Source organism: Stegostoma tigrinum, chromosome 20 (genome assembly GCF_030684315.1).
Source record: "Stegostoma tigrinum isolate sSteTig4 chromosome 20, sSteTig4.hap1, whole genome shotgun sequence".
Classification (NCBI taxonomy): Eukaryota; Metazoa; Chordata; class Chondrichthyes; order Orectolobiformes; family Stegostomatidae; genus Stegostoma; species Stegostoma tigrinum.
The window spans coordinates 12,436,089-12,508,177 of NC_081373.1; the positions used below are offsets into that span (position 1 = coordinate 12,436,089).

General features: G+C 40.5%; 2 protein-coding genes across 7 annotated transcripts in view; one reads left to right on the forward strand and one right to left on the reverse strand.

Moving 5' to 3' along the window:
* Window positions 1-1,922: 1,922 nt before the first annotated feature.
* exosc1 (exosome component 1) lies at window positions 1,923-17,415 on the reverse strand. Of its 3 annotated transcripts, none has more exons than XM_048551202.2 (8): window positions 17,151-17,415; window positions 13,221-13,336; window positions 11,193-11,267; window positions 9,288-9,376; window positions 6,946-6,979; window positions 5,816-5,899; window positions 3,025-3,109; window positions 1,923-2,300 (listed from the first exon to the last, which is right to left on the reverse strand). In XM_048551202.2, the coding sequence occupies exons 1-8, from the start codon at window positions 17,338-17,340 to the stop codon at window positions 2,194-2,196; spliced, it is 780 nt and encodes a 259-aa protein (XP_048407159.1). In that variant the 5' UTR covers window positions 17,341-17,415; the 3' UTR covers window positions 1,923-2,193. The 3 variants fall into 3 exon arrangements, with proteins under 3 accessions (XP_048407159.1, XP_048407160.1, XP_048407161.1); XM_048551203.2 differs by lacking the exon at window positions 5,816-5,899 and adding an exon at window positions 5,705-5,755 and having other exon boundaries at window positions 17,151-17,406; XM_048551204.2 differs by lacking the exon at window positions 5,816-5,899 and having other exon boundaries at window positions 17,151-17,410.
* Window positions 17,416-47,990: 30,575 nt separating this feature from the next.
* wu:fc17b08 (uncharacterized) overlaps window positions 47,991-72,089 on the forward strand; it is a 122,893-nt gene continuing 98,794 nt past the window's right edge. Inside the window, exons 1-4 of one of the 4 annotated variants that reach the window (XM_048550889.2) lie at window positions 47,991-48,260; window positions 57,294-57,359; window positions 62,961-63,040; window positions 68,205-68,337. In XM_048550889.2, coding sequence (XP_048406846.2) covers window positions 48,164-48,260; window positions 57,294-57,359; window positions 62,961-63,040; window positions 68,205-68,337 — 376 coding nt within the window. In that variant the 5' untranslated portion in view covers window positions 47,991-48,163. Of the gene's footprint in view, window positions 48,261-49,267; window positions 49,287-57,293; window positions 57,360-62,960; window positions 63,041-68,204; window positions 68,338-72,089 lie in introns of those variants that run through there. The other 3 variants (XM_048550890.2, XM_048550891.2, XM_059653005.1) reach the window with 3 other exon arrangements.

Consider the following 72,089-nt stretch of genomic DNA (forward strand, 5'->3'; position numbering starts at 1 on the left):
TGCTTCAATTAAGTCACCTCTCAACCTTCTTCTCTCTAATGAAAACAGCCTCAAGTCCCTCAGCCTTTCCTCCTAAGACCTTCCCTCCATACCAGGCAAATTCCTGGTAAATTTCCTCTGCACCCTTTCCAAAGCTTCCACATCCTTCTTATAATGCGGTGATCAGAACTGTACACAATACCCCAAGTGCGGCCGCACCAGAGTTTTGTACAGCTTCACCATAACCTCTTGATTCTGGAACTCGATCCCTCTATTAATAAAAGCTAAAATACTGTATGCCTTCTTAACAGCCCTGTCAACCTGGGTGGCAACTTTCAAGGATCTGTGTACATGGACACCGAAATCTCTCTGCTCATCTACACTACTAAGAATCTTACCATTAGCCCAGTACTTTGCCTTCCGGTTACTCCTACCAAAGTGCATCACCTCACACTTGTCTGCATTAAACTCCATTTGCTACCTCTCAGCCCAGCTCTGCAGCTTATCTATGTCTCTCTGCAACCTATAGCATCCTTCATCACTATCCACAATTCCACCGACCTTAGTGTCGTCTGCAAATTTACTAACCCATCCTTCTACACCCTCATCCAGGTCATTTATAAAAATGACAAACAGCAGTGGATCCAACACCGACCCTTGCGGTACACCACTAGTAACTACTCTCCAGGATGAACATTTCCCATCAACTACCATCCTCTGTCTTCTTTCAGCAAGCCAATTTCCGATCCAAATTGCTATATCTCCCACAATTCCATTCCTCCGCATTTTGTACAATAGCCTATTGTGGGGAACCTTATTGAAGGCCTTGCTGAAATCCATATACACCACATCAACCGGTTTACTCTCATCTACCTGTTTGGTCACCTTCTCAAAGAACTCAATAAAGGTTTGTGAGGCACGACCTTCCATTCACAAAACCGTGCTGACTATCCCTAATCAATTTATTCTTTTCTAGATGATTATAAATCCCATCCCTTATAACCTTTTCCAACACTTTACCAACAACTGAGGTAAGGCTCACTGGTCTATAATTACCAGGGTTGTCTCTACTCCCCTTCTTGAACAGGGGAACAGTTCTGGCTGGAGAATGTTCTTTTGCAACAATGATGATCCCAGTCCCAAGGCAAAGTGCTGAGATTACACCTGTCTGCCTTTCAATAAAGATCATGGTTGATCTGATTGTGGTTTCCATTTGACTCACCTGTTGGGCCCTAATAACCTACAACTCCCTTGTCAATTTATTTGTTATCCAGTATAGAAGTTCTGCTTACTCGATATTTATAATCACAGCGGCTGGTAACTTTGTTCATTTTGAGTTAAATTACATGACAGTGAGCTGACAATTAAGTATGTCAAATAATCTCAACTCAACATGATGGTCAACCAAGAATGAGTTCCTTCAAGTCAGTGCAGTTAATAGCAAGTAAATTACAAATGACATTGCGAGAGAAACTAAACAAATCTGGCAGTATCTGAAGTAGAGTCACTGGACTTGAAATGTTACCCCTGTTTTCTCTCCACAGATGCTACCGTTTCTGCTGAGTTTATCCAGTAATTTCTGTTTTTGCTTGCTTCAGGTCTGCAGTTTTGTTTTATGCAAGCAAACTCGTTTTTATTTGGTGTCTTAAATGTTTCTCAGGTCATCCAAAAATATTTCACAGCCAACATATTAACCCTTCAAACTGTGGAATGGGACATATGATCGTATGCCATGCTAACTACGCCTGTGATGAGTCCCTGTGTGAGGCAAACAATTTGAAAGACTCTACCAGAGCACAGACATGTCTCGTAGGAATGGTTACAGAGGCAGTGACAAACTGTTTGGAAGCAATTCACGTGACTGCTTTCCTTTGCAGTCAAGACAGGATGCCATGGGGACATGGACAGAGAAAGCACAAAATAATTTGGAAGTGAACAATTGGTTCAAATCTAAACTTTAATAGAAGAAAAATACTTATTTTGTTTAAAAAATGTAAAATCTGTGATGTCACTCAGTATCTCAGGCAGTAAGTAACAGAAAAAAAGGAAAGGCAATCACTCTGGCTCCGAAGTCCTACTGAATTTAGTTCCGTCATTTATACATCCAACCACAGGAGTGACTGTCAAACAATAATTTCAGTATGAACTAGCTTCACAGAAGCAACATCTTTCAAGGGTATGGAAATATTCCCTTGCTGTTCTTCATGACAAGGCTCAGGTGTGAAGGAATTCGGGTTGAACACGAGCTACTTTCCTGAATTCTTTCCCATGAGATTTGGGGCATTGCATCTCACACCAGCTGATGGGAACCATCTGCTCACCTAGGAGAGAAAAAGACTGCATTTAAAAACATACACAGGATAGGGGTCAAGCATGACACAGACTCACAATTTTATCTCTTTTGCTTGCTTTAAGGTTGATCCAATTTTTGATTCACCCTATCATTGGTTTTTACAATTAAAGATCCCAGTGAGATTCAATCACTTGTTTCAATTGATCATATTTCAATGTCACTATCTTCCACCATCTGTAAACTTGAACTCATCTAAAACCCTTTGATTCTAACATCTTAACTTGAACTGAATCCCATTCATCGATCATCCTGTGCTCATTGACATGCCTTTGGTATTGCACACCTTAAATTTTAAAATCCAATCTTTTTTTTCAAATCCCTCTTTAGCCTTGTCCCCATAGCTCTTATAACCTTCTCCAGTCCTATAAACCTCCAAGATAACAGTGGTCCTCCAAATCTGGCCTCCCTGCATGTGATTTGCCACTGTTCCTAAGTGCTAGGGATAGCCCTCTAAACTTCTCTACTTCTGGATTTCCATTTTCCTTTCTGTGACGAAGCGAATACTATCATCATTTGTAACAATCTAACTTGAAGATTTTGTCCCCTTCTGTAAGTGTCCTCCAGTTACCTCCAACATCCCGCACCAAAGGAAATAATTCCTTTGTTCTTACCTTGCTAACTCCTTCACTCATCTAACAGACAAGGGGTCTGAAGAACTCCAGAATACTTCAAAACTTAGAGGATATACCCACCTGCCTCACTGTGTGCAACTACTACACCAAGTTCATTCTCTGCTGTAGTCAGCAGGTAGTTGGACTGAGCATCACCTAGAGAAATCTTGGAGAACAAGTTAAGGAAAAAAAAAAATACAATCTTACAATTTAACCACTAGATGATTGGCACTAAACAATAAGACAAGCAATCACAAGTCCAATTAAAATAAAGAGTACGCATTGAACAATGTCAAAGATGACAACGCTTCTGCTTCAGACGGATTTTAAAAGAATTTTGACTGAGGTAGTATAGGAAGAGGTGGATATCTAATGTAATTCCTATATTTAAAAGGAGAGAGAGGACATCTCCAGGGATTTTCAGTAAAGTCAGCTGTCAATTTACATCAGTTAAAGGAGGAAATAGAAGAACATGTTAAAGAAACAGAGAATTAATAGTTAACACTTATTTCAAAAAAGGAACATATTACATGATCAACCTTACTGAATTTTTGAAGAGAAAATAGAGAAACCAGACAATGGTAATGTATTAGATGTAACTTAGCTGGAATTTTCAAAGGCTTTTGATAAGATGCCCCATAATAGACTGATGAATAAGAGAGACTACAGCATGTGCAGATTTAAATTACAAGTACAGTATCAGAAATATGTTGTTACGCACAGATCAGTATTGACAGGTTTCTTCTAATGAAAGGCTAAGAAGTGACCTAATATGCATATTTAAAACAAACAAAAATTTTGACAGCGATAACAAGGTGTAGAGCTGGATGAACACAGCAGGCCAAGCAGCATCATAGGTACAGGAAAGCTGACATTTCGGGCCGAGACCCTTCTTCTGAAGACCCTACACCTTGTTATTTCAGATTCTCCAGCATCTGCAGTTCCTACTATCTCTGAAAAAATTTTGATAGTGGATTCAAAGAGAACGTCCCCTTTTGTGGTGAAGAGCTTAAGTAGAGACCACTCAATATATCTCCAAGCAAACCAACTGCAAATTCTTTGATCAACAAGTGGTAGAAACGTAGAATACGCAGGGAGTTTTAAAAAGAAAATCATTTGGGGATGTAAGCATTGGGCCAAAATTTATTGCCCCATCACTTATTGTCCAGGAGGTACAGAGAGCTTTCTTCTTGAACCACTGCACTTCATTTGGCATAAGTACATCCACAGAGCTATTACAGAGGGAGCTCCAAGATTTTTGACTCTGACAGTGAAGAGATGGTGTTATATTACCAAATCAGGATGGTGAGTTGCATGGAGGGCAACTTGCAGTTGCTGGTCTTTCCAAGTATCTATTGCCCTGTCTTCTATATCGTGGTGTTTGAGAATTTGAAAGGTGCTAACTAAGTAGCTGTGGTGAAGACAATGGCATATTTGCATTGAAGGCTAGTTGGACAAGAATGTAAGGTCAAAGGAAAGAGATTATTATGATAAACTTTGATGAAAAATGGTGAGAGGAAGCTCGAGTAGAGATAAACACCAGTACCAGCTCAGTGGGCCAAAGGGCCTGTTTCTGTGTCAAATATTACTTGTAATTGTAAACTGCATCTTGTTTCCAGATGGAAAATAAAGCATTTTATTTAAAAATTCTTCCTCCCACCCTGTGCCCCTCACCTCTATATTACCCAACCACTCCCCTCACCAGTTTTTCCCCACAACAGGCTTCCTCAAAAGGACATTATAACAGTTGCGGGGAGTACCCCGACCAAAAAGCCATACTTTCACACTGTTTATTCATGAGGTAGTTGATTGTAGGAGCATCACAAGAGGGGTAGAAATTGCCCTTGCCAATGTCTGCATGTGTTTTCCAACTGGGGCATTAGGTATTCAAGAATGGAGGACTGAGTCAAGTTATAAGCAAAATACTGCAAATGCTGGAAATCCGAATCAAATACAGAGTACTGGAGAAACTCAGGAGGACTGACAGTATCTATGCAGACAGAATCAGAGTCAGAGTCAATGATTCATATCCAATAGGACTCTTCTTCAGAACTCAAAACGTATATTTAGAACCTTTCTTTCAGTTCTGAAGATAAGTCATACCGGACTTGGAACGTTCACTGTTTCTCTCCTCATAGATGCTGCTAGATCTCCTGAGTTTTTTCAACATTCTGTGTTTGCACTTGAGTTATGTTTCCTTTATATCTTGGCAATGTATTCCAGCTGAGTTTAGGCAGCCTGCTACAGAATAGGGAACAGAATCTGGCACTCTTCTGGCCTGCAAAACTCAGCTCACAGCTGGATAAAGATGCTATGTCATTCTGCTTGTTTTTGGACACAAGTGAACAAGCAAACATTTTAGTACTATTTGATCCAATATATTGCTTTGGGTACAGATGGACCACTGCTTGTGTTCACAGCAACTTACTATACTGGAACCATCTCAATAGATAATTATTTTGGAACTCTGTGACATTTGTTACATAGGCAATGTATAGCAGTTATTTCTCAAGCAACCAGAATCAATGGATAATTGATCAAGTTCAGTTCCATTGATTGTGGAGGCTTTATACTCTGTATCAAGCACTCGATAGGTTTCATTAACAAACACATTGATGTCTTCTCCACCTCTGACAATGCAAAATCCCCTCTGGACTGAATGGAAATGTCAACCTGGATTACACACAACTCTTGGATCTGATATTCTGAGGTACAATTAACAATCAAATATCAAATTAAAATAATAATCTATAAAGGATACCACTTTTGCTAAAACAATATCACCAGGCCTGAAGCATTTGTAAACCTCTATCTGCAGGAAAGATGATGTTATTCAGTAAATGTATAAGAAGAATCCATGTTTTCACAATACCTTTCTTATCCCTAGGTCGTTCCGAAGTGCTTCACAGCCAATAAAATATATTCCAAGTGTAAGACACTGTTCTTCTGAAAGCTCCTTTGGATATTTCATTATATAAAAACCATTCAAATGTCAATTGTTTTGTTAAATAGACACCAATCTGCATTCAGTAAAATCCCACAAACATCAGATGAGATAATTGACTAGTTAATCTGCTATTGGCTGAGAGTAAATGTTGACTAGGATACTGTAAGGATTGTGCAAAAATGCCTTGGGATTTTATATCCACTCAAACATAACAGCATCATGGTGTTATCATTATGTTACTGGATGAATAATGCAGAGCCTTGACTGCGACACAAGCTTAAATCCTAGCAGTTAAGATGAATTAAATCAAAACTGGAATAAAAATCCTGTGTCATTGCCAGATTGTTGTACAAACCCACGTTGTTAATGGATGTCCTTTCAGGAAGAAAGCCTAGTCAGGTCTGATTTATATAGAATTCTAAAACCACAACAATTTGGTTAACTCTAAGTGCTCTCTGAAATGGGTTCTCAAGTTAGTGGCACGTTGGGATGACAGTAAGGCTCATATGGCCAGTGGCATCTACTTAACATGAATGAATAAGGAAAGCAGAATATCTCTTTCTAAGTGAGAATGCAGCAGCCCCTCAACACTCGAATAGTGAGTCATTCAAACTCCTTACATGTACAACAGGTTCGTTAACATATTTTGGAGAAGGGAGTCTGCCGTCACGACCAGTCCAGTAACTTCCTGCACAGAGGCAAGTATGCCACCAATTGAGGCAAGTTTACAGATCATTTGTAAGACTCAAGTACTGATCTCATTAATGTCCACCAAATGGAGTTGAAGACCAATGGGCAGGATTGGATGGTGGAGGCAACTCAGTACATTCAATGAAATATTAACATTCTACTCATCCACATAACCCTCATGCAACAAGCTTTTACTTTCAACACAGAGACAGATGATGTTTTCAAAAAAATCAGACACAACTGAGCAACTCCTGTGACCATTTTAGCTTCTATCACAAAAACATATAAACTTAAGGGTCAGGAGGACAGACAGATCAAATATCTGATCTGTCATCCAAGGCAGTGTCGAGGAAGATGATGCATACCTTGTCCTTTTCTGTTGCTCGAATATCTTCTCTTCTATGTAAAACAATATTAATGTTATGATAACTGAGTGAGTTGACTTCTCTGGCAAACATTGTTCTGTCCTTAAATTATTCAACGTTTAAGTTTTCTATTACTTAACCTTTTAAAGGGGGTGATATGTGTATACATAGATATAGGCATTGAGGTATATTGGTTATAGTTCTGTTATAAGATAATGGAATCCAGGAACTTAGATAATGATCCAGTGACACAAGTTCAAATCGCTCCATAGTAGCAGAGGATTTACAATTTTAGTTCAATCACTAACTGGAATTAAAAATTCTAACATATTAGAAATGGTCACTCTGAAATCACTGGATTGCTATTACAAACTCAGGTTTGTTAACATACTTTAGAGCAGAGAGTCTGCTGTCACCATCAGTTCTAGATCGACCGACAGAAATGTGGTTCTGAAATGGCTGAAGAAGCCACTTGTCTTCCAAGTAGTTTACCATCATTTATAGGCAAATAGGATTTAGCAACAAACGCTGGCTTTACCAGCACATCAACATCCCATGGATGAATTAAAAAAGGAATTCAAATTTAAACAAACTTCCAAACAGTAACAGAACTGTGCAGATTTTAATGTAATCCTAAATTTATCAACAGGCAAAGTGCACAGATTCTCTCAAACACGGAGAATGAAAGTTGGGCGAATCCAGTTCCTCATGAGCACAAAAAAAGACACTGCCTTTCTTCTGTCCATTTAGATTTCAATGCACCCTCTTGCTGGAGTCCAATCAGTGCCTTCCAGTTAAACTTCCAGCATCAATGGGTACTAAGGGGTAGTTTGCACACCTTGGAGCATCACAGTTTAATCTGCCCCTATCTTGGTTGATGTCTGTTCACCTTCTTTGTGGGGGTTTATTAAACAATATCATGAAACAAAATCCTGACGGACGTTTATCCCAAAACCAGTGCAATTCTATTTACATCTTGGGTAACTTCTCCACCATGTAGCTATTCAAGAAGGTACAAGTTTATGCACTATAGTCTCGAGATCGGTTGGCTCGCCGAGCTGGTTTGTTGTTCTGCAGATGTTTCGTTACTGTGCTTGGTAACATCCTCAGTGCAGCCTCTGACGAAGCGTCGGTGTGTTTTCCCGCCTGGCTTTTAAACTCTGGCGTCGGTTGCGATGGATTGCCTCACTTCTGGGTTTCCTCCGTCGTGGAATATATATGGGGTCAAGTTCAATGTGTTTATTAATAGCCTGCTTCATGGAGTGCCATGCTTCCAGGAATTTTTGTGCTTGTCTCTGCCTAGCCTGTCCCAGGATCTTGGCTTTTTCTAATGAAGGGTCTAGACCCGAAACGTCAGCTTTTGTGCTCCTAAGATGCTGCTTGGCCTGCTGTGTTCAGCCAGCTCCACACTTTGTTATCTCGGATCTTGGTGTTGTCCCAGTCAAAGTCATGGTTGTCCTTGTCCATGTGGATTGAGATGAGTGAGTATTGGCCATGGGTTTTTGTAGCTACAAAAAGACACGACCAATACTCGCTCATCTCAATCCACATGGACAAGGAGAACCACGACTTTGACTGGGACAACACCAAGTTCCTGGGACAGGCTAGGCAGAGACCAGACACTAGAATTCCTGGAAGCATGGCACTTCACAAAGCATGCGATTAATAAGCACATAGAACTTGACCCCATATACATTCCACCAAGGAGGAAACCCGAAAGTGAGGCAATCCATCTCAATGGACCCCAGAGTTTATAAAAGCCAGGTGGGAAAACACACCGACGCTTCATCAGAGGCTGCACTGATGATGTTACCCACCTGGTAATGAAACGTCTGTGGAACAACAAACCAGCTCGGCGAGCCAACCAACCTCAACACCCACAACCCAAGCCACAAATCTACTCCAAAATCTTATAGGCACTATAGCCTCAGAGAAAAGTTAAAAGTTGTGCTGGAATGAATTACATGTTGTCTAATCACTATAGTGATGTACAGTAAAACTCTGGAGTAGAATGACTGGTACACCTACCCCAGGTGCCAAAAATTTGTGGTCTGAGACATAGGTAAAGCTTAGATTTCTCAGAGTGGCTTGCAAACAGCTAATTGACAGCAGATTTGGATCAGTTTGCCCACTTGTTTGTCCCAAGGAATACAAGGCAAATAAAACCAACAAAGGGAAGGAGCACGGAAAGACTACATGCACTGTAGAAGGTATTTATGCAAAGCATTCAAAATCTGATTTATCCACCATTTGTAAGGAATTGTCAAACAAATCTATAGTCCAGGCTATAAACTCACGCACTTATGTAAAACTGCAGAAACAGTTTGCATTATTTATATTACCTGATGGTTCCTCGAAATGTCCCTTTCAGTGGAGTGGATCGCACGTATAAAATATGGACTTTGACAAACCGTGGGTTAATACTGGTCACCTGTTTGTAAAAGGGAAAATGTCCACTAACATTGATAATAAATATGATGCTGAACACTTAGGGAGCAGTAAAGGATGCAGATGGGGAGTGGGGGATATGGGGGAATAAAGTGTTCTGCAGCAGGAAAGAAACTCATTTCTATTTTCCAGACATGCCACAAGTGTCACAGATTGGCTGTCAGCCATATCCATTTTAAAGCTAGACATCAAACAGTCTTGGCACATGAATCAGTCCAGTGAGAGGAGACGGTAATTCTGTGGCAATGTCACTGAACTAATAAATCAGAGTCTCAGGCCAAGGCTTTTGGGACTCTAGCTCAAAGACTGCCATGGTAGCTGGTGGAATTTAAATTCAATCAGTATATCTGAAATTTAAAGTTCATCTAATGATTATGATGACATCAAACTATTATTGATTATTGTAAAAACCCACTTGGTTCACTGATGTCCTTTAGGGAGGAAAACCCGCTATCCTTATCAAGTATGGCTTACACACAACTCCAGATCCACAACGAAGTGGTTATCTCTGAACTGAACTCAAATGACCCTGGACGCCACTCAGCTCAAGGACAATTATGGATGGACAACAAAGGTTGACCTTACTGGTGACACCCATAGCTCATGAAACCATTTTAAAAAGTTACAGTAAATGAGCAGCGTACCACATAATTTTACCCTGCACTTGATTAAATTTCTTTCCTCGATTTCAGGATTATAGGCATTGCTGGCATGGTCAGCATCTACTGTTTATCCCTGTCTGCCTTTGAGAAGGTGGTAATGAGCCATGTTTTTGAACTGCTGAAGTCCCATGAGACAATGTTATCCCCTGCAGTGATAAAGATGGCGCTCCAAGATTTGTACATCATGACAGTGAAACAGCATCAATACATTTTCATGGTCTGGAGGGGATCTTGAAGGTGGTATTGTTCCATTGTTATGCTGCCCTTCTAGATGGCAGAGATAACAGGTTTGGGAGGTGACGTAGAAGAGGCCTTAGTGAATTGCTGTAGTGCATTTGTAGATTGTACAGTTCTGTGGTCTCTTGGGAGAGCGAATCTAACTTAAGGAATGTTAAGGGAAACACGAAATGGCTGTTATCCAAGTTCTGTTGGACGGAGGATGGATTCTGTAGATGATCTTAGCAGCCACAGGTTTAGGCTTGTAGAAGAAGCTGTTGCTATTTTTCTTCTAACTCGAGGCATTGCTGCGTCACAAAAGCAGGGACCTGCCTTCGATTCTGGCCTTGGGTGACTGTCTGTGTGGAGTTTGCACATTCTCCTGTGTCTGCATGGGTTTCCTCCAACAGTCAAAAGATGTGCAGTTTGGGTGGATTGGCTATGCTAAATTGTCCAGTGTCCAGGGATGTGTAGGTTAGGCGGATTTAGCCATGGGAAATGCAGGGTTATAGGATGGGGGGGGGGGGGGGGGAAATGCGGCGGTGTGGATGTGGGTGGGATGCTCTTTGGAAGGTCGTGAAGTGTATATGAACCTCAACTGAGGGCAGTTTATGAGGATCAAGCTACTTGTCCAATCATACAGCACAGAATGAGGCCATTTATCCTATCATGCCTGTGCTAGGTCTTTGAAAGAGCTCTCCAATAAACCCCACTCATCTTGCTCTTTTCCCATAGTCTGATTTTTTTTATTTTCAAAGTATTTATCTAACTCCCTTCACAAAGTCACAATCAAATTTGCTGCCAGGTCCTTTGAGGGAACGGTGGTTCCGATCACAACTCAGAGCAGAAACAGCACTAGGTTTTGGGTATTCAAAATCTTAATTAAATTTATATGACTGGGTTATATCAAGCCATCCTTACCTTGCACGTTACAACAACACCAACCTCTGGCAGGAGCTGAGGCTCTGAGTCCCGAACTACCGAAATGACTGGCACCTGCAAATAACAGGTCAGAATTATGACAGTCTGTAGAGCATAGAAACAGGTCAGTCACTACCAACATGTTCTTCAATTCTTGCCTGCTTCATGTGCTTGTCTATGTTGTTGAGTTTAACTATTAGCTTTGTCAGCTGGTTACATATTATACCCACCCCATTGCAGAAAAAGAAAATTCTCCTCAATGTTTAAAAAATATTCATGAGATTTGGCTAGGCCAGTATTTAATGCCTATCCATAGGTGTTGCTGTTTCAAAGCCAGACTGTAACTGAGCTACCCGGTTAAGAGGTCTACATTCAATTTCTGACTTGCGTGGATTTAGTCAACGTCTGCCATGCAGCATTTGGCATGTTCAAATTTGCTTCAGTACCACTGGTTCAAGGGAGAAGCAAGGATAACAACCAGTGTTCACCGACAGATTCTAACATGCTTATTTGAAGAGTGAACATAGAGGGTACCTACTGGAGTGTACCTAGAAAAAGGAGAAATTGACTTAATTTCACATTTACGCCTGTGCACCATATTCTCAACACCTCTATTAACAATTTATCAATCTCAGCTTCATTCCCTGTCACTCAAGTTACATCTAATTTTCTACCAGTTTTCTTGGGTTTCCCGTAATCTTAAAACTTTGGCCTAAATATTTCCCAGTGTCAACCACATCTCAGTTCTACTCCTCATAACCAATTAAGGAGGAAGAATCCAAAGCCAACCATTGCCTGGAATGGATTCATTCAATTTGAAACATATAGGTACTTCATATCTCTCAACTCCACTCACCTATTTCAGTAAATGTTTCTTTATATATGTTCAAGTTACCACCAAATCAATGGCCTCTGAACACGTGCTTAACTTGAATTCGTACAACTGACAAATATTAAAATGTCAAATGCACGAAGTTAAATCTACAGCTGCAATTTGTTCCTTGTACAACACGTGTTTGTTGCTCTAAATGGGCTCTGCATGTAAATTGAATCATTGGAAACATTGGTGATTTGATGATGTGGTTAATTGGTGTAAATTGCTATGGGTGATTTGGTACTGGGGAAAAATGCCATTAGGTTCTGTGCGATAACACTTCAGGATATAAATTTTAAAAAGTACTACAAGTATTTGTGGAGAGATGACTGGCGGTTCGATTCACCCGGAAAGGTCTTTCTGCTCAGATGTTTTAGCCACCCCTTTCTCAATTCACTCTCCAAGCCAGATTATTTAATAGCTTGTGCCTAAAAAACATTTTCTCACCATTATGTCTGTTTTTGAATTTTTAAAAATTCTACCAGCACTTCGATCTTATCGTGCTGAATGCCAGTCTGGATTTTAAAAAAACAATCTTCTAGGGGACTTGAATCCACAATCTTCTGACTCAGTAGTGAAAATGCGACCCACTGAGCCATGGCTCACACCTAAATGGAAACTGAGATTTTAAAATATTAATTCATGGGATGAATGCATTGCAATTCGGACCAGCATGTATTGGTCACCCCTAATTTCCTTGGGAGGGTGATAATGAATTGTCTCCTTGAAACCTCATGTAGGTACATTCGAGAGTGTGTTTCATGATTTTGACTTAGAGATAGTGAAAAAAACAGCGATATTGTTCCAAGTTAGCATGGATAGTGGCTTAAGTGAGGATTTACAGGTGATGACATTCCCATGCAGCTGTTGCCAGGATATTTCTAGGTGGTGGAAGTCATGGGTTTGGAAAGTGCGGTCAAAGGAGTCCTGGTTAATGGCGCAGTGATCTACTAATCTGGGTTGGTCACTGGATAAGATCACTGATAAAGCATTTTCATGGGATCACAGACACCAAAACTACTCTGAAACTGGCACTGGGTGAGCAAGGTTAAGTGACTTGGTACTCCTCTGAAGAGAAAGAAAGAGCTGTTGAAAATCTCAGGAACTGAACAGCGTGCAGTGGCAGTCTTTGTCACTGACTCTACATCGCTTACCATTCCATTGTCATTTTCCTTCACTACATAACCAGCTAAAGATGCAAAAATATATCCGTGTCTGGAGTACGTGCCATTACCAGGAGTGCCGTCCTCAGCGCTGCACAATCTCTCTCCTGTAGACATGCAAACAGAATATTAACAAATTAAGACATATGGTAAAGACGAAGAAAAATTACTTGCAATTATAATTGCATATTGTGTGTCCTTAAAACACTTGTCAACAGATTTCATATATTTCAAGTGTAGTCACTTGCTAAGGTAGGAAATGTGTTGAGTGCAATGTGACTGCACACAGTAGGCAATGGCCTAGTGGTAAAATCGCTGGACTCTTAATCCACAGATCCAGATGACATGCTGAGGATCCAGGTTCGAATCTTGCCATGGTAGATGGTGAAATTAAAATATCTGGACCTAAGAATCTAAAGATTACCGTGAATCCAAAGCCGACTGTGGGGAAAAACCCATCTGGTTCATTAATGCCCTTTAGGGGAGAAAACTGCTGTCCTTACCTGGTCTGGCCTACAAGGGATTCCAGGCCCACAGCAATGTGGTTGACTCAACTGCCCTCTGGGCAATAAATGCTGCCTAGTCAGAGACGCCCTCATCCCTCAAATGAATAAAGTAGATAGAGAGCTGATACAAACCAAACAACTCAATTAGAAATGTTAGTTGAGGAAAAAATATTGTCTAGATCACTAAAGAGAAATGACATGCTCTTCTTCAAAATAGTGCCCTGGAATCTTTTATGCTTGATTGAAAGAAGCTGATGTTTAATATCACATTTAAAAGACAAGACTTTCAACTGTAGGGAATCTAATCTAATCTGAACTGGAGCACACTCACAGTATGACAAAGTGTCAGTCTAACTGTGCCTGAAAGTCTTGGGATGAGATATCATCATTCATTAGATCTTTTCACAGAGTAAAAGTAGGGTTTATGGCCTTTCAAAGCTCATACATGTCTGGACATTGCTGTTCAGCAAGTCACTGGATAACCACTTTCAGACAAAGTCACAGATTTGGGATATTCTACTGAAGACTCATTCTCAAATATGTCTTTGATAATGATCGCATGCACCATGATGCTTCTGCTGTTATAATAAGTTGTAAGTAATGCAGTTAACAGATATCCAAAATGGCAGTATTAACAGTGCCCAAGTCAGCGTTACTATTTGATTTATTGTCACATGTAACTTGTTACAAAAATACATTGAAAAGTGGCACCACTCTCTGGGAGCATCTTAAAACAAATAAAAAACCAAACCATAGAATATAAAGGCAGAAAAATGAGAACAAAAAGTGTCTAACTTACAAGGAGATAGCAAGAACTGCAGATGCTGGAGTCAAAGGCAACACAGTGTGGAGTTGGAGGAACACAGCAGGCCAGGGAGCAACGGGGAGCAGGAAAGGTGACATTTTGGGTCAGAACCTTTCTTCAGAAAACTCTCCTTTGAGCTGCTTGACCTGCTGTGTTCCTCCAGCTCCACACTATATTGTCTAATTTATAGTCCTTCTTGTTAAGTGCTTTAACATGGGCCATGGGCCTGGTGACCAGGCACCTCCTTCACCGTGCTGCCACTGCTGCACCAAACGACGCCACTCTTTGGCACCATTTCACCTCCAGCAATGGCACTGCCAAGATGAATCCTAACTGGGCCTTGCCAATAAGGATGCCACCAATGCCTCCCTTTATGCATTGACCTGAACTTGACTCAGCTGCCACCTTGAGTCTGCGTCGACCCACCTCAACATGCAGCTGCTGCCGTCAGGTCTCATGCTGGGCCCAATTCACCTCTGCCGCAGCAGTCATGAATCAGCACTAGGAGCGCCTCCACAATGCACAAGATGCGGGAACACAAACTCGCCTCCAACATTGCTGCCATCAGTCCATACTGCTGGGCCAACCCGTCAGCAATGCTGTTACTGAGCCCAAGCTCTTCAGCAAAAGGGAAATAAGATAAAACTAAAGAGTAAAAAAGAAACAAAAGAGAGAGAAAGAAGACAAAAAAAATGGGAAAGCAGACGGTGTGGATGAACCCTGGGCTCAGAAGCCCTTCTCTTGCATAATCTTACTGGAAGACACAATAATAGGATTCTTACGTAGCTTGACATGGTAAATGCCAACTGGATGTTTTCCCTCATGAGTCTAGGATGAGAAAGCATAGTCACAGGATAAAGAGGCACCAATTTAAGACTGAGACAAGGAGAAATTTCTTTTAGTAGAGGGTTGAGTGTCTTTGGAATTCCCTGCCATAAACAGCTGTGGGGGCAGAGTCCTAGTCACAGTCATGCAGCATGGCAAGAGACCCTTCAGTCTAACCAGTCCACATTGACCATGTTCCCAAACTAAACTAGACCCACCTGCATGTACTTGGCCCTTAACTCTCTGAACTTTTCTTAATCTTATCCAAATGTCTTTTCAATGTTGTAACTATATCTGCAGGTCTAGGCCCAAAATGTCAGCTTTTGTGCTCCTAAGATGCTGCTTGGCCTGCTGTGTTCATCCAGCCCCAAATTTTGTTATCTTACATCCTCTGGCACTTCATTTCACACACAAACAACTCTGTGAATTAAGCTGCCCCTCACGTTCTTTTTAAAACTTTCTCCTCTCACCTCAAAAATATGCTCCCTAATTTTAAAATCCTCCACACTAGGGAAAACAACTTTGCTATTCACCTTACCTTTGTCCCTTAACTATCCTGTATACCTGTGATGCAAATTTCAAAGAATTATATACCTGAATCCCAAGGTCTCCTTGTTCTACAGCACTACCCAGGAGCCCTACCATTAATTGAATAAGTCTTGCCCTTGTTTGTTTTACTAAAATGCAATACCTTGCAGTTATCCAAATTAAACTACATCTGTCACTCCTCAGCCCATTGGCCCAATTGATCAAGATCTCTTTGTAATCTTAGATAACCTTTTCCTCTGTCCATTATGCCACTAATTTTGGTGCCATCCACTAACTTACTAACCATGCCTCCTATATTCTCACCCAAATCATTTATACAAATGTCAAACAAAAGTGGACCCAGTACCAATCCCTGTCGAACCCGTGATCACAAGCATCCAGACCAAAAAAACAACCCTCCACACCACTGTCCATTTCCTACGTTCAATTTTGTATCCAATTGGCAAGTACACCCTGAATTCCATGTGATTCAACTTTACTGATTAGTTTACCATGTGGAATCATATCAAAGGCCTTACTAAAGTCAAAGTAAACAATGTCTACTGCTCTTCCTTGATTAATCTTTCTGATTACTTCCTCAAAAAAAATCAAGTTTGTGAGATGTGATTTCCCTTGCACAAAGCTATGCTCACTCTTCCTGATCATTCACTACCTCTGCAAATGCATGTAAATCCTACTTTTCAGAATCACCTCTAACAACTTACTGGTCTCAAACACGGGTCTATAATTTCCTGGCTTTTCCTTGCAGCCTTTCTTAAATAACGGCAAAACGTTAACCTCCCCCCACTCCTCAGGCACCTCACCTGTGGTTATACATGAGACAAATATTTCTGCTAGGGAGCCCACAATTTCCTCCTCAACTTCCTACAACGTTCTGGGATACGCTTGATCAGATCCCGAAGGCTTATCCACATTTACGTTTTCTAGGACCTACAGCACTTCCTCATCTGTAATGTGAACTGTTTTCAAAAGATCAACATTTATTTCCCTGAGTTCACTAACGTCCATTTCTCAATCCACAGTAAAAACGGTGTATATTTAAGGTTGAGACAGATAGACTTTTGATTAGTAGGGAAAGGATCATTATGGGAATAGAGCAGGCAAGTAGACAGGAGGTGTGTGGGATCAGCCACGATCCTTACGAACGGCGAAGCAAGCTCGAGAGGTCGAAAGGCCTACTCTGTTCCTACTTCTTACACATCCCATCCCTGCTCCGCTCTTGAAGTCTGCCGGTACCTGGGATGCAGAGCTTCAGCGGCGCCATCACAGCTTCACAGAACCGGGGAGAACACGCTGTCGCAGACCCTCGTAGTAAGGGGCGAACGGATTGGCTCGCGCGGACACTGGTAGTAAAGGACGAGCGGATTGGCTGAGGTTGGTTGCTAGGGCCGGGACGGATTCGCGACATCAAATCTCTTCGCCTCATGGCTCTCTCCGGCTTTTATCCTGTTCTCTCTGGGCTTGGTTCAGGATCTCCTCCATACTCCCGTCCCTAACCCGGGTCGGGATCCTGCCCTCGGGTCTTCAATCTCGTCTCCCTGAATTCCCCGGCCCCGAGGCCTTCCCTCCTCATCCCCCCCGTCACAACCCTCCAGTACTGACCTCTCTGTCTCTCCCTGGCTGCTCCTCGTCTGAGAGAAAACAACGAAACTCTCAGCTGACTATGATGTTCATCTCCATTTGTGTCTATTGCTTTATTTGTCAAAGTTTAATACAGTTCACATTGGTCCCCGTACTGTTTCATTTCCATCCAGCACCAGATAAAACAGTGTGGGCTGGCGGGACGTAAACCTCTGAGCAATATCATAGGAAAGTCCTGAGGTTAATATTGTTGAGTAGCTGAAAATTCATTTCAATTCGAGTTTGAAAAAAATGTATCTAAACTAGCACAGGGAAAGTAAGAATTAACAGGCGCTGGAGAGGGGATTTATGATTAAGGGCAAAGAATTGTTTTTTGTTTACTCATCTCTATTTTAAAGTCAATAGTATCAAAGTAAAGTTAAAAGAAGGAAACTAAAGTTTTAGCAAGTAAAATTTCTTAAAAGTATAGGTTAAGATTATGGCAGGACAGATCAGCCAAGTGGAATATGCATGCTGTTGCATGTGTGGACATTCTAAATGACCTTGATGAGCCCATGTGGAGGAAGTGGGGCCACTGCAAGCTTGAGCTCCAGGTTTCAGTGCTCGCAGTGGCTATGGCAGTCTTAGGGAGACAGGCAAAAAGATCCCAAGATCTGCAGATGCTGGTGTCAGAGTCAACACAGTATGGAACTGGAGGCCCACGACATGTCAGGTAGCACCAGAGGAGTAGGAAAGTCGACATTTTGGGTTGGGACCCTTCTTCAGAGCAGTTCCGAAGAAGGATCCTGACTGCTTGAAGGGTTTACGCAGGGGAGTGGGAACCAGCAGAGAACGTTAGAAGGAAATGGCAGAGTACAAAAAGATGCTGGGGGAGGCAGATTGTGTGAGAATAGAAGTAATATGTGGAGTCAACATAATGGAGATGGTAGTGAACCGTAAATTAGGGTTGCTCTGCATGTACGTGCATGGACTGAGTATGGTGAATAAGATTGGGAAGTTACAGGCACATATTTCCATGGTAGATTGTGAAAGTAAAATATTGGAGATCTGGCTCAAGGAAACATAGAAGATAGGAAAAGGAGGAACCCATTCAGCCCTTCGAGCTTGCTCTGCCATCCATCACGATCATGGTTGATCATTCAACTGATCGCCTAATCCTGCTTTCTCTCCATAACCTATGATCCCATTCGCCCCAAGTGCTATATTTACCTGCCTCTTGAATACCTTAAATATTTTAGCATTGGCTATTTCCTGTGGTAATGAATTCCACACGCTCACCACTCTTTGGGTGTAGAAATGTCTCCTCATCTCTGTCCTCAATGGTCTACCTCAAATCAAGACTGTAACCCCTGGATCTGGACACACCCACCATCAGGAGCATTGTCCCTGCTTCTACCCTGTCAAGTCCTGTTAGAATTTTATTAGTCTCTATTGAGATCCCTCTTCATTCATCTGAACTCCAGTGAAAATAATCATAACTTAGTCAATCTCTCCTCATATATCAGACCCAACATCCCCAGAATCAGCTTGGTAAACCTTTGCTGTATTCCTCGAGAGCGAGAGCATCCTTCCTCAGAATCGGCGACCAAAACTGCACACAATATTCTAGTTGTGGCCTCACCAAGGCCCAGTATAACTGCAACAACACATCCCTGCTCCTGTACTTGAAACCTCTTTCAACGAAGGCCAACTTCCCATTTGCCTTCTTTACAATCTGCTGCACTTGCATGCTTGTCTTCAGTGACAAGATGCACAAGGACACCCAGGTCCTGCTGCACACTCCCCTCTCAATTTTCAGCCATTTAGGTAGTAATCTGCCTTCTTGTTTTTACATCCAAAGTGAACAACCTCACATTTATTCAAATTATTCTGCATTTTCCATTCATTTGCCCACTCACCGAACTTGTCCAGATCATGCTGGAGGATCTCTGCATCCTCCTCACAGTTCACCCTCCCACCCAACTTGGTATCGTCTGCAAACTTGGAGATATTACATTTTGTTCCTTTATCCAAATCATTAATATATATTGTGAATAGCTGGGATCCCAGCACTAATCCCTGCAACACCCAGCTAGTTACTGCCTGCCAACCTATCTTCTCCTCTATCCATCTTCAATCGCCTCCCCCTCTCTCCCCATTTATTTCAGAACCCTCTCCCCATCCCCTTTTCTGATGAAGGGTCTAGGCCCGAAACGTAAAAGCTTTTGTGCTCCTAAGATGCTGCTTGGCATACTGTGTTCATCCAGCTCCACACTTTGTTCTCTCAGATCCTCCAGCATCTGCAGTTCCCATTATCTCATTAATTCCTACTGTTTGTTTCCTCTCTGTCAACCTGTTTTCTATCCATCTTAATACACTTCTGCCAATCCCGTGCACATTAATCTTAAACATACAACATTGACTGCCCCCCACCTTGTCAACCCTACTAGTTACATCTTCATAGAATTTCAACAGATTTGCATGACTTCCCTTTCATAAATCTATACTGACTCTGTCCAATTCTGCTACTGCTTTCTAAATGCTCTGCTATAAAGTCCTTAATAATGGATTTGAGAATTTTCCCCACTATAGATGTTAGGCTTCCTGATCTATAATTTCCTGTTTTCTTCTCTACCTCCCTTTTTGATTACTGGAGTGACCTATGGCTCCCCTGCAATCTGCAGGGACTGTTCCAGAGTTTGAAGAATCCTGGAAGATGCCATCAATGCATCCATTATTTCTAGAAAGGGATGGTCTGGGTGCTAAATGTTCTTGGTTACAAGGTATACAAAAAGATTGAAAATATTTAAAAATAAGGGAATATGGAGTCTTTTTCTTAAGGAGAGTCTTGCAATATAGGAGAAGGAGGACATTTCAGAATGTTCAGGGATGGAATTGATTCAGGTGGAACTAAAGAATAAGAAGAGTGCAGTTACGTTGCCCGCTGTGAGCCGTAGACCACTAACTAGTGGGAAGGATCTAGAGTCATAGAGATATACAGCACTGAAGCAGGCCCTGCGGTCCTACTCATCCATGCTGACAAGATATCCTAAATATATCTAGTCTCATTTGCCAGCATTTGGCTCACATCCCTGTAAACCCTTCCAATTCATATACCCATCCAGATAGATTTAAATGTGGTAATTGTACCACTTCCTCTGGCAGCTCATTCCATACATGCAGTACCCTCTGCATAAAAAAGTTTCCCATGAGGTCCCTTTTAAATCTTTCCCCTCTCACCTTAAAGCTATGCCCTCTAGTTTTGGACTCCTCCCACCCCAAGGAAAAGACCTTGTCTATTTACCCTGTCCATTGCCCTCATGATTTTATAAATCTCCATAAGGCCACACCTCAGCCTCCAATGCTCCAGAGGAAAAAGCCCCTGTCCATTCAGCTCTCCCTACAGCTCAAACTCTCCAACCCTGGCAAATGGCTTAAAAATCTCGAGAGAGAAAAATCTGCAAGGACATTGCAGAAATGTATAAGCATAGTTGAATAGCCATTATGGGGGACTTTAATTACCTTTAATGGTTGGACTAGAAACATAGAAAGTAGGAGCAGGAGTAGGCCATTCGAGCCCTTGAGCTTGCTCCACCATTCATCAAGCTCAATACCCTATTCTTCCTGTCTCCTGATATCACTTGATTTCTTCAGCCACAAAAATTCTATCTATCTCCTTGAAATGTTTTCCTCAATCACCTTCTGGGGGTAGTGAAATCCACAGGTGCCTTTCTCTTTGGGTGAAGAAATTTCTCTTTATTTCAGTCCTAAAAGTGTTACACCTTATTCCTAAATGATGACCCCTAGTTATGGACCCCCTACCATCAGGAACATCCTGCATTAAACCCAACTAATTCCATTAGAATTTTATAGGTGTGTATGAGAAATCCCCTCATTGTTCTCAACCAAAGTGAATACGACCTAACTGATTTAATCTCTCCACATGCATCACCTTGCCATCCAAGGAATCAGTTTGGTAAACCATTCCTGCTCCCTCTATAGCATGAACATTCTTCCTCAGAAAAGAAGACCAAAACTGAACACAATATTCCAGGTATGGACTCACCAATGCCCTGTATAATTGCAGCAAGATATTCTTGTTCCTGTATTTGAATTCTCTCATTGTGAAGGCCAAATATATTTTGTCTTCTTTCCTGCGCTTGCACACTTACTTAGGCAACTGGTACACAAAGATATACAGATTTCGTTGAATATTTCCCTCTCTCAATTTACAGCCATTCAAGTAATAATGTGCTTTTATATACTTACTGCCAAAGTAGGTAGCCTCACATTTACCCACACTATGTTGCATTTGCCCAGTCACTCAGCCTTTCAAAATCATACTGCAACATTTTTGCATCCTCCTCGTGGGTCACATTTTCACCCAGTTATGTGTCACCTATACATTTTGAGATTTTACATTTAATTGCCTCATCTAAATTATTAACTGGTATTGTGAATAGCTGGTGTCCTAGTCCAAAGCTCTGTGGCCCCCATTATTCATTCAGAAAAGGACCTATTTGCATAAAGGGTAGTGAGGCACAGAAGTTCTTAGATTGCGATCAGGAGAATTTCCTAGATCAGTATGTTTAGTCCAAGAAGCATGATGGCAATGTTAGTCTTTTTTCAGAATGAGATGGGACATGTAGATCAAGTGACAGTGGGGAACATTAGGGTCAGTCATCATTCTATCATAATGTTTATGGCGACAGCAGAAAATGACATTAGTCAATCCAAAGTAAGAATAAAAAGCCAACTTCAAGGGGACAAGAATGGAATTCAAGAGGGCCAGATAAACTAGACTAGAAGGTTGATAGGAGAAAACAATAGCTGAACAAAGAGCTACATTCCAAGAGATGTTTGGTCAAGGATATTCCCTCAATAGGGTATGGCATGAAAAACAGATCCTGGCCTCCTTGGGTGAAAAAGGAAATTGAAATTAAGTGGTGTTCTTTTGACGGGTGTCAGATACTTCAGTATAATTGAGAACCATGCTGGATATATCAGGGAGTTGAAAAACCAAGAGAAGCAAGGAGGGATTATGAAAAAAGACTGGCAGCTAAGATTAGGGGAAATTCCAAGGCCTTCTATAAATAATTTGATAGTGAAAGGGTGGTAAAATAAGCTGTCAGGCTGATTAGTGTTCAAAAAGGCCAATTACATATAGAGGCAAGTGGAATGGCTAAGATGTTAAATGATTTATTTGCATTTATCTTTACCAAGAAGTGAGGCCATCGTGTCTTATCAAGGCTTACTGGGAAAGGGGAAGAAAAAGGAGGTGAGGAATGTTGGACCAGCCATGATCCTATTGATTGACAGAGCAGGCTCAAGGGTCCAAATAACCTACTCTTGTTCCTATTGAGTCTTAGAGGAAACTCAGATACTAGAAGGATTTCAAAATTAATAAGGAGGTGATATTGGAGAAGCTGATAAAACACGAGGGCCAGATGAGATGCATCAAAGGGTTAGAAATTCCAGATGCACCAGCAATAACCTTATCATTTTCCCCAGATACAAAGGTAATGTCAGAGAACCGAAAAATTGAAAACATTATGCTCTTGTTCAAACAGGTTGTAAGCATAGACCTTGTAATTGCAGACAAATCAGTTTAACAGTGGTGGTAGGGAAACTTCTAGAAATAATTATTTGGGTTAGAATTAATAGTTACATGGAAAAATGTGGCTTAATTTGGAAAGTCAGCATAGATTTGTTCGGGGAAAACTAAATAGGTTGCTGGAGTTTTTTAAGTTAACAGTTAATGAAGGTTAATGGACTTAAAAATGGTATTTGATACTGTGCTACACAACAGAGGTGTGTGAAAGGTGACTGGGCATAAAATAAAAGGGAGTAGCGACATGGATACAAAATTGGCTAATTAATAGAAAACAATGTAATCGTGAATGGGTAATTTTCAAGCAGCAAGATTTGTAATGGAGTTGCACAGGGGTCAATATTCGAACCTCTGCTTTTCCTATATACTATATATATATGCATAAATTATCTTGATCTTAACATGCAGGGAATGAATTCAGTGTTTTCTGGTACATAATACTTGGAAGAATTTTTAAAAATGAAGAGGGCAATATACAAGCGTCTAAAACACATTAACAAGTTGGTGTAGTAGGTGGATAAGGGGCAGATGAAGTTCACTGTGGAGAAGTGAAGTTCTTATGCAGAGACAATATGAAATAAAAGGTGCTCTTCCAAAGGGTGTTTAGTAGGGAGACCTGGATTTTTATGTGTGTTGGTCATCAAAGGTGGCAGAACAGGTAGGAGAGCCGTTAATAAAGCATAAAATATTCTATGGTTTGTTAACAGGGGCATACAGTACAATAGAACATAGAACAGTACAGCACAGAACAGGCCCTTCAGCTCACGATGTTGTGCCGACCATTGATCCTCATGTATGCACCCTCAAATTTCTGTGACCATATGCATGTCCAGCAGTCTCTTAAATGTCCCCAATGACCTTGCTTCCACAACTGCTGCTGGCAACGCATTCCATGCTCTCACAACTCTCTGAGTAAAGAACCCGCCTCTGACATCCCCTCTATACTTTCCTCCAACCAGCTTAAAACTATGACCCCTCGTGTTAGCCTTTTCTGCCCTGGGAAATAGTCTCTGGCTATCAACTCTATCTATACCTCTCATTATATTGTATACCTCAATTAGGTCCCCCTCCTCCTCCTTTTCTCCAATGAAAAGATTCCGAGCTCAGTCAACCTCTCTTCATAAGATAAGCCCTCCGGTCCAGGCAGCATCCTGGTAAACCTCCTCTGAACCCTCTCCAAAGCATCCACATCTTTTCTATAATAGGGTGAACAGAACTGGATGCAGTATTCCAAGTGCGGTCTAACCAAAGTTTTATAGAGCTGCAACAAGATCTCACGACTCTTAAACTCAATCCCCCTGTTAATGAAAGCCAAAACACCATATGCTTTCTTAACAACCCTGTCCACTTGGGTGGCCATTTTAAGGGATCTATGTATCTGCACACCAAGATTCCTCTGTTCCTCCATGCTGCCAAGAATCCTATCCTTAATCCTGTACTCAGCTTTCAAATTTGACCTTCCAAAATGCATCACCTCGCATTTATCCAGGTTGAACTCCATCTGCCACCTCTCAGCCCATCTCTGCATCCTGTCAATGTCCCGCTGCAGCCTACATCAGCCCTCTATACTGTCAACGACACCTCCAACCTTTGTGTCATCTGCAAACTTGCTGACCCATCCTTCAATCCCCTCATCCAAGTCATTAATAAAAATTACAAACAGTAGAGGCCCAAGGACAGAGCCCTGTGGAACACCACTCACCACTGACTTCCAGGCAGAATATTTTCCTTCTACTACCACTCGCTGTCTTCTGTTGGCCAGCCAATTCTGTATCCAGACAGCTAAGTTCCCCTGTATCCCATTCTTCCTGACCTTCTGAATGAGCCTACCATGGGGAACCTTATCAAATGCCTTGCTGAATAGCAAGGAGAACATACTGAACCTACACAACATATTGGTTAGACCTCGGCTGCATAGTACTAGATGCTACACTTTTGAAATGCATTGCACAGAACACAGAAGAGCTTTACAAGAATGGTTCCAGAATGATAAACTTCAGTAACAAGGATAGATTGGAGAAGTTATACTATTTTCCTTGGAGTGAAAACTGAAGGGATATTTGACAGAAATTTTGAAAATTATGAGGGGCCTGGACAGAGTGGACTGGGACAATCTTCCTGTTCATTAAAGAATCACGAACCATAGGGCACAGTTTTAAAGTATCTTGTACAAGAACACAAGGTGAGAAAAACTTTTTCACACAGCAAATGGTCCAAATTGCCTAGAGGTTTGGTGGAGCTAGGTTCAATTGAGGCATTCAAGAGGGCGGTGGAGCAGCACTAAATTCAAATACTCATTTGAGGTGACAACATGATGGGCTGAATGGCCTTCTTTCACTTTATGAATAATTCTGATTTTGTGATGTAGTTTGGACTTTGCTCATCATTGTGTTGCCGAATGATCGAGTTTGCTGAGTCTAATTTGGTAGCTATGTTTCCTGCGTTCATTGTGAAGCATTTTGAGTCATCTGGTGTTCAGGAAAAGTATCATGTAAGCACAAAGTCCTTCTTTTAACATAATCACCATGGGCTGTTCATCAAAACTATGACATGTCGTCATCATCTGCATTTTCCTAGATTTGAGGATGGTATAGCATTTCTAGCTTCTTTACACAACCTCACAAATCTCACATGTAGGATTGGTAAACTATACATAGGTTTGATTTATTAGAAGACTCTGACTGAGAGCGACATTACATAATTTTTAAAAATAACATCAAAGATATTTGGGAACTATTATTACCATAATCTAATAAAATGTCTCCCTTTTAAGGCAGAGATGAGGAAATTATTTCCCCCCAGAGCTTTATAAATGTGTGAGACTCTCTTCACCAGAAGATAGTGGGTTTTCAAATTTATTCAAGGCTATGTTAGAACTTAGTTCAAGGGCAGAAAAGTGAAGATGAGAACACGACCAGATCAACCATGATTATATTGAATTGAGGAGCAGGCTTGAAAGAACAAATGGTTTACTACCATTTACTGCTACTTCTAAGTGCTAGAATCTTCACACCAATTAACTGACTTCTTGTCATATCCTGCTTTCTCAATGATATATTAAGAAAAAAATGCACCTAAAGTGATATCACATCTTTTTACCAAGCCAACATAAAAGTAAAAATGTATGCATGATAGGGCGGTTGTGAAAATCATGTATACACAAAAGTTACATTGTATTCATCATTTAAGAGCTTAAGAATCTATATAGTGTATATGTGATTTACTAATCCTCCTAGATTTCATTGTGCTTTAGTTTTCATGAGATCTTGACTTATCGTATGTAAGTGCATTTGCATCCCACGTACTGTCAGAGTGCTGATTGTTTTTAACTTCAGTTTTGAAGTTCATTGTTGGATGTGTTGTAGACCCATTTAGAGTTCTGGGTTATTACACAGTGATCCTTTAGCTTGCTTCTGTTTCTCTTTAAAAGGCCAACTGGTGTAGGATCTAGGCTCACTGCACATTTGTTGGATAGGAGTAGAACTTGAATCTTTTGTCCTATGCACAAGATTAGACAATTCTGCATTGGCATGATGGTTGTGCACCATTTTCATTTTCCCTTGTTTTAAAGAAGGTTATCTTGTATTCTTAAGAATTTGGAAAGGTGATGGTTTCACAAAGTTGTACAAACCTGCCTCTCAAACATGATTTTCACTGGTGATAATAAGCTCATTTCTAAATGTTAAATCTTAGATTCATGAAGATGTACAAATGGAAACCAAGCCTTCGGTCCAATTTGTCCATGCTGATCATACATCCTAAACTAATCTAGCCCAGTTTGCCAACATCTGGCTCATATCCATCATCACCCTCCCTGTTCGTATACCCATACAGATACCTCATAAATGTTGTAATTGTACAAGCCTCCACCACCTCCACTGGCAGCTCATTCCATACATGCACTACCCTCTGCACAAAAATGTTGACCCTTAGGTCCCTTTTAAATCTTTCCCCTCTCACCTTTAAGCTATGCCCTCTAGTTTTGGACTCCCATACCCTGGGGAAAAGGCCTTTGCTATTCACCCTATCCATGCCTCTCATTATTTTATAAACTTCTGTAAGGTTACCCCTCAGCTTCCAATGCTCCAGGGGAAAATAGTCCCAGTCTATTCAGGCTATCCCTATAGCTGAAATCCTCCAATGCTAGCAACATCCCTGTAAATCTTTTCTGAACCCTTTCAAGTTTCAGAGATTGTTTTGTTTTTCTGCACTTCATGATTAATCGCTTAATTTCTTCACTTAGTCATGGGACACAGGTGCTGCTGGTTGAGCCAACATTTATTAACAATCCCTAGATTCCCTTGAGTAGGTGAGCTGCCTTCTAGATCTGCTGCAATCAATTTGGTGTAGGTAGACCCACATCGCTGTAAAGGAGGAAGATCTTGAACCAGTGACAGTGAAGAAACAGCAATGTGTATCAAATGCATCTTTTAGACAGTACATACTCCTACTGAGTATCAGTAGTAGAGGAAGTCAGTGTTTGTGGATGTTGTGCCAATCAACTGGGCTACTTTGTCCTGGATGGTGTCAAGTTTTTTGAGTGTTGTTGGGCTGCATTCATGCAGGCAAGTTGGAAATATTCCATTGTAATCTGTATTTGTGCCTTGAAGGTGATAGACAGGTTTTTGGGTGTCAGTTGGTGAGTTACTAGATGCAGGATTTTTAGCTTCTGACTTCCCACTCTATTTATGTGGCTAGTCTAATGTGGCTAGTCTAGTTCAGTCTCTGGTCAATGGGTACTCCAAGGATGTTGATAAAGGCGGATTCGGTTATGATGTGCCATTGAATAGCAAGGGCAGTGGTTAGATTCTGTCTTGTTGGAGATGGTCATTACATGGAATTTTTGCGACATGGATGTTATTTACCACTGGTCAACTCAAACCTGGAAATTAAAATCCTGCTGCATTTTCACCATGGACTGCTGAATGGTGTTGAACATTGTATAATCAGAGTACATCTCCACTTCTGACCTTAAAATGGAGGAAAGGTAATTGATGAAGGTGCTGAGGCTGGTTGGGCCTAGGAGGGCACAGCCTTAGAGTAAAGGTAAGATCTTTTAGAACGGAGATAAAGAGAAACTTATTCAACCTGAGCGTGGTGAATCTATGAAATTCACTGCCACGGAAGGCTGTGGAGGCCAGATCATTGAGTATATTTAAGATGGAGATAATAGGTTCTTAACTGTCAAGGAGATCAAGGGTAATGGGAAGAAAGTAGGAGAATTGGGTTGAGAAACTTATCAGCCATGATTGAATGGTAGAACAGACTCGATGGGCTGAATGGCCTAATTGATGCTCCTCTATCTTATGGTCTTAGAGACACTACCCTGAGTAACTACTGTCCCGGAGCTAAAAATGACTGACCAACAACAACAACAACCATCTTCCTCTGGGCTGGGTATGCCTCCAACCAGCAGAGAATTCCCCAAACCTTCCCCACCTTGATTCCCAGTTTTACTAGGACTCCTGTGAGCCAACCTCAGCCAAATGCAGCCTCAATATCAATGGATAACAAGGTGTAGAACTGGATGAACACAGCCGGCCAAGCAGCATCATAGGAGCAGGAAAGGTAATGTTTGGGCCTAGACCCTTTAATTTCAAGTGAAGTCAATCTCGCCTTGTGTCTGGAGTTGAGCTCTTTGTCCATGTTTGAACAAAGGCTGTAATGAGGTCAGGAGCTCGGTGGCCTTGGCAGGACCCAACTGAGCGTCAGTGAGCAGGTTACTGTGAAACAATGCTGCTTAATAATACTGTTGATGACATATTCCATCAATGTACTGATCGAGTGTAGACTGATAGGACAGTAATTGGTTGATTTGGATTTGTCGCACTTTACTGGATGCAGGACATACCCAGGCAATTTTGCATATTGTTGAGTAAATGTCAGTGTTTTAGCTGTACTGGATCACCCTGGCTAGGGACATGTCATGTTCTGGAGCATAAATCTTCAGTGTTATTGCCAGAATATTGTCAGGACTCAGAGGCTTTATAGTATCTAGTGCCTCCAGCCATTTTTTGATATTGCATGGAGTGAATTGAATTGTCTAAAATCTGACATCTGTGATGCTGGGGACTAGTGGAGGAGGCCAATTTTCTGTCTGAAAATTGCTGGTTCGGCCTTATCTTTTGCACTGCTCTGCTGGACTCCCTACCATTGGGGATGGAAATATTTGAGAAGCCTCCTTCTCCTCCAGTCAGTTATTTAATTTTCCACCACCATTCATGATTTGATGTGGCAGAATGCAGAGTTTAGATCAGATCCATTGGTTGTGGGATCACTTAGTTCTGTCTATGACTTGATGCTTACGCTGTTTGGTTTGCAAGCAGTCCTGTTTTGTCGTTTAACCAGGTTGACACCTCATTTTTAGGTATGCCAGGTACTTATGATAGTTCCACACAACATGAAGACTGTGAAGACAGGACTTTGTCTCTAGAGGGATTGTAGGGTGCTCAATCTTATCGATAATGTCATAAGCAGAAGCATTTGCAGGAGGCTGATTGGTGAGGATGAAGTCAAGTATGTTTTTTCCTCTTAGATCATAAGACATAGGAGCAGAATTAGGCTATTTGGCCCATCAAGTCTGCTTTGCCATTCAGTCATGGCTGATAGGTTCTCAACCTCATTGTCCTGCCTTCTCCTCGTTACGCCTAGATCCCCTTAACAATAAAACAAAAACCTGTCTATCTCTGCCTTAAATAAGGTCAATGACTTGACCTTCACAGCCCTCTGGAGCAATGAGTTTCACAGATTAACCAACCTCTGGTGGAAAAAATTCCTACACGTCTCTGTTCTGAACTCTCACCCCTTTACCCTGAGGCTCTGAGGACCCTTGGGTCCTCGGCTTTCCTACTAGAGGAACGTCTTCTCCACATCCAGTCTATCCAGGCTTTGCAGTATTCTATAAATTTCAGTCAGATCCCCCCTTATCTTTCTAAACTCCAAGGACATAGCCAGAGTCCTCAATTGTTCCTCATATGACAAACATTTTATCCCTAGGATCATTCTTGTAAACCTTCTCTGGACCCGCTCCAATGCCTTCCTTAGATACAGGCCCCAAAACTGCTCGCAACATTCCGAATGTGGTCTTACCAGAACCTTGTACAGCCTCAGCAGTACACTTTCTGCTCTTGTATTCTAGCTCCTGAAAAATTAATGCTAACATTGTATTTGACTTCCTAACTGCCAACTAAACCATCATGTTAACCTTAAGAGAATCCTGAACTACAACTCCCAAGTCTCTTTGTGCTTTAGATCTTTGAAGCCTTTCTCCATTCAGAAAGTAGTCTGTGTAACTATTTTTAGTAGCAAAGTGCATAACCTCACATTTTCCCACAGTGTATTCCATCTGCCACTTCTTTGCCTACTCTCCTAGCTTGTCCAAGTCCTTTGACAACCTCTCCACTTCCTCAATACTATCTGCCCCTGTATTTGTCCTTATGCCATCTGCAAACGAAGCAAAAAACCCTCAGTTACTTTGTCCAGATCGTGAATGCACAGTGTGAATAGTTGTGCTCCCAATGCATACTCTGCAGAACTTTACTGGTCACCAGCTGCCATCCTGAAAAAGACTGCTTAATTCCCACTCTTTGCTGTCTGCCAGTCAGCCAATCCTGTATTTATGCCAGTAACTTGCCCCAAACACCATGGGCTCTTATTTAGTGGCCTCTGTGCAGCCCCTTGTCAAAGGCCTTCTGGAAATTCAAATAGATCATATCAATTGGCTCAGAGATAATGGGAACTGCAGATGCTGGAGTATCCAAGATAATAAAATGTGAAGCTGGATGAACACAGCAGGCCAAGCAGCATCTCAAGAGCACAAAAGCTGACGTTTCGGGCCTAGACCCTTCATCAGAGAGGGGGATGGGGTGAGGGTTCTGGAATAAATAGGGAGAGAGGGGGAGGCGGACCGAAGATGGAGAGAAAAGAAGATAGATGGAGAGGAGAGTATAGGTGGGGAGGTAGGGAGGGGAATAGGTCAGTCCAGGGAAGACGGACAGGTCAAGGAGGTGGGATGAGGCTAGTAGGTAGGAAATGGAGGTGCGGCTTGGGATGGGAGGAAGGGATGGGTGAGAGGAAGAACAGGTTAGGGAGGCAGAGACAGGCTGGGCTGGTTTTGGGCTGCAGTGGGGGGAGGGAACGAACTGGGCTGGTTTTGGGATGCGGTGGGGGAAGAGGAGATTTTGAAGCTGGTGAAGTCCACATTGATACCATTGGGCTGCAGGGTTCCCAAGCGGAATATGAGTTGCTGTTCCTGCAGCCTTCGGGTGGCATCATTGTGGCACTGCAGGAGGCCCATGATGGACATGTCAACTAAAGAATGGGAGGGGGAGTTGAAATGGTTCGCGACTGGGAGGTGTAGACGCTTATTGCGAACCGAGCGGAGGTGTTCTGCAAAGCGGTCCCCAAGCCTCCGCTTGGTTTCCCCAATGTAGAGGAAGCCACACTGGGGACAATGGATACAGTATCAATTGGCTCTCCTTGTTTAACTTACTCCTTACTTCCTCAAAGAATTCCAACAGATTTGTCAGGCATAACCTCCCCTTGACGAAGCTGTGCTGACGCAGTCCTATTTTGTCATGCACTTCCAAGTACTCCGCAATCTCTTCCTTCATAATGGACTCTAAAATCTTACCAATGACCAAAGTCAGACTGACTGGCCTATAGATTCCTGTCATCTGCCTCCCTCCCTTCTTAAACAGGGATGTTACATTGGCTATTTTCCAGTCTCCTGGTACTCTGCCTGATTCTAGTGATTCCTGAAAGGTTGCCATGAATTCCTCCACAATCTCTTATCAGCTATCTCCTACAGAACTCTGGGGTGTAGTCCATCCAATCTGGATATTTTATTTATCTTCAGACTTTTCAGCTTCCTTAGCACCTTCTTGTTAATGATGACCATTGATGATGACTCACCACTGCCCCCTGATTCTCTTGAAGTTTTGGTATGCTGTTGGTGTCTTCCATCGTGAAAAATGATGCAAGGTACCTATTCAATTTGTCCGCCATTTCTTTATTCCCTATTACTGCTTCTCCAGCTTCATTTTTGAGCAGTCAAATGTCCACTTACCTCTGTCTTACCTTTCAGATATCTAAAAAAAACTCTTGCAATCTTTTACATGACGAGCAACCTTACTCTCATATTTCATCTTCTCTCCGTTATTGTTTTTTCAGTTGTACTGTGATGTTTCCCATTAATCTTCACCACGTCATATGCTTTACTTTTGCTTTTATGCTGTCCCTGACTTCTGTTGTCAGCCATAATTACTTCATTCTCGCCTTACTATGTTTCTTCTTCATTGGGATGGATTTCTGCTGTGCCTGCTGAATTACCCCCAGAAACGCCTGCCATTGCAGCTCCACCATCTTCCCTGCTAGCTTCCTCTTTCAATTAACTCTAGTCAGCTTCTCCCTCATGTCTTTGCAGTTTCCTGTTACTCAACTGAAATATTGTTACATCTGATTCCAGCTTCTTCCTCTCAGACTGCAGTGTGAATTCTGTCATGTTATGGTCACCACCCGCTAGGCGTTCTTTCACCTGAAACTCCCTGATCAAGTCTGCATCATTGCACATCATCAAATCCAGAATTACTTGTTCTCTAGTGGACACTACCATAAGCTGCTCCAAAAAAACCCACCTTGTAGACTCCACAAATTCCTCTTCTTGATATATATTAACGATTTGATTTTCCCAGTCCACCCGCATATTGAGCTCTTGCTGATTCCCTCACCTCCTAGCAGTTATGATGTTAAGAACTTGACTAGCTTCGTAGTACTGGTACTGTTGAGCTACTTTTGGTGATGGGCATTGAAATCTTACATTCAGTGTACACCCTCAGTGTTTCTTCTATGATGGGAGAGCATTTTGGTGATAGTGACCACAACTTCCCGACTTTACTGTAATCATGGAGAGGGATAGGAGCAGACGATATGGGAAAGTTTTTTTATTGGGAGAGGGGAAATACAATGCTATTAGGCAGGAACTGTGGAGCATAAATTGGGAACAGATGTTCTCAGGGAAATGCACGACAGAAATGTGGAGGTTGTTTAGGGAGCACTTGTTGCAAGTGGATTGTTGCTGGATTGGTTTATCCCACTGAGGCAAGGAAGGGATGGTAAGGTGAAGAAACCCTGGATGACAAGACATGTGGAACATTAGTCAAGAGAAAGAAGGAAGCTTACTCAAGGTTGAGGAAGCAAGGATCAGACAGGGCTCTAGAAGGTTACAAGGTAGCCAGGAAGAAACTGAAGAATAGACTTAGCAGAGCTAGAAGGGGACATGAAAAAGACTTAGTGGGTAGGATTAAGGAAAACCCCAAGGTGTTCTCTACATATGTGAGGAACAAGAGGATAGCCAGAGTGACGGTAGGGCTGATCAGGGATAGTGGAGGGAACTCGTGCCTGGACTCAGAGGAAGAATGGGATGACCTCAATGAATATTTTGCTTTATTATTCACTAATGAGAGGGACCTTGTCAATTGTGAAGACAGCATGAAACAGGCTGATATGCTTGAACAAGTTGAAGAAGGATGTCCTAGAAATTTTGAAAAACACGAGAATAGATAAGTCCCTTGGGCCAAACAGGGTATATCCGAGGTTACTATGGGAAACAAGGGAGGAGATTGTTACACCTTTGGCGATGATCTTTGCATCCTCATTGTCCCTTGGAGTAGAACCAGATGATTGGAAGGTGGCAAATGTTACTGATTTGTTCAAGAAAGGGAATAGGGATAACCCTGGGAATTACAGACCAGTCATCTCACTTCTGTCGTGGGCAAATTATTGGAGAGGATTCTGAGAGACAGTATTTATGACTATTTGGGAAAGCATAGTTTGATTAGAGATACTCAGCATGGCTTTGTGAGGGCAGGTCATGCCTCACAAGCATTATTGAATTCTTTGAGGATGTGACAAAACACATTGCTGAAGGTAGAGCAGTAGATGTGGTGTATATGGATTTTAACAAAGTGCTTGATTAGGTTCGCCATGACAGGCTCATTCAGAAAGTAAGGAAGCATGAGATTCAGGGAAATTTGGTTGTCTGGATACAGAATTGGCTGTCCAATTGAAGACAGAAGGTGGTAATAGATGGAAAGTATTCAGCCTGGAGCTTGGTGATCACTGGTGTTCTGCTGGTATCTGTGCTAGGGCCTCTGCTCTTTGTTATCTTTATAAATGACTTGGATGAAGAAGCGGAAGGGTGGATTAGTAAGTTTGCCAGTGACATGGAAGTTGGTGGAGTTGTGGATAGCATGGAGGGCTGTTGTAGGTTGCAACGGGACATTGACAGCATGCAGAGCTGGACAAAGAAGTGGCAGATGGAATTCAACCCAGAAAAATGTGAAGTGATTAATTTTGGAAGGTAGAATTTGAATGCAGAATGCAGGGTTAATGGCAAGGTTCTTGGCAGTACGGAAGAACAGATGAATCTTGGAGTCCATGTCCATAGATCCTTCAAAGTTGCCATCCAAGTTGATAGGGTTGTTAAGAAGGCATATAGTATGTTGGCTTTCATTGGCAGGGGGATTGCGTTTAAGAGCAGTGAGGTTATGCTGCAGCTCGATAAAACCCTGGTTAGACCACACTTGGAATCTTGTGTTCAGTTCTGGTCACCTCATTATAGAATGGACGTGGAAGCTTTAGAGAGGGTACAGAGGTGATTTTCCAGGATGCTGACTGGACTGGAGGGCAAGTCTTATGAGGAAAAGTTGAGGGAGATAAGACTTTTCTCATTGGAGCGAAGAAGGATGAGAGGTGACTTGATAGAGATGTACAAGATGATGAGAGGCATAGATAGAGTGCACAGCCAGAGACTTTTTCCGAGGGTGGAAATGGCTATCACGAAGGAGCATAATTTTAAGGTGACTGGAGGAAGGTATAGGGGAGATGTCAGAAGTAGGTTCTTTACATAGAGAGTGGTGGGCGTGTGGAATGCACTGCCAATGGTGGTAGTCAAGTCAGATACATTGGGGACATTTAAGCTACTCTTGGATAGGCGTAAGGATGATAGTAAAATGAAGGGTATGCAGATTAGTTTGATCTTAGAGTAGGATAATAGGTCAACGTAACATCATGGGTGGGAGGGCCTATAATGTGCTGTACTATTCTATGTTCTATGTACATTGTGTTCAACATGGAGAAGTCGTAATTCATCAGCTGAAGGGTGTGGTACGAGGTAATCAACAGGAGGTTTCTTTGGCCATGTTAGGCCTAATGCCATGAGACTTCATGGGGCCAAGAGTTCAACATTGAGGTTGATGGTGAAATGCCAATGATGCAAACCACCAACTCAGTATGGCTGTTAGATCTGGGACACTATGGCAAGGCTGCCACATGGTTTATGCCCCATTTAACACACATCCCTAAAAGATCTGGCACAATACGGCAACCTATGTCCAATATGACAGCTTCTGGTATACCAAACAAACTGAGTGCTAATTGTGTCTGACACGTATATCCTTCAGGTATTCTTCAAGTGATTGACATTTGAAACTTGGATATGCAAGCAGTGATGAGGAGAAAGTTCTCACCATGGATAATGTTTTGGATTTTGGATTAATGGTGCAATGGCACCTCATGAGGCTACTTGGGTTAGTGACTGTGGCATGTTTCACACATCCTTATGACTTTCCTAAGTTCATTGTTGATCCCTGGCCGAGACCATCACTCTACGGCCAAAAACATCTTAAGAGTTTCTGGCACGTTTTATCTGAATCAGGCAATAAATTTCCATTACGTGGTCAGTTGTGAATGATTTGCTGCATCTTGCAGAAGTTGGTTCCGTTTGGTTCCAACTCATCAGATTGAAGGAAAGACATTTTCAATCCAATGTGTATGGCATTAGTCTGTAGGATGAGAGAAACATCCATAGATCTCAGAGTCAAAGAATCATAGAGATGTACAACACAGAAACAGACCCTTCCTGCTCAATGTATTTGAAGTAATAATTTTTCCACCCAGTTTGCAAGTGATTAAAAAAGATAACACGTATGTACATTTATTGGAATTTGCTGTAATCTGGATATTTGAATTTGTCAGTTTATGCCAAATCATTTCCAACAGTTTGCAGCCTATTTCCACAATTAACCATTTATGTGTCAAACCTTAATTTTCATACGGACTGGCACAATAAAGTTGTCAAAAGTGATCTCAAAGATGAGTGTAATGAATGTTTTCTTGGCAGTTTTGGACCATTACACTGAGAAACTGATGAGGGATAAATCTGCCTTGAGTCTCGTATTGTGTATTGAAGCATGTTAATTAGAAGTGTGATAGTAAAACATCATCTGGGAAACAAAGATCATTGATTTCCATATTAGATTTGAAAATAACATACCCTAAATATGGACGACAATCTTAACAAAGCCAATTAATTAGGTATGAGAGAAGAACTAAGCTTAACTGAGAAAATAGACTAGAAAGAATGGTTGTAAATGACCTGTAAGAAATACTTCAAGAAACAATTCAAAAGGTTCAACAAAAATATATTTTACTAAAAATCAGAAAGTAAAGACCCAGCTGTGCCTTAATCAGGAAGTTAATGATAGTACAAGTTTGAAATCAAAACTCTTGTTGCCAAAAACAACTACAATTCATTCTGGGATTGAAAGTATTGCAGAAACCTACAAAGGGTTACCAAAAATGATTTAAAAGAGGAAAAAGTAGAATATGAACTAGAAATAGAAAATAGATTATAAACACTTTTACAAGTATATATAAAAAAAGTAAACATTGGTCACTTAGAAGCAGAGAGAGGATAAATTATTGTGGGAAATGAGAAATTGAACAAATAATTTGTGTTTGTTTTTACAGCAGAAAACACAATTTTGATTCCAGAAATAGATCATAGCATTGAAGATATGAAATGAGGAAATTATTGTTACCATTAGCCACAGCTCTTGAACCAGATTTCTTACATTGGTGAGACTGAGATTTATCTTTTTATCCTATTAAAACAATCAAAGAATTTGACAATAATGTAGGAAAATGGTGTTAAAAGTAAAAGATCAGTCATGACATCATTGACAGGCAGAGTGAGTTTGAGGAGCTGAATGGCCTAATCCTGATAATCCTAATCCTAAATCTTTTATGCTTCATGTCCTCTGACTCCACTTACCTTGCAAAGGACTGGAATGCAGGACAGCTTCACAGTAGGAGTCCTTCTCACAAAACTTGCTTGCTGTCAGTGTCCTGGCTACTATCTATTCAGTATGATGTACCTAATCCTTGAGGAGTTGTTGTGCAGCTAAAATAACTTAAAATTTTCTATAAACCTTTAGCAGTATGTCAATATCATGACTTTTTTTTCTCCAAAAGGTCTTTCTGAAGGTTTGATGTGCATTCCATCTATATCTAGTTCCATTATCTGTTTAAATATCTCAGCTTCCAAAGAATCACAGTTCTTGCCCTTATTGTAGCAACTGCTAATGAACTTATTGATTCTTGTGACTTTTTAAAAAAAAAATCAACAGCTTCAGTTGGACTATTTGGTTGTCCATGTTTATACAAAGGTTCTGCAATCTAAGAGAGTCCTTCTGATCTTTCTCAGACAAGCCAGAATTGTTGACTGTATGCAATTTCTCATTTAAAATGGCTACCTTCCTTTTCACTGCTTATTTATCTGGTTATGTGATGGATACATTTTAAAAGCACATTTCTATGATTTGGTAAATCCTAAATTTGTGGACGATATCTGCAGTTTGCCAATTCCTGAGGGGGAATTTGCTGGTTGTCTTTTACAGGCATTTCTGACTGACATTGGATTTGTAATTTCTCCATTCCATGGAAGGATTCAAAGATTCAGCTTTAAAAAAAACTGTTCCTTTTTATCTTAGACTCAGTTTTGGCATTTGGCATATTCATCTTGGTGGCATTGTTTTCCAATTTTGAGTGTCTTTTTGTCTTTTGCAGGGAATACCATCCGGGGATGTCTCAGTGGCTCTGCAATCAACTTAGAATTGACTGCACACAATGACTCTGAATTAGATCCAGTCATCTGGTAAAACTTAGTTTGAAAACGTCAAATTAAGATACTTGATGTTCTGTACAGCATTGCCAGTAGAAGGACCCTGTCTCCCAGAGTTTCAATACACATATATACTCTGTATTGCATCACATCTTGTCTGTTCTTCCTGTGGTCTTCAAACTCACAACATTGCTACTATGTTGTATTTCTAGGAACTTTACACAGTCTTACCAGGGTCACACAGATCTGATAAACTGTAAGCAGATTTGATTCTGCCATTCAATGACATCATTGCTGATATAATAATCAACTCCACTTTCCTCCTTTTTTCCTGATTAAAAATCCATCTGAACCTTGAATACATTAATCACCCAGCTTTGACAGCCCTTAGCTGTAAAAAAATTCCACAGATTCACTGCCCTCCGAGAGAAGAAATTCCTTTTCATCTTTGTCCAAAATGTGGATTCCCTTATTCTGACATTATGCCCCCTGGTGCAAGACTCTCCACAAGGGAAAACAACCTTTCTCTCTACCCTGTCAAGTCATTAGGAATCTTATACATTTCAAGTCACCTCTCATTCTTCTAAATTCCAGTGAATACAGGCCCAACCTACTCAACATCTTCTCATACGACAGTCCCTCGATATCTGGTATCAGCCTAGGGAACCTTCTATAGACTGTCATCACTCCAATATGTCTTTCTTTAGCTAAGGGGCTGAAAACTGTTCACAGAATTCCAGCTGTGGTCTGACTGGTGTCTTCTAGTAGTTTGAGCATATCCTCCATATTTTTATATTCACTTCCCTTTGAAATAAAAGCCAACATTCCATTTGCCTTCCCTATTATCCACTGAACTTAGGTGCTAGCTCTTTGTGAGTCATAGATGAGGACTCCCAAATCCCCCTGTTTCATAGCTTTCTTCAGTCTTTCCCCTTTTAAATGATTTTCACTTTTTCTGTTCTTCCTACCAAAATGCATAAACATTACATTTTCCCACAATATGTTCTATTTGCCAAGTTTCTGTCCACTCACTTAACCTGTCCGTATCCCTTTGTCACCCTCAACACTTGCCTTCCCACCTATTTTTGTATCATCCACAAACTTGGTTATAGCGTAATCTCTTTCCTCATCCAAGTCATTAATGCATTACCTAAATAATTGTGGCCCCAGCCCTTATCTTTGCAGTACTCCACCAATTGTAGCTTGCCATCCTGAAAATTCTCCCCTGATCCCAACTCTTGTCTTCTATTAGTTAGCCAGTTTTCTAGCCGTACTAATATAATAGCTCCAACACAATAGGCTGTTATATTATTAAATAATCTAATGTGTGGTACCTATCAAATCACCTGAAAATCCAGATATATTACATCCACCGTTTTCTCTTTAACCTGCTTGTTACCTTCTCAAAGAATTCAAGTAAATTTGTCAGGCATGATTTCATGCAGCCATGTTGTCTCAGCTTTGTCATATTATCTATTTCTAAGCGGTCTGCCATTACATTCTTTATAAGAGGCTTTTAACATTCTTCCAATAAAAGTTAACCTAATTGACATAGTTAATTGTTTTCATTGTCTCATTCCCTTTTTAAATGAAGATGTTACATTGGCAGTTTTCCAATCTTCTGGTTCTGATCCAGATTCAAAGGATTCCTGAAAGATTACCACCAATATTGTACCATCTGAGTAGCTACTTAATTTACTGAGGTCATGACTCTTCTTCAGAACTTGAAACATTAACTCTGTTCCTCACTTCACAGATGCTGCCAGATCTGCTGAGTTTCTCCAGCTTTTTCTGTGTTTCTTTCATATTTCTAACATCTGCAATATTTTGCTTTTATTTATAAAAAATTCCTGTACAATATCATTAAATATCACTCATATCTTTACTCAACTGAAGAGATCATAAGAGTATCCTTTTGGTGAATTTCTGCAATGTTCAGTAGATGTGATTCTCTTTGTTGCTGTCTCTTTCCAAGTCACAGAGACACAAGTTAAATCATTGATCATCAAGAAAAATATCAAGGCTTAGGCCTGTTTGCTTGAACTGCTAAAATAGTTTGACTTCTTTTCAATTCTGATAGCCTGAATAATGTCAAAATTAAATGACCTTCCGCTGTTATGAATATTTTTTGTCTAAACTAGACTGCTTGTGACTCCTCTCCATCTGTCTCTCTTTCTGGATTGTAAATCTTCAATTACTAAACACTTAAGCAATTATCTCACTAGGAGCCATTTAGCTTAAATCACATGATTTCTCAGGAATTATGTTTTGACACAATGCTAAAAAATGAATATCTGACCCTGAAAAAAGTCACCTTCACAGAACTGAAAATCTAAACCTCATTTACCTCTTTAGAACCCAAATAAAATATTAATTATAATATAGCATTGCTAAATTGAAGACAAGAGTTGAAGCTTTTCATCTTGCACTCATCAGGATTAGGATGTAAGAAAGAGATTAGAAATAAAGGGACACCAATTTGTACAGCATGAGAAGAGTGTGCAGAATGGTTAGGCCTTCATTGGCATGGAGATACAGTTCAGTCCTAGTTCACAGACCAGGCAGACAGATTCTGATTGGACATGGTGTTGCCATGGATATGCATAAGAGATTGGCAGTCTCCATGACCCCTTTTTTGTTCAATGAAAAAGGTGCAATGTATGTAAGAACTATTTCTTCCTGCAGAGAACAAGATCCTGACTGTTGATATATGTAGTGTCTGGTATGCGCAAATGCATCACACTCTCTGAGCTCGACTGATGATCCTCAAATGGTTTCCAGTGTGATTCTTAGCAGAGTCCGGATTATTCAATAAATTACGTTCAATAAGCAGAACCCGAGCTAATGGTGGGGATACTCTTCTGAGGCTTGCAAACATGAGCTGGTTGAACATGATTGGCAAGCTGCCTGCTGCAGTCGGTCAAAGGGTTATGTTGTTTGGTATGTTTCGCCTGTTATTGTTTGTACTGCCTACATACCTGTCATTTCATTGACATTGAAATTTATATCAGAGTGTGGTAAGCAAATTATCTTTTTGGCTTGATGACAGCATCCTGTTAATGAGGAAAACCACGTGTGGGGTTTACCACAGATAATGGGAACTGCAGATGCTGGAGAATCCAAGATAATAAAATGTGAGGCTGGATGAACACAGCAGGCCAAGCAGCATCTCAGGAGCACAAAAGCTGACGTTTCGGGCCTAGACCCTTCATCAGAGAGGATGAAGGGTCTAGGCCCGAAACGTCAGCTTTTGTGCTCCTGAGATGCTGCTTGGCCTGCTGTGTTCATCCAGCCTCACATTTTATTATTGTGGGTTTATCACGTTTAGTAGTATCCTTAACAGTACTACCAACTGTACTACTTCTCTGTAAGTAAATTTATAGTGCAGGTCAGCTTCAAATGGGTATTATTAACGGTGTAGTTGTATGTAGCTGCTAGAAAGCAGCACAGATTAAACTGAAGAAAAGAAATGCATAAGTGCAATGTAGGTGCACAGCCTATATTAGTAACTCTGCCACCATGTTAGATTGTGGGACTTTCTTACTTTAACTATCAGTATGCTGGGAAGGAATACTGACAAGACCTTGGATCCAATCCACTTTCAAAGAAATTGAATAGACATTTTGTTAGTTATTAATTTTCCTATGAGCCCAACTATATTGTTGATATCCTTAATTTGATAATATATGTACCTTCATCATTCTCAACATATCCCAGAGTCTCTCTTTCAACATATTGCACAAATTGACTATTTAGTTGACTGGGTGCGAGGGTTGATCCAAGTTTTGTTTGGCAACATTTTAGGAGAGGTCAGGTTCCTTGTACATAGACGACATGGAGAGTGTTTTACAAAGCTGGCTCGGACTGAAGAATTGTACATCATGTATTATGAGTTTAATTTTGTTATGGAGGCTACTGAGGTTAAAGAGTTTCCATTAGGGAGATAATGTCGAGGTCTAAAGGACCTCATAATCCTCAACCCCAGTTTCATGTACTAGGGATATAGGTTTAAATTTGAATCTGGGATTAAGATGTGGATAGCCTAATTGTAACCATATAACTGCTGTTCATTGATGTAAAAATCCAATTGGTTCACTTAATTTTCCTTGGGGAAGGAAATCGGTCATCCTTACTTGGCCTACATGTGACTCCAGACCCACGGCAATGCTATTGCCCTGCAATTCCCTCTGAAATAGCCTAGCATGTCACTTGGTTATATTAACCTACAACAAAGTCTAAACAAGGATGGATCACCTTGCATCGACTAAAACACCAAAATGGCAAACACGTCCCTGTTGACCCTGTCAGTCCTACTTACCAACATCTGGTCACTTGTGCCAAAATTGTAAGAGCTGTTCCACAAATTAATAAAACAACAGTCTGACATTGTCAGGCTCATGGAATTATTCCTTACAGATAAAGTCCCAGGCACTGCTATCATCATCCAACAGGACAAACCCACCAGAAATGTCTTGGTTAATGAATTGGTTATCCCTCCTATTGAACACCATTTGGAGGAAGCACTGTGGGAGGCAAGGGCTCAAATTGAATTCTGGTTGGAAAGTGTCAATGTACATAGCTAAGTGTGACTAGAAAGCACCACTGCTGACTGAGCTGGTTCAGTTCATAGTTGTTAGAATGCGTTTGTGACAAGTGGTGAGGAAAAATCTACTTGACCTTGTCCTCACCAATCTACCTGTTGCAAATATGACAGAACTAGTAAGAGTCAGTATGACAATGTTCAGTCTTCAGATTGAGGATACCCACCAACGTGTTATGAACATTATCACCATGCTAAATGAAACAGACATCAAACAAATCTAGCAACTCAACACTGGGCTTTGCCTGAAGTCATCTTTGGACTGCCATCAGCAGCAGAATTGTATTCAACCACAATCTGTAACATCATGGCTAAGCATATCTCCCAGGTGACCATTATCTTCAAACTTAGGGATACATGCTAATTCAATGAAGGGTGCAGCACTCGGCATATCTAAAAACGAGGTGTCAATGTGTTGAAGCTATAACATAAGATTATTTACTTGCCTACCAGTGGAACCAACGTGCAATTGACAGGGCTGAATAAACCCACAACCATTGAATAGATCGAAGTTCTGCAGTCTTGCCACTATCAGTCACGAATGGTGGTGGACGATTAAAGACTAACAGAAGGTGGTGGTTCCGCAAATATCCCTGTCCTTAACAAAATCCAAAAGAATTACGGATGCTGTAAATCATCATCTCTCTCCCACAGCCCAGCATACCAGTGCAAAAGAGAAGACTGAAGTATTTGCATTCATCATCAGCCAGAATGGATGATCCATTTCGGCTTCCTCTTGAGGTACCCAACATTACAGATCTGGTCTTCAACTAAGTTGATTCACTCCATGTGATATCAAAAAAATATCTGAACACATTTAATACTACAAAGGCTATAGGTCCTTACAATATTCTGGCACCTGTACTGGAGACTTAGGCTCTACAACTAGCTACATCCTTAGCCAAAATTTTCTAGTACAATTACATCTGACAACTACTGACAATGTAGAAGATTGACCAGATATGTTCTGTGCACAAAAAGCAGGAAAAATCCAATCCAGTCAATTAACCAATCCAGTCCATGTCAGTCAATTCTCCATCCTCGGCAATGTGATGGAAGGGGTTGTCGACAGTGAGATCAAGTGGAAATTCAAATAATGTGCTCACTAACCATCAGTTTGTTTTACATCAGAGCCACTCAGCTCCAAACCTCAGTACAGCCTTGTTTAAAATTAGACTGAGCAGAATTTCAGAAAGGAGAGAATGACTGCTCTTGACATCAAAACACAATTTGACCAATTACAGCATCAAACTGGAGTCAATTTGTATCAGTGGTAAATTCTCTGTTGGTTGGAATCATTTGTAGGACAATGGAAGATGGTTGCGGTTGTTGGAGGTCAATTATTTCAGCCTCAGGACATCACAGCATTTGTTCTTCAGGGTTGTGTCCCAGGGCAACCATCTTCAGTCGCTTTATCAATTATCTTCCTTCCATCATAAGCCAAAAACTAGGATGATCCTGGTGATTACACCATCTTCAGTACCACTCATGACTGAAGTAGGTGCTGAAGTAGTCCATGTTCAAATGCAGCAACACAAGGACAATATTCAGCCTTTGCTGTGAAATAGAAAATAGCATTCATATGACATGTGATACGACAATCATGATGTATGACAACAATCATCACCAACGAGAGAATTTGACCATCACTCCTTGCCTTTCAATGGTATGACCTTTGCTGAATCACCACTATGAAAATTCTGATGGTTACCCTTGATCAGAAACTGAGCAGGATTGGCCATATAAAATACTGTGGCTATAAAAGCAGGTCATTGACTCAGAAAGATCAAAGAATCATACCACTGATGAGGATTTATTAATCCCTTGATCTATTACTTATAAATTCTGCATCTGACACTACCTCTCTCACTAACACCTGAAGGAGCGAGGCTATGAAAGTTTGTGTTTTCAAATAAACCTGTTTGACAATAACCTCGTGTCATTTGATTTACAATCTTGTCCACCCCAACGCAACACCTGCACCTCCAGCACAAGGCACAAGACAGAAGACAGGGGCGCAGTGCAATATTTTGCATTGGCCTGGATAAGTACAGTCTGACAACTCTCAAGCAACATGACATCCAGGACAAAGCAGCTTGCTTGACTGGCACCACATCCAGAACTTCCATCATTCACTCCCTTCACTTCTGATGCACAACAGTAGTAGTGTGTAGCATCGAAAAGATGCAGTTCAGTAACCACCAGTGTTTCTCTGACACCATCTTCCAAATCTGCGATCCTCACCACATACAGCATGGAAATAGACCCTTTGATCCAACTCTTTCATACCGACTTAAGTTTCCCAAACTGAACTAGTCCAACTTGCCTGTGTTTGGCTATATGATAGGCAAGGACATCAGATTCTTGGGAACCACTACCTTACAGCTATCTTCCAAACTAAACACCATGCAATCTTGGAACTGTATCACTGTTCCTTTTGGGTCACAATCACAGAACGAGCTTCCAAGCAGCAGTAGCAGTGACCCTACACCCAAAGGACTGCAGTGTTCAAGAAGACAGCTCATTACACATTCTCAAAGACAAAATTTTTAAAAACAAAGTTTTATTCAACACTGACATTAGTGGGTAGTTGATTTCTGATGAGGTGCATAGCCATTGTCAGATAGATTGTAAATAGATAGTTACTTCACAGTCTTACTTTGCACCAGTCAGTATTTTGAAAATATGGACTGTAATGAGAAAAACCAGCATTTGAAAGACCCACTGCAATTTTGATGGCACATAATCCGAAAGTCATGCCAGGCGTTGTAAACACCTCTTTGAACAAAAATTAATTGAAGTTCAGATTGCAAACGATCTGGAGCCGAGGGTTTGTGCTGATGCAGCTTTTATTGGTAACAAAACGTTGACTGGTCTATAATCTAATGACAACTATCAATGGTGGAGTCCTTTTGCTTGCCAACAATTGTGTGATTGGTTCTTGGAAGCTGAACAGCTTAGCGCTGGAAACAAGTTACAGATGTAAGTTTGCTCGCTGAGCTGGAAGGTTCGTTTTCAGACGTTTCGTCACCATTCTAGGTAACGTCATTGGAGAGCCTCCGATGAAGCGCCGGTGTTATGTCCCGCTTTCTAATTATCTGTTTAGGTTTCCTTGGGTTGGTGGTGTCATTTCCTGTTCTTTTTCTCAGAGGGTGGTAGATGGGCTCCAAATCAATGTGTTTGTTGATGGCGTTCTGGTTGGATTGCTATGCTTCTAGGAATTCTCATGCGTGTCTCTGTTTGGCTTGTCCTAGGATGGATGTGTTGTCCCAATCAAAGTGGTGTCCTTCCTCATCTGTATGTAAGGATACAAGTGATTGTGGATCATGTCTTTTTGTGGCTAGTTGATGTTCATGTATCCTGGTGGCTAGCTTTCTGCCTGTTTGTCCAATGTAGTGTTTGTCACAGTTCTTGCAAGGTATTTTGTAAATGACGTTCGTTTTTGTTATTGAAAGTGAAGTGAGTGGTAAGGCATAGATCCACTAGCTTGATGATGAGGTTGGTGGTGTCTAGCATATGTGTCTTTGGTTCTTTAATAGCGTAGTCAGTGTTTCTTTGGCCAGGTTGATGTTGATGGATGTGAACAGGGCTGTTACGTCAAAGGAGACCATTATTTCATCCAAGTTACAGAGACACAGAGAGACAGGAAAATAAATGTGCAGATCTTCTCCTAGCTCAGAAGCCTCTTCTCTGAAGTCAAAGAATCAGTTTAAACTTGAAGAAAACCAGATACTTGTCTTGCAGCAGGAGATAGCAAGAACTGTCGATGCTGGAGTCAGAGACAACAATGTGGAGCTTGAGGAACACAGTATGCCAGGCAGCAAAGGAGCAGGAAAGTTGATGTTTTGGAAAATTAAGACGGGTCCCGACCCAAAACGTCAATTTTCCTGCTCCTTTGATGCCGTCTGGCCTGCCGTGTTCCTGTAGATCCACACTGTGTTGTCACTTGTTGTGCAGCAGTTGCTGTGAGCTGTAACTTTTGAATTGATTGATCAGAGACATTTTCCAAGTGATTCAGTTACTCTGTACTTCTAACACACCAGTGGCAGCACCCAGATAACACAATCTAAACAATAAAGGGTGTGGCCAGTTGAAGAAGGATCAATGGAACCAAGAAGCAAAGACCACTGAATCAACTTTCCAGTTTTTCTAATCTGGCTTAATCTGTTTTTTTTCTATTAGTTTGTCTCTGTGGGTGTGTAAGGAGACCTAATTAGGGGAATTAAGTTTTAGTAGTATAATGTGCCGATCATTTATATCTGTCTACCCGTAGTTACATTCTAATTACTTGTGACAAACAGTAAGTTTTGGTTAAGAGAGAAACCTAGTCCATGCTTTCTATCACCCTTGGTCTGACCATCGGGTTAATTGGGGTACTGTGCAAACTTAAAATAACAATTGGTATGAAATCAGGAATAGTGAGGATTGACCATCTCATCAACATAGTTGGTCCAGGACAGATTGTTGGTGATCATCATTCCTAGGAACTTGATGCTCTTGATCATCTCCACCTCAGTTCCATTGATGTAGATAGAGGCATTGTTTTCCTCCTTGCTTCATGAAGTTGACACGGAAGGAGGTTGTTAAGTTCTAGAATTATTAAACTGATATTGAGTCTTGAAAGTCAAAGTGGAAGATGAAGTGTTGCTCTTCCAGCTTGCATTGAATTTTGCTGGAACACTGCAACAGGGCCTGAGACAGAAATGTCAGCCAGGGAACACAGCTGCTCATTGACATGGCAGAGAACTGGAAGCTTGGGGTCATTTTTAAGGTCAGAGCTTAGGTGTTCCTCAAAGCAGTCCCCTGTTCAGCATTTTGTTTCTCTGATGAGGGCGTCTCATGAAGAAAAACAGGAATTGCTTCAGAAACTTGGTGGGTTTGGCAGCTTACCTGGAGGAAAAACAGGGTCAACATTTGGACTCCCATGACCCTTCCGGAGAAGCAGAGATTGCTAGAGAAACTCAGCAGGTGAGGAGCGAAAACAAAGTTAACAGAATTCAAGTTAACAAGGTGTAGAGCTGGATGAACACAGCAGGCCGAGCAGGAAAGCTGACGTTTCGGGTCCGGACCCTTCAGGATTCAAGGCGCTTTCTTTCCTCCAGAAGCTGCCAGATCCAGAAGAGATAATGGGAACTGCAGATGCTGGAGAATTCCAAGATAATAAAATGTGAGGCTGGATGAACACAGCAGGCCAAGCAGCATCTCAGGAGCACAAAAGCTGACGTTTCGGGCCTAGACCCTTCATCAGAGAGCTCAACTTTGGGTTGGGTCATGGCACGCACCTGCCAATCAGATTACATCACCACCGGTGGCCGTTCGGGGTTGGGGGGGGGGGCGGGAGAGGCGCGGAAGGGAGGCTTCAAGGAGGCCGGGTGCGCGCACGCCGCCGCCGTCACCACCACCCTCGAGGCTCTGGCTCCCTCCGGCAGCCGCCGCCGCCGTGATGGAGGGGGATTAATTTTTATATCATCGCAATATCCCCTCTCTCTCTCTCACGCTCCCAATCCGTTCAGAAAATGGCGAACCCGTGTCACAGTCACCAATGTTCGATCGAAAGGCGCGGCTTCCGACAGGAGCTCGACTCTTGGAGACATAAACTTATTCACTGTGTAGGTAAGATTTAATGTATTAAAAATATGGACAGGGGGAGGGGAGGGTCCGCTTCCATGAACGCACACAGTTTAAAGAGAAAGTGTACCACCACCATCCCCATTGCCAGTTGTGTGGAAGTGGTTAATGTTGAAGGTGACAGATTCTTAATACTGTGGTGCCACCTTTGATGTTTGAGACAAAACTCGTCGTTCGTTCAACCTCACAGCTAATAAACATCACCCATCATCATAAATCTTTCTAAGTTGGTGAACAGCGTTTGTATAACCTCATTTATTAAAGCGATTGTTCACTTTTTATGGAGGGTTTTTTTTTGCGAAGCCCGGTCGTCGTGTTTTGTGTTTCGGACCCTTATTCTCGCTCTGTCAAAAACCGTTTTTTTTAAAAAAAAGATTGAATTATTCAGAATAAAGGGACGGAGGAGGCGTGTAAGCCCTTTACCAGCCACTGAGCCTGCGCAGGACCCTCGCCGCAAAGCGACATGGGAGTTGTAGTCGTGGCCCTGACCACCGCTTCTCCGTGCCCCAATCCTATCCCGTAACATTTGCTCCCTCTCTACCTTTCATCCCTCTACCCACACCCTCTTCTCTCACCCCCCCCATACCTCTTCCAGATTCCGCTGACCCCGTGATCGCTCTGAGTTTCTGTTCATTTGACACCCCCAACCATTTGAAATTCCCACCCCTCTGATTCTCTCCCCCACCATTTCTTTGAATATCCCGACCTCCAATCGCTCTGTGCTCCCCCATCCCGATCCGTCTGTCCTCCAATACCAGTGACCCGTATGCCTGTTTCTCTCCCAAGTCCTGCTTCTCCTCCATGTCTTCATGTTATGTAAGTATAGCTATTATGTTGTTGAATGCGTGACCGTTGGATTTGCCAAGTTCCTATTCTCATGGCATAGATGTGTGTTCTGTAAGGGAAAGAAGCGATGGAGCTCTTTACTGCTAAAGGTGTCAAACTGGGTTAACTTGCTTTGTATGATTAATTGCTTTGCAAAATGACAGAATAATATAAACCATCAAACAAGTAAGAACTCTGATTATTCATCATTGCTCCTTTAATCATCATTTGTAAAGAGAATCCTCTTGTTCATTGAGGAAATCTGTTTCAAAGTTAGTGATTATTTTATGCATTGTATTCTTTTGTGAAATAATTGACTGTAAAATGTTAATTTTTCATTATAAACACGTCATCGAACAATTGATAGACAATTTTCATTGAAAATATTATCTGACATGAATATCAATAATGTCCTTGTATATGCTTAAATGTACTAATCATCTTGATTGTTTTGGTACAATCACTGCATTTGTAGCTTTGGAAATACTGTTTGTCACTGAATTATTTTAGAATAACATATTTTCAATAGCACTATTATTTATACTGTGTATATGTTCTGATGAGAATTCAGCATTGAGGTGCTTGGTGTGACAGGCATTATTAACTTACTTTCCTTTTTCTCTTTTTTCCATCTTATACTAGAGGTGCTGACTGTTTCTCTGTTTTTGATCCACAAAAGTTGTCTGCTCTTTGGCCTCTCTCTTAAGTGACCATTTCTTGTGTGTGCATCACAAATGGGCCCCTTTGTCGCACTTTAAAATTAATAAAAATGGTTTTATTTAAATTATTTTTCTCCTCAATCTGTTTAGATATGTTATTAAACACTTGAAACAGTTGGGAAGCCTCTTGGTCCAGGAGGATGGACACTTCCACTGCACCACAAGAGGGCCCTTTTGTCCCACTTTAAAATCATTGAGGCAGATCGTGAGCAGCTTGGGACCAAACACTGGTTCTTGTGTTATCCAACTTGAGAATCATCGATTTATTTCTGCTTTCCAATTTCTATCCAGTAAATATTCTTCGATCCATGCCAGTATATTTCCCCGATTGCATGTGCTCTCATTTTGCTTAATAGATTCCTGTGTGGTATCTTATTAAATATCTATTGAAAATCCAAATACATCACTTTAGTTGGTTGCCCCATTGCCTATTATGCTTATTCCATCCTCAAAATATCTAATAGGTTTGTTAAATGTCATTTGCCTTTCATAAACATATGTTGATGCTGCCCAACCCTACCGTTACCTTCTAAGTAGCCAATTATCACATCCTTTTACATCTTTATATCTCTATAGATTTTAGAATATTCCCTACCACTGACGTTAGGATAACAGGTCTGTAGTTCCCTATTTTTGTCTGTCCCTCCTTTCTGAAGTAGTGGGGCTACATTTACTACTTGTAGTCTGCAGGAATTTCTCCTGAATTTATAGAATTTTGTAAGATGACCACTACCCCATCTGCTGTTTCTAATGCCAATTCCTTCAATGGTCTACAGTGTAGATAATCAGGTGCAGGGGATTTATTAACTTTTATTCCATTAATTTCTTAGAATTCCCTCAGATAGTTCTTTGCTTACCACATTGTGTGCACCATGCCTTTTCAGCACCACTCACATGCCATTTTGTGTCTACTAACAACAGAAATGCTTGCCGCTGCCAGTACCAATACGATATCAAAGGACAGCTATTCACTAGGTCAAATACTACCAATGGTGAAAAATAGGTGGGAAGGCAATTGATGAGGGTGACTCAGCGAGTCTACAAAAGGAAATAGACAGCTTAAATGAGAGATCACAAGCATGGTACATGGAATATAATGTGGAAAGTGAGAGGTATTTGGCAGAAGGAATAGAGGATTAAATGTTAGTTAAATAGAGAAAGACTGCGTAAAGCTGCAGCATTGAGGGATTCGGGGTTCTTGTGCTGAAATCATAAAAGCTAGCTTCTAGGTTCAGCAGTTAATAGGGAACGCAAATGCACTCTGTACCTTTATTCAATAGGTAGGAATAGAGTATAAAAATCAGGGAAGCCTTGCTAAAACTATGACACTAGTTAGACCACACACAGAATGCTGTGAACAGTTTGGTTCCTTTATCAAAGGACAGATGCACTGGCATTGGAGACAGTCCAGAGAAGGTTCACGAGGTTGATTTTTGGCATGAACAGATCTTACTATGAGGAGAGATTGAGCAGTTTGGTCCGGTAGACATTGGAGTTTAGAAGAATGAGAAGAGACCTCATTGAAACTTACAAGATTCTTGGAGGCCTTGATAGGGCAGATGCTGAGAGATTGTTTCCCACAAGGGAGATTCTAGGATCAGGGAACATAATTTCAAAGTAGGCGGTCGCACATTTAAGGCCGAGGAAAGGACAAATTTCTTCTCTTTAAAGCATAATGAATCTGCGGAATTCTTCATTGCAAAGGGTTGTAGAAACTAAATTGTTGTGAGTATTCAAGGCTGAGATATACGGCATGAAAATAGAGTTAAGGATTATCATATCAGCCATGATTTCATTGAATGGCAGCAAAGACTCGATGGATTTAATGGTCTTTTCGTGCTCCTACATCTTATGTTCAGGAGTAGCTCTGTGTGGTGAACTAGTTGGAGAGAAGTGAAGAAGAAAAGCTTCTGAGGGCAAATAGGTGGCGCAGGTGACACTTCACTGTCAATATATTTGCGTTTTAGTTATCACCTGTCTAATCAACAGTCATTGATGATTTAATCTGTGTTTGTGGCATTATTTGGGTAACAAATATTGGTAGCGGCAAAGGAATAATAAAGAAGATCTTGCCATGAAATCATTTAAATCCATCACAGCAGATAAATGGGGCCTTGCATCTGAGTTGACTCCTCCAGTGTTACAATACTACTTCATTGGACTCAGCCTTGGTTTTTGTGTTTCGGTCCTGGAGTGGTACTTGAACTTGGAACCTTATGACACATTGGACGGAGTGCTGTCAGCTGAGTCACAGATGACAGAGCTTGCGTTTTAACACATGAGGTTGTGTTGGATTAAGAGATTTTTATGAAGTCGTGATTCTTATCCACAATGTTTGGAGGAAATTGCCTCTGGAAATATCTTTGACATTAAAGAAGATGTAATTGAATAAATATTGAATACAAGGATCTCCATAGTTGTAAAAAGAATTACAGAACCAGAAACAAAAACAGAAATTTCTGGAAAAACAGCAGGTCTGGCAACATCTGTGAGTTCTCAACAGGTTTAGAACAGGGTTCTGAAGAAGGGTCACAGGACTCAAAACATTAATTCTGCTTTCTCTCCAGAGATGCTGCCAGACCTGCTGAGTTTTCCAAGCAATTTCTGTTTATGGTTGAGGTGGTAGCTGTTGGCTGAACCTCAGACAAATTTGACTTGCTTAGAGAAATAATATTTATACTTAGTCATGCTGTAAGAGTTGTCTACAATGAGACCGCTCACTTTGCTCCTTGTGTACTATGACAGTATTTGTGGAAAGTATGACAGCCACTTCTCCAAATGAAGTACTTTATATTGTCTACTCACTTACCATTGTTTCTTGCAATTACACATTGTTCAACTAATTCAGAGATTCCTGGATTGCCTCCATTGTTACCATTTCCTTTGTATCATATACAAGTCTCACCAATTGTGCTGAATAATGAGCAAAGAGCTAAGTTAGGAACAGTACTTGTCATGTTGTATCCTAAATTATCGAAATGTGTGATTTACTAGTTAAAACATTTCAGTAGGAAATAAGTTGTGGTAGGCTTTTGGAGTTGGGAGAAATGGGTAAAGCTTGACAAGTTAGTGTAATCTACAATTTGAGTATTTGCAAGCGGAAAGATATAAAGAAGTTGAAATGGAACACAGACAATGACATGGACTGATTGGGCTGAAAGGCTTGTCCTGTGCTGTATATCCTACGTCAGGTGAACCACTAATGTATGATATCAGTGTTTCTTTATGGGCGATCTTTAAGGAAGAATGGAAGCAAAATCTTGATGGTTTTAATCGTTGCTTTCAAAAATGTTGTGATTAGTTTCAATTTTGGATAATTTTGTATGCATGGAATGTTTGTTTCTGTCCTTGGATGCCTCAGGAACTCTTCTGCGATCCCTTTGGAAACTATGATGTTTATTAAAAGTTGTTAGTTTTGAGTTCACTTGTCACTGAGTGCCAGTAGCATCACTTGAGAATCAAGTTTGTCACCTACAAGTATTCAAAAAATGTGATTTAGGAGTAGGGAATTTGACTTCTCAAGCCTGCTCTCTCATTTGATCCCTTTGATATCAGTCAAGAATCTGTCAGACTGCTTTCTGGGAAGGCGACTTCCAAAGATTCGTGACCCTCAGAAAAAGAACTTCTTTTGACATTTACCTGAAGTGGACTTTTTCTTTGTTTTTAAACTGTGTCCTCTGGTTATGTTGTCTTGTCCATGAGGGGAAAACATGCTCCCAGAATCCACTCCCTCAGTCCTCAGAGGATCTCATCAGTGTCATTTAAATTGCTTCTCATTGGTGAGGTGGTCGCTTAGTGGCATTATTGCCGGACTGTCAGCCCAGGGACCAAGGTATTTTGGTTTGGCCACATTTGGAGTACTGTGTACAGTTCTGGTCGCCACATTACCAAAAGGAGGTGGATGCTTTGGAGAGGGTGCAGAGGAGGTTCACCAGGATGTTGCCTGGTATGGAGGGTGCTAGCTATGAAGAGAGGTTGAATAGGTTAGGATTATTTACATTAGAAAGATGGAGATTGAGAGAGGACCTGATTGAGGTCTACACAATCATGAGGGGTATAGACAGGGTGGATAGCAAGAAGCTTTTTCTCAGAGTGGGGGACTCAATTAGTAGGAATCATGAGTTGAAAGTGAGAGGAGGAAAGTTTAAGGGAGATATGCGTGGAAAGTTCTTTACACAGAGGGAGGTGGGTGCGTGGAACGCGTTGCCAGCGGAGGTGGTAGACGCAGACATGTTAGCGTCTTTTGAGATATATTTGGACAGGTACATGGATGGGCAGGGAGCAAATGGACCCAGACCGTTAGAAAATAGATGACAGGTTAGACAGAGGATCTTGATCGGCGCAGGCTTGGAGGGCCGAAGAGCCTGTTCCTGTGCTGTAGGTTTCTATGTTTGTTTCTTTGTAATGTTCTGGGGACCGAGTTCAAATCCTGCCAAGGCAGATAGTGGAATTTGAATTCAGTGGAAAAAAAAACTGGAATTAAATCATCTAGTGATTCCTATGATGTCACATAAGCCCATCTGGTTCATTCATGTCCTTGGGGAAGGAAACTGCCATCCTTACCTGATCTGGCCTAGGTGTGACTACACCCATGTGTAGTTGACCCTTAACAGCCCTCTGCTTAACCAGCGCCATCCACATCCAATGAACCAAAAGAACTTAGAGCAATTTTCTACTATGTTAGTCTTTCTTTCCAAATTTTTTAACCTTCCTATTTTTACTCATTCTTTACTATTCCATTCATGTAATTTTCATCAACAATCAATTGTAACATGATTATCAAACTTATTTGAAATTCTCCTTGGGAGACTAAGCATCTCAAGAAATTGTAATGGATTTGACTTATTTATGTTTTTGTTGGAGTTGTGAAACTGCAATAACTGGAAGTTCTCACCACTTTTGTGATTTATTTGTTTGTTAACTGAGTTTGGTTTTAAAAGTGGATGAAACTAGGCCTAGAAGAAAAATAGAAACACAGAAGCAGGAGTAGGCAATTCAGCCTGTCAAGCCATTTCCACCATTCAACATGGTCATGACTGATCAAAACTGCAATGCCCTTTACCCACACTATCCCATTAACTCTGTACCAATGGTAATGAAAAAACGATCAACATCTACTTTAAGTATACCCAAAGACTGAGCTTCCACAGCCTTCTGAGGTAGAGAATTCCAAAGAGTTAGAACCCTCTGAGTTAAAGTTTTCCTCAACTTGGACCTAGATGGCACCCCTCTTAAATTATCCCCCCTAGTTCTAGACTCCCTAACCATGGGAATAATCTTGCCTGTATCTTCTGGGTTCCAGTGTTTTTCTAAATTCTTTATGGAGCAACATGGCTCCTGTTTCCACATTTCTCTCTCCTGTTCTTTCCTTCAGAAACACCCTTACAATCTCCCTTATTTGGATGTTTTGTTTCAATCCAGAATTGTGGATATTTCAGTGACCAATGCAAATAGCAAACTGGTTTGACTAAGCGTTATATGTTTTGCTTAAACAATCTGTATGCATGTCTTCATCGCCCAACATTGGATTTAATAACATGATTTGTCGCAAATGTAGAATTATTGAAAGTATTCCAGATCTGATGTTAAATGGGAATAAAAGCAAATGTAACACTTTTTTGTTCAGGAAAGGAGGGAGGCAGAAAACAGGAAGCTATAGGCCAGTTAGCCTAATACTTGTAATGAGAAAGATCCTAGAATCCATTATTAAGGAGGTTATAGCAGAATACTTAGAAAATCATAATGTGCCCCAGCAGAGCTAGCATGGCTTTGTGAAAGGGAAATCATTTCACTAACCTGTTTGAGTTTTTTGATAAAGTAACATTTGTGGTGGATGCAGGGGATGGTAGATGTGCTATACTCCAATTTCTAAAGATATTTGATGTGGTTGCAGCACAGAATAATTGCACATCCTATAGGACGTTAGATATGAGCGTGCATAAATGGTTAATTATCTAACAGGAAGCAGAATAAATACTGAAAAGCAGTGGACAGGCAGCAGTCGGTTGCAAATAAGTCCTGACTCGGGTCTGTTGGCAAATTGATTTGTAAGTTGGAACACAGTGCAAGACAATATTGAATAGCCATTGATAGGAGCAGGAAATGTTTGCACATTGAATCTTTAAAATTGCACCCTTGTATTCGTCAGTATGAGCACTCATAAGTTGAATATTCATAAATTGGGGACTCCCCTACAACTTAAATGGAAAGAGATAGCAGAACTGGTGGTCCAGGGGCTTCAGAGTTTTCAGGAACATGATTCAAGTAAATGGAATGTTGTCATTTATTGAAAGGGGGAATAGAATATAAAAGTGGGGAAGCTCTACTGTGGCAGTCCAGAGTGTACGTGAGACCACATCTGGACAACTGTGTACATTTTTTCACTCCTTATTTTAAAGATTTAGTTGCTTTAGATGTAGCTCAGAGATGATTTACATGAATCATTCCTGGGATGCAGAGCTTACCTTGTGAAGAAAGGTTGAACAGTTTGGGCCTATGTCCAACAGAGTTTTTAATAAAAAGACATTACCTTATTGATATTTTCTAATCAATCTGTTAAGAGATATTATTACATGCCTTTGGAGTAGGTGGGACTTGAAGCCAGGTCTATTGACCCAGACGCAGAGACGTTGCTCCATGCCTTGTCACATTTAAGAGTGTAAGGGGGATTGACAGGGTAAACACTTTGAGAATGTTGACTCTTGTTGGGTGACTATCAACTGGGGGACATGTTTTAAGAATAGAAGGTCTCCTCTTTAAGACAAATGAAGAGAAATTTCTTCTCTCAAAGAATGCGTAGAATGTAGGAATCACTTCCCCAGAAGGTGGTGGTGGTGGTTGGGCCTTTAAACTTATTCAAGGATAATTTAGGAAGATTTTGATAGCCGAGGGAGTATTGTGATATGGGGAACAGACAGAAGAATGAAGCTGAGACTGCAATCAGATCAGCTATAAACTTACTGAATGATGGAAAGAATTCAAAGGGCCTAATCTTCCTCCTCTGTTGTACGTTCCTATGGCGATTACTTTTGTAAATAGTTGCAGTTGTTCTATTGTTGATGGATATATGTGGGAGAAAACAGACGTTTGTATACATTTGTACTGTAACAGGTCAAACATAGTTTGGTTAAATGGAGTGTAAAGCATTGTGACTCAAAAAAAAATCAATCCTCTCTACCTGTAATGGTATTTCAGAATACGCAGAGTGCTAATAAGCATTGTTTGGCAAGATGTTTTTCGGTGGATTGTGCTTCTCAAAAATATTAATGCTGACATTTTTAAATTGGCAACATTTTTGTATCTATAAATAAATTGTGTCACTCTATTAATCACCGTCCAATGCCTATAATAAATATTACAGCACTAGTTGGCAGATTTATAATTGTGAAATTAATGCCTGCTGTTTCTACTCCGGCATGTTGTTGCCAGGACAATTTTGTTTGTACTCACACTGTTGTAATTGTTTTTCCATAAGGGTTTGAAAGCATTTTGGAAGGACTGTTTGGACCCAAACTTCTAAAAGATATCAGCCTGTTTGAAGGTAAACCTTTTACATTTATTTTCTAACAACGACACCCAGTAGTGGCATATGAAAACGTCAACCTTATATATGTGAGCCCAAATGCAAGAAATGGTGGAGAATATTTTGTTTTGTCCCATAGATTTTCTGCTTTTGGAAGAGGGAAAGGAGGCAAGATCCTTACCATACTGATTATTCTTTAACAGGGTTCTTTTTATTTGTTACTGGGATATTTGTCCCTGGCAAGGCAAGCACTTACTGTCCATCTCTAATTACACTTTTGAAGGTGGTTGTGAAGTGCCATCTTGAGCCATTGCAGTTCATGTGTTCAAGGTACGCACACATTGTTCTTAGAAAGGAAATTCATTTTGGTTATCTGCTATAAAGGAAGTTGGTGGGGAATTTAAACCCCGTAGAATACTGCTCAAACAGAGCTAAGTTTCAAGTATAGGTATATTCTAAGTATAGGCATGAAAACAATTGCAACATAGGTAAATGTGATTGTCTTCAATAAATAAAGCATGAAACACAAGCAAGTGAACTCAGTAAGGTTCAACTTGCAAAGAGCCTTCTTGGGAAAGTGACATTATGTAATGGAAATGCTTGTTTAAATGCATTGCCTTAAATAATTTCACAAGCTGTGGACTCGGTGTTTTGTCTGTTATAATAAAGGTTTTGCTTACATTTTTGATTTGGTTTGATCTGAGAATAAAAAGATGCTATTCTCATCTTGGACAAATTGGTTGCTGATTATTTCTGTCACTTTGACACGTGAAGTGTGTGTTGAATGGAACAAGCAGGGAAAATAGTAAATCTTGGCCTAAATTACTGAAGGTGAAGGCAACCACAGATAACTGTGCCCTGGCCTCAGGTTATTTTTCAATGTAAGATGCTTATAGGCCTCTGATCTGTATATTTATTATTTTGGTTTGATATGCTGAAATGATGAGGAGCAAAGGTATCTGCATTGTCTTTGATTGGATTGTGCTCAGTATTTAGTATTTATTTAAAGAGTCACTAAATTGATTGATTGTTTAATCATTTAAAAAATATTATGAAGATTGAAGTCACTGGCATTATCCTGTAAAAGGATCCCATTGTCTTACGTTATTACTGATCTTTGCTGGATCAAAAGGATTTTTAAAAAAAGGACACCAAGGACACAACAGAGATATTTCAAAAATTTAACTAAGCAAATTTTGTTTTGTAATTATAATACAATATTGATTGATTAATTCACATTTGACCTTAAAGGACTGCTTGTGCACTGCTGATTTGTTTCTGTTAGTCCTCTGTTGGTAAACATTTAATAGCCAATCCTTGCATTGTTATTATACCCTTAACAATTTATTGATTACATCATTTAGATCCATTTTTTAAAATTTAGAACATGTTGATGCTGGAGATGGAATGTAATCCATTTTGGGTTACCAACAATAACATGGTTTGATGCACTATAAAATTCCTGTTACTCTACCCAACAGCTTGGGTCAACTTTGTATACTGTACTAATATATTCCCATTTCTCACAAGTGTAATTCTTTGTTACACTTGATTGATATCAAAAGGACAGTTTTTAGAGTGTCATACCCATTCAGAACTGAATTCTGATTGTGCAGAAGCAGTTTGCATTACACATTAAAACCATCTGATCAAGGACTTGTTAATCCGCTTATGATGGGCTGGATTTGACATCATGTAAGTCAAGGATTGTTATCTGAGCCTCTGCCCAGGTTGTCCAGACTGACTTTTTGAACAGTGCGTTTAATGTGCTTACCTTGATAAGTTAAGCTTAAATTCTTAGACTCATAACAAAAACAGTTCACACTGAGATCTCTCGGTGACTTTGAGGTCCATTGTATGGTGCATCCTATTGATTTAAAATAAAGAATTGGATACAATAACATTGCTTTTAATATTTGATTTACCATCCATTCTGGTAAGTACCAAATGCTTGTTGTAGATGGTGCCGAGTATTCGTTTAACGTGTCATTTTGCTTAGGGAGATGGGGTTAAATTGCAATGAGATTTATTTTTAAGACTACTGAATGAAATGTTACAATGATAGAGGGTTTGCAGCCACTTGTACCTCTGCTCTCTCAGCTATAAGGTTGGCTTGGCAATATTTGTGTGAGAAGGGAAGAATCAAGTGCTTTCTTACCCTTAAAAGATTTGCAGCAGGGAGAATAACAATTAATGTAATACAAAGCAGCAGGTTACTAGGTGACGAGGAAGCTTCAACTCCATTGACAATTAGGAAAAAAGTTCAAGGGAAGGAAACCTCGGGTTGTTAGTAATGGGGGTAATAGGACCCAAAAAGAAGCTGCAAAAAACTGGCATAAGGGCACTTTATCTGAATGCATTTGAAACAAGGTGGATGAGTTGATGGTGCAAATCAATGCTAATGGATATGATTTAGTGGCCATTACGGAGACATGGCTACAGGATGGCCATGACTGGGAGTTAAATATCCAGGGATATCAAACTGTTTAGAAGGACACACAGGAAGGTAAGGGAGATGGTGTTGCTCTGATTTTTAAGGATGATATCAGGGCAGTAATGAGAGATGATATAGGTTCTACTGAACAAAACGTTGAAACCATTTGGGTGGAAATTAGGAATAGCAGGGAGAAGAAGTCACTGATAGGTGGGGTCTATAGACAACCAAATAATGACATCGTGGTGGGGCGGGCAATAAACATAGAAATAGCTAAAGCAAGTAAAAATGGTACAGCAATTATCGTGGAGGATTTTAATCTACATATCAATTGGTCAAACCAGGTCGGTCATGGCAGCCTTGAGTGGTTCATAGAATGCATCCGCATTCCTTGAACAATTTCCTTGAACAATATGTAATGGAACCTATGAGGGAGAAAGCTATCCTAGATCTAGTCCTGTGTAATGAGAAAGGAATAATTAATGATCGCGTAGGGATCCTCTCAGAAGGAGCGATCACAGTATGGTCGAATTTAAAATAGAGTGTGAGAAGGTTAAATCCAGTATCTATGTCCTGTGCTTAAACAAAGGAGACTATGAAGGAAGGAGGAACGAGTTAAATAAGGTAGAATGGAAGCAAAAACTTTATGGTGGGTCAATTGAGGAACAGTGGAGCACTTTCAAAACAATTTTGCACAGTGCTCAGCAGAATATTCCAGTGATAAGGAAGAACTGTAAGAAAAGAGAGAGCCAGCCACGGATGTCTAAGGAAATAAAGGAAAGTATCAGATTTGAAAAATAAACACATACAAAAAAGCAAAGAATAGTGGGAAACCAGTAGACTGGGAAATCTTTAAAGGCCATCAGAAAGCCACAAAAAAAGTTATAAAGGAAAGTCAGATAGATTATGAGAGCAAACTAGCTCAGAATATAAAAACAGGCAACAAAAGTTTCCATAAATATGTATATCGTAAAAGAGTGGCAAAGGTAAATATTGGTCTGTTAGAGGATGAGAAGGCCGATTTAATAACTGGGAATGTGGAAATAGCCGAGACATTTAAAAAGTTATTTCTTGTCGGCCTACACATTGGAAGACCCAAATAACGTGCTGAAAACTAATAGCAAGAAGGTTATAGCAGGTAAGGACCAAGAAACTATCATTATCACCAAGCAGCCAGTGCTGGGCATGCTAATGGGGCTAAAGGTAGACAAGTCTCCTGGCCCTGATGAAATGCATCCCAGGGTACTAAAAGATGTGTTGGGGGAAATAGCAAATGCACTAGTAATTATTTACCAAAATTCACTGCACTCTGGGGTGGTTCCCACAGATTGGAAAACCAGTGTGATGTCACTGTTTAAAAAAAGGAAGGAGACAACAAGCAGGTAACTGTAGGCCAGTTAGCTTAACTTTGGTAGTGAGGAAAATGCTTGAATCTATCATTAAGGAAGAAATAGCAAGACATTGGGATATAAATTGTCCGATTGGGAACACCCAGCATGGGTTCATGAAGGGTAGGTCATGTTTAACTAATTTGGTGGAATTCTTTGAGGACATTACTTGCATGGTGGACAATGGGAAACCTGTGGATGTGGTGTATCTGGATTTCCAGAAGGCATTTAACAAGGTGCCACACCAAAGGCTGCTACATAAAATTGCACGGTATTCCAGGTAATGTATTGGCATGGATAGAGGATTGGTTGACCAGTAGAAAGCAAAGAGTAGGGGTAAATGGGTATTTCTCTGGTTGGCGGTCAGTGGCTAGTCGTGTGCCTCAGGGATCAGTGTTGGGACCTCAATTGTTTACAATTTACGTAGATGATTTGGAGTTGGGGACTAAGTGTGGTGTGTCAAAATTTGCAGATGACACTAAGGTGAGTGGTTGAGCTAAGTGTGCAGAAGACACTGAAAGTCTGCAGAAGGATATAGATAGTCTGAGTGGGCAAAGTTCTGGTAGATGGAGTACAATGTTAAGTGTGAGGTCATCCATTTTGGTAGGAATAACAGGAAAATGGACTATGTTTTCAATGGTAAAAAATTGCACCACACTGCTATGCATAGGGACTTGGGTATCATTGTGCATGAATTGCTGAAGGTGGAATTGCAGGTGCAAAAGGTGATTGAAAAGGCAAATGGAATTTTGTCTGCCATTGCTCGAGGGATGGAGTTTAAAAGCGGGGAGGCTATGCTGCAGCTGTGTAGAGCCCAGGTGAGGCCACACCTGGAGTACTGTGTGCAGTTTTGGTCTCCTTGCTTGAGAAGAGATGTACTAACACTGGAAGGGGTGCAGAGGAGATTCACTTGGATTGTGAGGAGAGACTGAGTAGACGGGGCTTATACTTGTTGGAGAACAGAGATAATGGGATCTGCAGATGCTGGAGAATCCAAGATAACAAAGTGTGAAGCTGGATGAACGCAGCAGGCCAAGCAGCATCTTAGGAGCACAAAAGCTGACGCTTTGGGTGATGAAGGGTCTAGGCCCGAAACGTCAGCTTTTGTGCTCCTAAGATGCTGCTTGGCCTTCTGTGTTTACCCAGCTTCACACTTTGTTATCTTTATACTTGTTGGAATCCAGAAGAATGTGGGGAGGTCTTACAGAAACATATAAGATTATGAAGGGAAAAGATAAAGTGGAGACAGGGAAGTTGTTTCCGCTAGCAGGTGAAACTAGGACTAGAGGCCATTGCCTCAAAATAGAGGGAAGCAGATGTAGGACTGAAGTCAGCAGGAGCTTCTTCACCCAAAAGGTTGTGAATGTGTGGAATTCCCTGGCCAATGAAGTGGTTGAAGCTACCTCACCGAATGTTTTTAAGGCAAGGCTAGATAAATTTTTGAACAGTAAAGGAATTAATAGTTATGGTGAGTGGGTGGGTAAGTGGGGCTGAGTCTCAAAGATCAGCCATGACCTTTTTAAATGGCGGGGCAGGCTCGAGGGGCCAGATGGCCTACTCCTCCTCTTAGTTCGTATGTTTTTGTACAGAAGCTGATTTCTTAGCTTTCTTTCTTTGCAACACGAAAGAATTTTGCCAAGTGTACCTCTGGTCGACTGAAATATTAGAAAGATTTATCGTTCTAAAGGATGTTATTTGGCAGATTGTACACCCTCCCAAATGAAAGATGGGGGAAAAAAAAACTAAAGTAACAAAGCCAATCTTGTGTTAGGCTAAAATTATTCTTGAATTCTACAGATTGTGAGCCTACAGGTGTTTCTGACTGGTCATTTGATGAAAACTGTCTCTTCTGTTGCTTGAGAAGAGAAAAGGTGAAGGTAAGAAGCAATTTGAAATATTTAATTTTAGCGACTGGTTGGTACACTTGGTTTGGAACAGAATGACACTGCTTAGTCTGTTAGCTGGTAAAACCAGCAAAAATGGTTTTGTGCAGATTATATATTTTTGGGAGTATGTAACCTTTCTTCCCTTTATTGTCTTTTGTTGCTGTTGATCAGTTATGGCGAGCTGAATGAGCATTGCCGAGGGCGTAAATGCTGACTATCCATCTGTCTTTTCTGTGTTTAATTCCCCACCTTCCCCCCCCAAAAAAACCTTCAAGGGAATTTGCAAACAATCTTGGACATTGGACGTTCTACTCACAATTCACTGATGATAGTCATTGTAGTTGAGTGGAACTAGACCTTAACTAACTATAGGATACAAAAGAAATTTAAAGAAGAAGCTCGTATTTAATTGTTAGTATGTTTAGCTTTTTAAAGAGAAATTTGATTTAACTTAATTTCCATTTCTAACATGGGCTCGCATCCTTCCATTCATGAGAGATGATGTGAATGTGGTCTCAGTGCTTAGGTAAGACCAGATGAGAATTATCTGCATTCTTTGATGGCTGAATGAACAGTTGCTTGATAGGCAAAGTCTGTTAAAAGCTCCAGACTTGAGATTGTTCCTTGCTGGTGTTGTGGGCTAATCTCTGCTGACATCTTGTATGTAGGGCTGGCCTCTACTTTGGAGATTCTTAAAATACATTTTATCGTGGTGATGAATTCCTGCCTGCAACTCATGTTACAGTTTGCAACAGCTCAGGATTCCCATTTATGTTTCTTTGAATGCACCATTGAATTGGAGCTTTCAACACCCTGTTGGTCACTTTATGTGGGCTATCTCCTTGGCAATGCAGCACCTTCCATTCTGAGTACATGTCCAAGCCAGGGGAGTTTTCTTTGTTTGATTAGTGTCAACATGCTCGGCATATTTGTTCTAGAAACGCCTACCTCATCAGTAGCTTTGTCTTTCTGCGTGATGCTAAGGATGCAATGTAGATACTGTGGATGAAAGTTACTGAGCCTATGTTTTGTGAAATATTTGTAAGATGGCTTTCTCATCACTTTACATTGAATGTGTATGGTAATAAAAAGGCCTACTTTATCCAATCTTCTGTAATGCCTTCCTCAATGGATCTTGAATGAAGCAAAATGAATTTTGCTTTTCATCTATAAAAATAACTTGAATTTGTCTCTTGCAGCAAATCTAAAATTTTATTTGCATTAGTTGATATAACTCGCTCATTTCACACAGATCTTTTTGATGCAAATTAGCACATATAAAGTGCTACTAGGAAGCTAAATATTGTAAGGAAACTGCTGTTTACTTTCTTTTTCAACTGGGATCAGCAAAAAAGCATCCTGAAGAAGGGTCATCGGACCTGGAACGTTAACTCTGGTTTTTTCCTTCACAGATGCTGCCGGACCTGCTGAGCTTTTCCAGCAACTTTGTTTTTGTTCCTGATTTACAGCATCTGTAGTGCTTTCAGTTTTTATCCTATTTTTCTGATGGCTCAGTGGTTTCGTTCTTGGCAATAGTAGGTCCAGTTAACCTGATACTGCCTACAACACATTGCTGGCATTATGTTATATTTGCAACTTCAAATTTTCCGGTTGCAAAGAAATTTTAGCTGAATGTCCCAAATATACTCAATTGTGATGAGACTAGGTGGGCTTGTAGCTTAGAATTCTTGATCAGGTTACTGTTGTTGCAGGCTGTATAACTCATAACATAACAGCTACAGATTTTGCATTGCATGTGTTGATTTTAGCATCAAGTGGCGCATTATGAGTGCTGATTAATACTGCTATAGCAACATCTTTGCCCATGGCACTTGTCCCTTGATGGTCAAAGCAAACCCTGTCCAGGTGTGAAAGAGCTTGTCCGTATGGTGTTTGTATTAGCTTGTTTTGTTCCAACTTTCTCATTATAACCAAAAAACAATGCATGAAAGAGACTGAACACTATCCTACACAGGCTAATCAAGTAAAACATTTATCTGCAACACTTAAGGAAATAAGAAAACATTAACTTGTAAGGATTCCAGTGTTGGCTATGAATTCCATCTAAATCAGCAAAAATTTTGTTAAAGTTACATACATTCATGTCAATTAAGTACAGTATTTATAACAACCTCAAACAAATACGATATTGATAAATGAATTTATAAGCTACTACACGTACAGGCAGATTTGGAAGGTGCATTTTTGAAAATAAAAGTGGTTATTATCAAAGAACGTTTGCGAGAAGACAACTTTATACAATGAGGACACTCAAAGTGGCAAGAAAATAACTTGCTGTGTAGTCAATTTTGAGTATCCTATTCCCGTGATGGAAAACAACAATTCTGCTGATAGAGGATTTTTAGAACTTGTTTTGAAAGAAAGGCTGGAATTTGGTTGTTGGAGCACAAGGAGTACTGTTAACATAATTATGTAAGTATTGTCTGAGTGTGTGGTGGTGAGTGTGAGTGCACACGTGCGCGATTCCCCCCACACGCGCGCACTCATCCTCTCTCTCCACCTTTAACCTCTCGCTCCTGTGCACACGCCCGACCGTCTCCAGCACCCCCAGGTGTGTGCGTGTTCTCTCTGCCAACATCCATCCCATTCCTCCCCCCCCCCCCCCCCCGGCACGCTCCCGGTATCTCATAGAAATGTTGAACATTTTAACAGGAGTAGACAGGTTGTATGCAGGAAGGATGACCCTGATGGAAGGGAAGCCCAGATCCAGGAGTCGTAGTTTAAGTAAACCTTTCGGGAATCTTTTAAGACTCTTGAGGAAAGTTTTCTTCATCAAGAGAGTGGTGAGCCTGTGGAATTCACTGCTACAGAAAGTGTTTGAGCCCCAAAAAAAAGAGGTAGGTATATTTCATGGCTATAGGGACCAAGGATTATGAGGGGAGGGTTGATTTGGGTATTGATCTTCATGATCAGCTGTAGCTCCAGGTGGATTCAGGATCCACCTAGTTCTAAAGCTCACCAGAATCTTGTCAGGCCTAACACGACTGCAGTTTCCAGTGTCTTCAGACATTTATTGGTTTCAAGTAGAATTGAATCTGTGATGCCAGGGACAGAAGGCTGAATGCATCATCCACTTGGCACTTCTGGCTGAAATGCAGATACTTTATTTTGCATTTCCCTATCCTTGAGGATGGGGGTATTTGTGGAGCCTCCACTTCCTGTTAGATTATTTTTCTGCCATCATCCATGGCTAAGTGTGGCGAGACTGCAGAATTTAGATCTGATCTGCTCGTTGTGGGATCATTTAGCCCTGTTAATTACGTGCTGCTTCTGCTGTTGGCACAAGTAGTCCTGTGGTTTAGCTTCACCAAATTGATGCCTCGTTTTTGGGTAATCTTAATGTTGTTCAGAATGTTTCTTAGAAGCGGTTTTGAGTTGATAGAGCTGTTCAAAATCTGCCTGAAGGAAATTAATGAAATGTATCGGGTTTTAGTAAAATTGACAGTGGTCACCAGTTGGCTAGCTTTTATTTCTAGACTTTGTATTAAATTTAATGTCACCATTTAAACCCATTACTTCAAGATTCTGGATTACTAGTCCAGTGGTATTACTGCTATGCCACTGCTTCCCGATATGATGTCTGATAAGACATGAATTAATAATAAGCAATGGCCAGCTGTGAAAGGGATGTTTGGTTGTATGCAAACTGATTTGGTGTTAGGGAAATGGTAGGGAAAAATGACATTTTGCTGTAGTTGTCAGATAGGTGGACTGGTGAAATGCAAGGGAATCTCACAAGTAACAAAGATACTCCCAGACTACAACATGGGCTACTGCTGGCACATTGACCATGTATTCAGCAACTGCCTCCTTGTACTCTCTAACATCATAAGAGGAAGCTTTGTGTCATGTTACTCTTCTAGGTCCAAATACCAATGCTGTATATGATATACAAAGTATTCACAGACACAGCAGTTCTGAAGAACATTGTATCTATTGAAGGGCATCTCCAGCACTACCCAGGAATATGAAATACTCTATCAGCATGTGAATGGCTTGTTTACTGACACACCTGGCTGTTGTATGACATTCCTTGTATTTCATTGCATAACTCTTGGGTTTCATTGATTGGGTTTCTCACAAGTGTCTGTCTTCACTCAGAATAGTGAATCTTTGAGCTCATGCAGCCTTATTAAGAAAATTTCCATCATTGAACATTTTCATGATTTGAAATCAATAGTTTTGAGTGACTGTGTGATGATATCAAGGGGTATAGAGTTAGTGTAGGAACATAATATTGAGGTAAATGATCAGTTATCATCTTATTCAATGACAGAGCAGGCTTGATGGGCTGAATGGCCTACTCCTGTTTCTGTGTTCCTGTCATCAGCTAACACTTTAAATGATTGCCTGTTGTCTAAGAAAAGCAATCTGATAAGTTTGCTTTGAGCTTTGGCAAAATAAGGAAAATTGAACTGTTACAGTTTGAAAGCATCATGACAACAGCCTGGAAATTTGGGAACCTCTGCATTAGGATCTTTTTGTGGTGATACACAGCTGCACTTTGAGAGAGTGGACATCCTTGCAGCTGAAGACTCCTGGTTGGTCTAGGTGTGTCTCAATTGTCATATTTGTGTGGTCAGTGATGCCTACACTGGAGCACAATCAGCCACAGTTGGTCTGAGAGATTAGAGCTTCAATTTGGAGGTCTGATTCACAAATCTTAAAACTTGTAAAATTAGCCTCACAGCACAAGTGCTATGAATAAAGCAGTTCAAATAAGAAAGCAGATATGAAGTTTCACTGCTTAATGGCATTTTTCCTTATTTTGTCTTCACCCACTGCTTTCAATTGCTGTCTTCTGAGGGTTCCAGGAATGCTGTGGGCTCCATCCACTTAAGTGTCAACAACATGTTAATGTTACCAAATTTAACTGATGCAGATTGAAATTGACAATGTCATTTCCTGAGGGTCTTCTATCACCTAGGCAATGGAGTTTAATCTGGAATTTACTGGGTTACATAGGCTTCCCAAGATGCAATTGGTTTCCCTTGTTTTAATCCTCATGTGCTCCCAAGTTAATGAGTACCTATTTATGAAGGTGTTGGTTATATGTCAATTCATTTATATTTATATTTAGTAAAATTTCATTCTTTCCAGGTTTGTCTCTAATTGCATGCTTGCCTCTCAACAGGAACGTTTAGTCTGTCTTGATCAACCAAAATTAAAAGTTGGAGAAAGGAAATTCTCAAGACAGGAAGAGGCAAAAATTAATCATTTTGAAAAACAAGCAGAGGAATTTCTCAATGCTGTCTTTCAAAGAAAAGGTAAATAATTGGGAGAAAACTTTTTATGGAAATACTTCGATTCTGTTAAAATGGTTGCTTTGAAGTTGTATTCCGTGACGTTTTGTTTCTATTCCTGTGCTTTCAAGTGCTTCACAAAATAACTAGATTGGCTAAGTTTGAAATTTGTCTTTTCAGTTCTTCCATTTAATTTCAAGTCAGAGGACTTTATGAAAGTTATCTGAATCTTATAACTTGAAAATGGAAACAGAAACATGATATGAACAGAATATACGGCTCAGGAATTACAATATCAGAGAGCTACTGTTGCTGCAACAGTTCCAGAAGGCCAGTTGAAAAAAAAATTATAATGTGATGTCATAGAAAAATCATTAACTGATTGTTGAGTATTCAGAGACTGTATCTGTTTTCAAAGAGCTAGATTCACTGGAACTGATTGGTTTGCAGTTTATTTTCTACATCCTCATCTCCACTTTAAAGCAAGTACTCTGAAAGTATTCTTAAGGCATTTGTAGGACAGTTGGTTATGTGGAATATCCATTCTGTGCCAAATGAGAGATGCAGATGCTTCATTTGACCTAGACTAGCTCATATGCGAAATGTATCTTCATTGCAAAAAACCTGAGCTCTGTGTTTTGAAACAGCCACAATGGCTGGAGTCGTAGGGATGCAACTGCAAAGCTGAGGAGAACATGCATAGCATATTTAATTATCACATTGCGAGCGAATGGGTGACCACTAAGCAGTCCAGGAAGACCGTGCAGATAGTGCAGGAGTTCTCTGAGTCATTATCACTCTCAGCCTGGTTTTGGATGCTGAGGGAGTGAATGAAGATTTGGCTGGAAAAATTAGCTTTCCCCTCCTTCCCTATTGATGTCAGAGGATTTGGACAGGTTCTGGGACAATTGACAAGGGCAGAAGGACACGTCACAGCTTAGTAGGGCAAGAATCATATCCTCACAGAGGGATTTGCTAGTTGCTTTTGGAGACGATTTAAACTAACTTGTCAGGAGGATAGAAACATGAGAGGGACTTCAAATAGAAATAAAACGAAGCTGGTTATGGGAAGTGGAAAAGCTGAAAATTAGAGTGGAAATGATCTAAAATCAGCACAGTCAAATGGTAGAATAGTATTTTTATGAAAAGACTTAAATGCACTCTGTATGAATCCATATAACATTTGCGACGAGATAGGTGAATTGAAAGGGTATGATTTAATTACCATTACAGAGGGGTCGTTTGGTGACAAACATTGGGAACTAAGTATTTGACATTTAGGAAGGATAAACAAATTGGAAATGCGTGATATTGATAATAATGTATAGGATAAGAGTGTTGGCAGGATAGGATCTCTGAATGAACAGGATGTACAATCTGTTTGTCTGGAGCTAAAAGACACAGCAAGGGCAGGAAACTGGCTGTAATGGTTATAGGCCACAAATAGTAGTAAAAGACAATGTCGGGTATAAATTGGGAAATTAGAGTTGCAGGTAACAAGGGAGATGAAGAAATTCAATCTACGTGTGGACTGGCTAAATCTAATGAGAAGGATGGATATGGAGGAAGAATGCCTGGAATATGTTTGAGTGCTTTCTGGAGAAATATGTTGAGGAAATCTAAGGCACAGACTATTATGGATCTAGTGTTGTGCAATGAAAAAGAGCTAATTCATTCACTAGTTCTGAAATAACTTTACAGAAAATGAAGGAATTTTCCATTATGTTTGAAAAGTATGCAGTTCAATCTGAAACCAGAATTTAAATTTAAACAAAGATAATTATGAAGGTACAATGAGGAAGTTGGCTTTGGTGGATTAGAAAAATACATTACAAAGTTTGATGGTAGATTAGCAATGGCTCGTAATTAAAGAATTATTGAAAGCAACAAATACTGGAGATCAGAGTGGGTTGGACAACATCCATGGAAAGAGAGCAGGCTAACATTTTGAGTTAGTTTAAGTGAAGTGTGGAGGGGACAGCGTTTATGCTTATAGTTTGAGGAGTGTGGGTGTGGGAGTAGTAAGTATAGGGTTCTAGTGGAAAAACATGTTGATACTTCAGTTTAAGTGATTGGAATGTGAGAATGTTAAGATTCCAGTATCAACAGTAACTTGTTCATACGTTTTGTTAAAGTATTAATACTTGTTTTATAAAAAGTTGCATTAAAAATAGTCTTAGATTAAAAGAGGATTGTAAAATTGCCAAATAAGTTACAACCCTGAGAATTGGGAGAATTTTAGATTTCAAAGGAGGAAGAAGACAATGCAGTAATAGAATATGAATGTATCAAAACCATGAAATTTGAAATGGATTGTAAAGGCTTCAAAGTTATGTTTAGAAACTCAGAAGAATTTATGATTGGAGATAAGAAAATGGCAGAAAAGCTAAATAAGTACTTTGTGTCCATCTTCTCAGAAGAAGACTCCAAGTTTCCCTGAAATAATTCTCAAGGCCCAGTGAGTTTGTGGAACCAGAAGAGATTAATATTAGTTAAAAAAGTAGTATTGAAGAAATTACTGAAACATGAAAGTTGTTGAACCCCCAGAACCCAGTGACCTTCACCTATAGACTGTTGAAAGAGATCTCAACAGAGATGGTAGATTCGTGGGTGATCAATTCTGTAATGGTGCCTGCCGATCGGCAAGCTGCAAATGTAACCAACTGTTTAAGGAAGATGCAAAAGAGAAAGCTGGGAAATATAGGCCTGATGGCCTAACGCCAGAGAAAATATTGGAATGTATTATGAAGGATGTGATTATAAACATATGAAATAGGAACGTGAGTGGATCAATCACTCCCTCAGAGCTGCTCTATATTCATTAAAGATCACATCTGATCTGCTTGTATTTCAAATGCCACATTCCTGCATACGCAGATCATGCTTGATCCTCTTACATGACAAGGATCTAGCTATCTATCTCTGTAAATTATTCAACGACTCTGCTTCCAATGAGACAGAGTTTCAAAATCATGCACCATTCTGTGGAAAAAAAACTTATTTACCCTAAAGGAGTCGCTCTTAAATTGAAAGCCATTTCTAGACTTTGCCCACAAGAGGAAACAACTTTCCCTACACCCATCTTGTCAAGGTTATTCAGGTTCTTAAGCACTTCAGTGAAGTGACCTTTGACTGTTCTAAATCCTACAATTGTACAAGTTCAATCTGCCCAACATATCCTCATTTAAAAACTCACTAATTCTTGTTTACAATCTAGTAAACCTTATCTGAACCGCATCAAACACATTTACATCTTGACAATTATATCCATAAGGATATAAAATTGCACAAGTATTCGAGGTGCAGTCTCATTAATGCCCGTACTTTTATGTGCAATTCTGCTCAAAATTATTAGATATTTAGAAAATTATTGTTTGACTGGGCAGAGCCAAAATGCATTTGTGAAGGGAAATATTACATAACAAACCTGACAGTTCTTTTTTGTGGATCTTATAAGCAGAGTTAAGGGGGAAACCAGTGGATGTGGTTCGTTTGGACTTTTGGAAGACTTTTGATAAAGTCCCACACAGAATTGTTACTAAATGAAACTAAAACATGGAATTTTGGGTAATAAACCAGCATGGATTGAGGATTACATACAGGTACAGAATTAGAATAAATGAACCATTCTTGCGTTGGCAGGCTGTAACCAAAGATCAGTGCATGGCCCCTAGCCACAATCTCGATGAATGGGTTGGATGTGGGGATGAGTTGTAATATTTCCAAATTTGCAGATGAAACAGAATTTGATGGGAATGTTATTGAGAGAGGTGATT

Excerpts from the sequence above, each read along its gene's own strand:
- exosc1 (XM_048551202.2), bottom strand. The coding sequence starts at position 17,340 with ATGAGGCGAAGAGATTTGATGTCGCGAATCCGTCCCGGCCCTAGCAAC. Across the intron at positions 9,377-11,192 it reads GTGTTGTTGTAACGTGCAAG|GTGACCAGTATTAACCCACG; the intron begins GTAAGGATGGCT and ends TTTTACAAACAG. Across the intron at positions 5,900-6,945 it reads GAGCAACAGAAAAGGACAAG|GAGCTTTCAGAAGAACAGTG; the intron begins GTATGCATCATC and ends AAATATCCAAAG.